At 36.8% G+C, this 55,000-nt stretch overlaps 1 protein-coding gene across 3 annotated transcripts; it reads left to right on the top strand.

Moving 5' to 3' along the window:
* The first annotated feature begins 1,923 nt into the window (after window positions 1-1,923).
* Window positions 1,924-46,643, top strand: LOC135222948 (follistatin-related protein 1-like). Of its 3 annotated transcripts, none has more exons than XM_064261422.1 (9): window positions 1,924-2,162; window positions 13,410-13,457; window positions 30,638-30,656; window positions 33,499-33,674; window positions 36,570-36,663; window positions 39,181-39,418; window positions 41,146-41,258; window positions 44,027-44,090; window positions 45,108-46,643. In XM_064261422.1, the coding sequence occupies exons 2-9, from the start codon at window positions 13,410-13,412 to the stop codon at window positions 45,469-45,471; spliced, it is 1,116 nt and encodes a 371-aa protein (XP_064117492.1). In that variant the 5' UTR covers window positions 1,924-2,162; the 3' UTR covers window positions 45,472-46,643. The 3 variants fall into 3 exon arrangements, with proteins under 3 accessions (XP_064117492.1, XP_064117484.1, XP_064117473.1); XM_064261414.1 differs by having other exon boundaries at window positions 1,990-2,090; XM_064261403.1 differs by lacking the exon at window positions 1,924-2,162 and adding an exon at window positions 2,200-2,244.
* The last annotated feature ends 8,357 nt before the right edge of the window (window positions 46,644-55,000 follow it).

Here is a 55,000-nt window from a genome sequence, read left to right as displayed (position 1 = left end):
GTATAACCGCATAATTTATCAGTTTCTCCGATCAATGCTTGACATCCTTTGTTTAGAATTAGTAAACACCCTTCCATATCAGGGTTACAATGACTGCAGCTCCTTAACACGTTGTGGCATATGATGTCCTTGTTCTGCCAAAAACAATAATTTGCTTTTACGTTATGACGAGAGAGAGAGAGAGAGAGAGAGAGGGGGGGGGGGGTTGTGGAAATCAACATAATTGCCTTTTGGAAAGGAAGCCCAAATTTGATAATAACAATATTTTATAGTATTTTAACCAATATAGTTGTTTATATATTTTATAAATGATATATACATATATGTATTTTAATAATAGTTGTTTTTAAATTATATATATATATATATATATTTATATACATATATATATATATATATATTATATATATATATATATATATATAATATATATATATATATATATATAGCCAAGAATAGATCTAAACAGATTATTTTTGTTGACACAATATATTGTTTTAATCAAAACTATTCAAGAGTTTTTTCAACATCCAGATAAGAATATGTGTATCTTTAAGATAAACGGAAACATTAAGAGAATTCTTCAGTTACATCTGAGGATAACTTCAGATCTAATGGTGGAAAGTGAAATCTGTTTTAAAATCTGATCAACATCATAAGTTATAAGTTAAATCAATGCATCCTCAGTCTTTCTCAATGTAGTTTACTATCAAATTATCAATCAAGGTTATAATTCAGTGTTTTAAATCTGTGAGTATTCTGATTTCCAAAGATCATCTGTAATGCAGGTATAACAAAGATTCTGGCATATGTGGGGAAATTGTTGTTGACGTTTGGAATGAAAGTGTTTTAAATTGAAAGTTATTTCCTTTTGTGTGTGTGTGTGGATATTTGAGAGAATGCTTAATATTAACTTCAAAACTTATAATACACCAAAGCGAATGAAAAATTTCTTTAGATTTTTGTGAATTTAATATTTTTGAATGTGTTAAGAATATGTGTCGTTATAGAATAAGGTATACAACGTCCATCAGGTTCACTTTATCTTATTTCAACTAAAATATACACTCTCAGTGAGCCATTCCTACAGATTCTTGAAAACAAAATCCTTCTAGGAGAAAGTTCTTCAACTTGAGGGGGGAATCCCTCCTTAAAATGGTTAATTTTGTGAATTTAACATTCTAAAGATTTTTGCTACAAGGTCACAAATGGCTGAAAAGGAAACTTCAATAGCTTGAGATAAGGGTTATATACTTAGCAAGAGCCTGTGCTAGCAAGAGACCTGTTTAACTTAATAACAGGAGAAAACGATTTAGCATCTGTCATGGAACTTCTACAGCACTGACTTCCATCCGTTTGCAGAATCCTCAAGCGTTTATCATAAACATCCTTGAAACGCTCAGTAAGCAATCTGAAGGTCCAAGGTTTCTTTAATACAAGGCCTGAACATTATTTTGTTCTGACTGCTTCACGAATCATCTCTCTTCCCGTTTATTGTAAGAATTAATTGCGACTCATTAACGCAAAAACATTGATCGACAAACCTTCTATGAAATTCTTGATTATTGGAGCGGCTGTGCTTTTTCAAAGCTACCAAGATCTATGGGAGAGTAGTGATAGGAATGGAAGATGAAGACAAGGGTGCGACCGGTTCTGGCGTTTAACCCCTTTTCTTATAATTTCTTAGAAGAGATACCTGGAGTCCTGGACGGTTACGGGAGAGGAACAATCTGGTGACTTGAAATGAAGTACTGCAGAGAAACCTAAGACGTTTGATACGCAGCATAAATCATCTTTTAGAAATACTATACCTTGTTCGTACGTATGCTTGTCTGTGAGAGAGAGAGAGAGAGAGAGAGAGAGAGAGAGACCTACCTTTACCACTTCCTTACCTTGGCCTGTCCAGCAGGTAACCCCCACCATCCTACCGAACCCGTCGCTTAGTCACTGATGATCTCTTGGAGTCTCTGTCTGGGAGGTTACCTGGGTCCCTAACGGTTGGGTATTGGGGGGAGTTTGGTTCAGTAACTTCAGTAGTTCAGTTTGCCACGGAACACCATCCGGGAAGGATACTGCAGACCATCCACACGGTTAGTGCTAGGCATTTTCCCGTCCAGTTTGCTGGAAATATTTGTGCGCACAGAGGTATTTCGGCCAGAATAGTAAGTAGATCGAAACAGAAGTGATAGCAGACACAATTTAGAAATCAGCATCATGGCGGATTGTTTTCATGGCCGCGTCCAGGTAACGTGATCTTTCTCTCCCTTTGACTCTTTTGAGATGGACATCCCTTCTCGGAGTGACCCTTGACCTACTAAGGAACTTTAGAATAATTTCTTTTTCGTAAGTCTATTTCTATGCATCAAGAGCAATAATCTCAAGTGAGGGCTGACTGAGAGATGTTGGATGTAACGACTTTGCTCATTCATGTCACCTATTTGTGTCGGTTATTTCTGCGTAAATTACAAATATGAGACGAATACGATATCAGTTTATTTAGAAATTTCTGTAGAATTTAAGAAATGCACTCATAATAATCTGTAATACAAGTTTGCATGTTTTGGAAAGTATAGGAATATTTTTGTAAACGACCTGATACTACTCGAGACGTATTTGACCTTGTTATAATGATTGTCACAATACTTTCTCTCTCTCTCTCTCTCTCTCTCTCTCTCTCTCTCTCTCTCTCTCTCTCTCTCTATTCTGTCTGTGTGTGTGAGGTGACGTTTTCTCTAAATAACAGAGATTGTGCACAATTCCACGACAAATACCGTAGCCTCTGTTAAATAACATTATATATATATATATATATATATATATATATATATATATATATTTGTATATATATAATGTTTGTGTGTGTCCGAATAATTCGATACATCCTTTGTAACTCTTATTATGCTAATCAGAGCTAATTGCCTTTGCTAACTCTCTGAGTATGGCGACATTTTCCTATTTGTTTTTAGGGCTTAAATTCTAATAATTATTTTATAGTGTCAGTTGGGCCACAACCAACACTGAAACAGTTTAGTAAAGAAGACAAAATATATTTGCCTCTCTCTCTCTCTCTCTCTCTCTCTCTCTCTATCTCTTCTCTCTCTCTCTCTCTCGGAAAAGGACGCGAGATTCGCTAATTAAACCACAGTGGGATGTAACCTCTCATGTATCAAACAAAAAGGTACAATCCCAGTATATTTTTGCTCTCTCTCTCTCTCTCTCTCTCTCTCTCTCTCTCTCTCTCACACACACACACACACACACACCCACACAGATATATATATATATATATTATATATATATATATATATATATATATATGTATATATATATTATAATGTGTGTGTGAGGAGAGAGAGAGAGAAAGAGACAGAAGGAATTTCAGCATGTCCTTTATGAAAGAACCATTTGCCGTACAGAAAGTAAGAAAGACTTTAATAAGTAAATGTATCTCAGTACAAGAGATGCACGTGGAGCGATGCCATCTGAGGGTAAATAAATACTGAAGTTGTAACGAGAGCAATCGAATAACTGAGGAATAGAAAGAACCCAATAGCTGATGGGATTACAAAGATGATATTGTAACTGAATATGCGAAGGGTACATGTTGTTCGTTTGGGTGAGGGAAGAGTTCCAAAGATATTAAAAAAAGAAATAAAATTTAGTATTTTTCTGAGGTACGTAACGAGACTTAGATTAATATAGGAAGAAAGGTGACAGAGGGCTTGATACAGTAAGTGTTTTTGTGAGGACTGCAAAGCCGGATTTTGAAATATGTTGACATCAGGGAGAATGATTTTATTTAGAAGTGAATCTGAGACAAGGACGTTTTATAATTTTATGGATGGAGTGAAGAGAGAGGTCCACGAAGGACAGTTGGAGCAAATTTGTGGTTGAACAAAAGGTGTCACAAATAGGATGTAGATAAGCCAGTGTTTGCAGATGGTAAGCGGTAGCTGGTGATAGTGAAGAGAATCAGTAGAAGCTGGTGAAAGTCTGCAGGCATTTTAAAAGGAAAAGCTGAAATTGTTTGTTACTAAGAAGCAGTTTATGATGGTAAGCGGAAGGCAGGAACATGGAGTAACGTATATTTTGCAAGTATTGGTGACAAATGGACGTGTTTGCTTTGTATACCATTGAGAGTAAATACGAATTTTAACAGGATGAAAGAAAGTAAAGTAGCAGGAAGACTACCAAAGAGAATCTCTGGAATCAAAAGTTAGAATACAACAAGGATTGTTGAGGTATTATTCCATCATGGAAATGAAGCATAGACGCTGAATGTGAATGAAAAAAAAAATATGGAAGGAATCTGAGATGAAAAATTCGTAAGTTACATACAGCGTAAGAGGGGTTACAATAATGAAAACACAAATGTACGGCAAAATGGTAAATATGTTAGTACAGATGAAAATATACATCAAAGCGTTCAGAGATGGCTCTGTCATAGGAAGGGAATCAGGGCAGGGAGGAGTGGTGAAAGGACAGCATGGAGAGTGCTGGTTATATTATGTGAAAGAGGAACTAGAATGGAATGGACCTAATATCCATCCACAAAGTGCGAAGGTGATGAAAGAGAGAGGCGAGTGGCTCTGTGCGCATAGGAAGGTTCGATGTGCTCCTGATGGACATTCTACATAAATAGTAACTGAGAGTACATGAATTACTTCTTGATTCAGCGGCTAAAGACTAAATATGCCACTAATTGCCGGTATTTCACTGGATTCACCCTTATTAAGAGACAATTGAAGTGAAGCAAAAATATAATGGCAACGGGAACCGAAAGCCATCCTCAAATAAGAGAATGGGAATTCTACTTGACTCTCTCGCCATAGCAGTTTTTAATAAGACACACACACACACTATATTTAATATATATATATATATATATATCTATAATACAATATAAATATCTATATATATGTGTGTGTGTGTGTGTGTGTGTGTGTGTGTGATGTGTGTGTGTGTGTGTGTGTGTGTATGTGTTGGCTTCTATACATAATCACACAAACGGAAACGAGGTCGAACTCCAGTTTTCGTTTAGTTCATAGAACCCCAATGACCATTAACGTGAGCATATGCTTGGTGGGCGTATCTAATTTGGCGGAAGTTGAAGCCACTTCTTGCGCCGCTCCTTCACTTTACTCTATTGGAGTTGACAACCTTAATGATGATGTGGTTGTGGGGCACTTTTTTATGCCCAGAAAACAAGAATAGCTTACAAATCGCGCAAACAACCGCAATGCATTAGCCTCACGCTTATGTAATACAAACAAACACACACACAAATTATATATATATATATATATATTTATATATATATATATATATATATATATATATATATATGTGTGTGTGTGTGTGTGTATGTAAATATATATATCATATGTGTGCGTACGCGCGAATATGTGAGTGTGTTTGTTGATGTATGCGGTCATTCATACATGCTAATATATGTCCATTTTAGATACATTTAAGCTTCGAAACCCAGCATAATTTGAAACCTTTGCTAGCTGAAATGAGATCGTAAGTTCCAGCAAGAACCTTTCATGAGGCGCCGATAAACATTGTATATTGCAATACAATTCATAAGCTAGACTTTTTTTTTAATGTAACATTCAAAGGAACATTTAAGTAGAGTAAGAATAAAACCAGAAATATGTAGTGTTCTGTTATCATCAAAATAAGAGAGAGAGAGAGAGAGAGAGAGAGAGAGAGAGAGAGAGAGAGAGAGAGAGAGAGAATTCCGGGTATCATCTTCCTTCAGGAAAGAAACCCGAAGAATTAATATTCAGTGCAGAATTCCTGGCAGCCTTTAAGACAGACAAATAAACATGCAAGCCAACATAACCGTAATACATAACGGGTTATTTGGCATAACAAGAATATAAGTAAGCTGCGGGAAGTCTCTTATGCTATTCCTGGTCGAATGCTGGCTGCATTTTTCATAAAACACTATCACCTTCAATAAGCTGGGCGTACAAATAACACACGCACGCTCTCTCTCTCTCTCTCAGTCTTCTCTCCTCGTCTCTCTACTCTCTCCTCTCTCCTCCTCTCTCTCTCTCACACACACACACAAAACCTAGGATCAGAGTGAATGATTTCAAAAGGCTGAGTTATTTTGTGATGGTCATCGTACAGAAGTTCTGTTTTAGGTGAAAATATAAAAAAAAGATCTCATAAAGTGAGTGTTCACCAGTACCATTTGTTCTGCTTTCTTACCTATGCATATGATCAAATAGCATAGTCACTAAAATATTTTTATAATAGGAAACTGAATAACATTTATAAAATTTTCGTCATAGTCACTTTTGAAGGTGCACATTGCACGCATATAGACTGCATACCCCGGTCCAAACATACAATGAATAACAACATATTCATGACCATTCATGAAAATGCCTATGAGATGCACATTAAATCAAAGCGTTATGTGTGTTTTCTTATCTAAATGTACATAAATAAACATTCAACGGACCTGTACTCTTATCTTGAGATTCGCTTTAAACAGCACGACTCGATATTTCAGTCTGAATAGTTTTTTCAACAACCTCAGAACGACTGTGGCTTCCGGAATTAAAATGAACCGAGCCATCGCTTTAACAGAACTGATCAAATGGGATTCAAAAGAAGCAACCGGGGTTATACTTTTACATTAAATCCATAAGGAACATTTGGTACATGAGAGAGCAAACCTCCCGAGATGGTTTATGGAATGCTCTAGACTAAACATTACGTGTGAGAGGTGAACATATATTCACTGTAATTGTGAATTAAAGAGGGAGACATCCAAACACACACACACACACACACACACAGAGAGAGAGAGAGAGAGAAGTAGTAGAAATAGCACAATTCTTTCATGGGAAAGGGAGAGAAAGTGAATAATTCTTTCAGGAAAGAAAGACATGGGAAATGAGACTGCTGAATAACTTTCAGGAGAGAGGAGAGAGAGAGAGAGAGAGAGAGAGAGAGAGAGCAAAATAACATTCCCAGGCACCACATAACGAGCCCCAACCGGCGTTGACGGACATGACAACGGCCGGTCACTTGGCGTTTCCAATGAGCATGAGAAATAGCCTCTCTATTAAAGTGGAAGTCCTGATTGATCATCAGCCGGACAGCGGAGTCGGCTCTTTTCCGTCGACTAACTCGATCGACAGCATTTCCAAATTATTTTTCTGTTTCATGAACTATAATTCATATGGAGTCACTATAGGAATATGTCTGCTTATCTTTGGCAGTATAAGGCTAAATCTCTCTGTATTCATTATTATTATTATTATTATTATTATTATTATTATTATTATTATTATTATTATTATTATTATTATTATTATTATTATTATTATTATTATTATTATTATTATTATTATTATTATTATTATTATTATTATTAACATTTAAAGATGAACCACTGTCTTGAAATTCAAGCTTCCAAAGAATATGGTGTTCATTCGAAAGAAGTAAGAGAAGGTAATTGGAAATATAGAAAGAGGTCAGGTATCATAAAAACAGATAAATTAACAAATTAATACTCTCCTCTTTTCATAAACTATATGAAAATTTTTCCTTATTAATGGTGGTATAAGGATAAATCTCCATGTATTCATTAACACAGCTACGCATTTTCTACTAAAATACCCTTTTTGTAAACTATAATTACTATTGAGTCACCAAAGCAATGTTTCTGCTTATTACTGGTAGTATAATGTTAAATCTCTGTATTCATCAACTCAGTTATGTATTATCTGCTTCAATCTGTTGCTAAAACCCTCTATATGTTAAGTAAGCGTAAGAGAAAACGCAAATTGCTACATGAATATCCTAACCAAACATACATGTACTGAATAGTCAAGAATATATTATGAGAGCCACAGAAACAAACAAAGGATTTGACGAACTCTAATAACTTTGTAGTGAGTGTGGCTAATGTTCATGTACGTGAATTTGCTCGTTCATCAAAAGACAATACAAGAATTGGAAAAGACTGCGAATATTGTTGTTCAAATAAAGCGGAACGAACGTTGCAGCTTCATCACTCAAACATATCTCCGATTCCAACGCTCATGCTACTACTCACCACTAAGTAAATACAAAAATGGACATTCATAAGCTCATGTATCAGTAATATATATATATATATAATATATATATATATATATATATATATGCATTAAAAAATCACAGTAGATGCACGTGACTTCATAAATAAGCGAATACCACAGGAAAATGATAGTCAGAAATCCAAGCGCTTTCGTCTTTACTAAGATATTGTGTGTGTGTGTGTGTGTGTGTGTGTGTGTGTGTGTGCGTGCGTGTGTGTGTGTTTTCTTATTTTAGGGTGGCTCCTCAGCAAACTAAGCAACAGTCACTAATGCTACTACTACAATCCTTTGACTGATAAACGCATCTACAACAGCTGCTACCTGCGCACTTCACTAACATAAAGACTTGGCTGCACAATTCCTTCTTGAATCCAGACTTTTGCTATTAAAGAAGAGCCTTTCTCTCTTAATCTTTTGTTTAGAGTCTGCTATTTTATTTGCTTCACATATAAAAAAATGTGTTTTTCTTAGCCAACCATCATCCTTTACATGTCATAGACTTATATGGACCAACCACTTCCATTCTTCCACCATCTGTACTAAAATCTATTGCTTTCACCAGCCTCGCCAACTAATCATCATAATCACCAACTAACATTGTATCCTCTGTAAACATCAAATATTTCACAGTGTTTGCCATCCCTTTGTTCCTGACTTCTCGCATCACTCCTACAAAGGTATAAGGCAGCTGCTAGCTGTAAAGACAGAATTCACTATTTTGAGAATAATTTGTACAAAAACAAGAGACTTTTCTATCTGCATATCCTTACAAAAGCTTCACTTTCAATGTCATCATTTAAAACCTCTCTCACTCCTTCATAAGAAATATCAATTTTATCATCTCTTCTTTTAAGTCCATATACGTTAAATGAGGCATTTTTCCATTGCTCTCAAACTTCTCCCACAAGTCACTTCAAGACACCGACTCTTCCTTAACAAAAGCTGCAAATCCTTCTATTATCCTCCTTACTCTCAATTAAAATCATCCATACACCTTCCCAAGTAAATTCATTCATATCATGGCCTTTTTAACTTGTATTCAGATTTCTTTTTCTTTGCCCTTACAAAAAGGGCAACTTCTCTTACGTCTTCTCTTATCCAGATAGACCTTAAAAATCCTAGTTAGCCACTCAGCTACACTATCACCATTATGCAGCAACATCTCATTTGCAATTCCATCAAATCCTGGTGCCTTTCAATCTCGTTGCCTTTTAACTGACGTTCTTACATCCTCAACATTCGCTTTGATATGTACTTTGAAATTTATAATAAGTTCATCCATTTTGCATCATTCATATTTGCCTCTTTTCTGACCTCTGGGAACAATTCTTCAAAGTATCAGTCCAGCGACACATAACACAACAGAATATCTCCATTTGCGCCATTTATACGCAGAGTTACTTATCTGTCTTTGTTTTTTATATACTACCCACAATATATGATGTATTTCCCCCGTAATGTGGTAACTCATACACAACATTAATTCTCATCTTATCTCTCATGGTCTTTCACTTTGTGATTAACCAGTTTGTTCATAGTCTGAATCGCCAAGTACTGTGTTTTTATATATGAAAATAAGACGCAGAAAACTGAATTGACAACCTAAATACGGAGGTGATACCTTACGACTGGTTCCTGACTTCGCGTCAAGTAGGAAGACAATAACTGATGTAATAATACAGGGAACCACTACAATGACCTCAACTCACTCTCTCTCTCTCTCTCTCTCTCTCATATATATATATATATATATATATATATATATATATATATATATATATATTAAATAAGTCGGAGTTGGTTCATCTGATGATAATCGTTTAGTTACGGAGACGTGTCAGTGTTGTGTCACTGACTACTTTTGTTCTAAGCTCCGTTCATCCAGAGAAGAGTGGAGCATTGTTTCCAAACCGTTAGGTTTTTGCCTTTATTTTTCTTCTGCCATAGCATGAGTCTATGGAAATGAACAATACCGGAGGCAACGTCTACTTTCCACTGTCCTGTCGGTTTTTTTCTTCTGCGTTGACTGGAGAATACAACTGCAGACATGAAATTCCCATTGTGTGCCATGCTATGAAAGCAGTGGCCAGCGTCACTGAACGTTGAAGAGAAACCAAGTTGCTATTAAAAGACGTGGGTGCAGCGCTGAACTCTGTCATGGCGTTGCGTTCCAGACCCATCTACATATATGGACAGAAACCCGTGTCTATATATGGGCGTGACGTCAGTAAAACAGAATAGAGTTTGTATTGGAATCTAAAATTCTATCGTCGATTATACAGCCTTGCTTGGATAATAAGACAGGCCCAAATAACCAGGAGAAAAGTAAAGAGAGAAAATAGATGTCGTTTCAGGTAGAAAGGAATCGTTACTCTGAAAATTTAGGACTTCGGAAAGGAGCGTTGTTCTGCCATTCAGCGTGTTGTAGGGATTCCAGTTACCGGAGGGCAGCTTATCTGCATCTTAGACCGCAGCTATTTGTTCGCCTTAATATCTGTTTTGTGCCGTCGGTGGACTCGGTGAATGGAACAAGGCTCATATGGTCGTATAGCTGAATATTCCCTCCAGGTGTTGATGTGATGCCTGTCTCGTTCGGGATGCTCACTTTACCTACTAGATATTGCAAGTAGGTTTTTCTTCAGCCTTCTGACCACTTTTCTCTCTCTCTCTCTCTCTCTCTCTCTCTCTCTCTCTCTCTCTCTTCTCAGCCTACATGATGTTCGGAGCACCTTTAGACAATGTAGCAGGTCGACCTTGGTACAGTCCCTAAGGGAATGGGAGCTTATAAAAGGCCGCATAACGGAACACTTCTCTCTCTCTCTCTCTCTCTCTCTCTCTCTCTCTCTCTCTCTCTCTCTCTCTCTCCACGTGCGTGAGGCTTTGTGCGAGAAATTTTACACTTAACAGAGAAGCCGCAAGTTGCACTGGAGATTAACAATAATATTTGTTTTAATAATCTTATTTCTTTAGAATTTTCTCGAACGCACTTGACCTAACAATACATAACTTGGAAGCTTTTAAACCGTACAGATCCCAAAAGTGCCTATTTCGACATGAGTCCGCACATCTGCAGTCATTTCACTACAGATTGAATGGCATGGTGCGTCGATTGTCCATGATGGCAAAAACAACGACTAAATAATAAACTCACTCACGGACGGGTCACAGATATTCTGCATCATTGAGTCATAATGTGATTCATCTTCACAGGATTTCATCTATTTGGTTAAGATATTACTACATCGTTCTGTTCCTTTCCGAGAAGTTACGCCAGCCAAAAGTGATGTTCACAATAAAGGACGTGAAAATAACTTTAGTGACACTTAAAAACGACGATAATGTTCATCGCAATGATGATCTAGCACAAAAATTATGGTAATATCGAAGGAGAAATATTCCTCATCCCGTGATAACACGATGAGACGGTAAATTGACTGATAAGAAAACTAATTATCTTGAGCTTTGCTTAGGATATTAAGTCTATTGCAATTAATCGCTATCATCATAGAGATTCTATGAATAATTAACATTGATCGTTTATGAACAAAAGAATGACCTTTTACTCTGATCATGAATGTTTAGTTGAAATACAAGTTACGTTTGACAAGATTTGCATATTGTCAGGCTTCAAAATGGCAAACATTTGGTAGTATTGGTCTAATGGAAAAGACGCTTAGGCTATAAATATCTACTACACACTAAGAAAACTATGGATCATTACGAGGGAAGCGAAGTCTTACTGGAAACGGGCTCATTTCTGGCGACCCGGCCCGGCCCTACCGCTATTCAAATGCAAATATCTCTAAAAGCATTGAAGATGAAAAAAATTTTTTCGGAAGATAGAACGTTATATCTTTAGATTTCATCCCATATAAGATTTATTTTCAAAATATCATAAATTCACATTTAAATGACGTTTTAACTATTCCATTACAATTATCGCCACGGCCCCGCCCAACGCTATTCAAATGCTAATATCTCCAAAAGTATGAAGATAAAGACAAATTCTTTCAGCAGATAAAGCCTTACATCTTTAAATTTCATCCCATATAAGGTTTATTTCTATCAAAATTCCCATTTAAATGATTTTTTTATTAGAACGTCGCAAGTTATCGCTTTTATGGCGCTCTAATGGTTATCTATTTTTCAAATAAATTATCATCCTAAATTGGCGCAATTCCACGATGAGAAACCTAAGGTTCAGAGAGCAAGGCTACACGGAGGAGTCATCCTGAGTCACCTTTGATGTGAAAGTTTCTTTCATCGCTGAGCTGTTTCTTTGTGTTCTAATGATGGGAAGCACTTCCAGGCAAACAATATGGGATAAACCTTCCCTGTCGTTTTGGCTTAGAAGAGTCTTATACTAAAATGTTCAAGTAGCAATCATCTAAAGATTTTGGTTCAGAATAAAACAGCCGAGATGCTGCATTGATTAGTCACCCTAAGACTTTAAAGTATGCTATCTTTAGTGAGGAGAAGCCGTATTTTCTATAATTCCTCGTTTCACCTGAAAATGACAAAGAGATATAAATCGGCCACTCGTAATATGCTTACACTGACCTTGGAGGATATATCTGAAGCATAGTAATGTCCACATACTCATATAGCTCTAAAAACCCTGGTGTCGAGAAGCCATTGGCATTTTTTTTTTATATTAAAGCCTTCCTCATTATGCCATATAAAACAAAGAGAAGCTTTCACGCGTGTCTTAACTTCAAAAGCTTTACAGAAGGAAAATCTTACAACAGATTTCTGCTTCACTACAAGGATGGGATTTCCCTAATTTTTTTGTGAACGTAGGCGACGAGGTACCTTTCCTAATAAAGTTGAGCCTAATAAGGAAAGTTCTGAGGTCTTATTAGATTCAGTTGATATACAACGCCATTTATGGCCTAAGTTCCTCCTCTCATGCAAGAGCCCTGATATCAATATAGACAGACACAAGCTATCCGGTCTTGAAAATGAGAGAAATAACTGGCTCAAGTCGAGACGTCTTTATCCTGATTTAAAGATTTGTGATTATTAGCTGAATAAATAATTGTGCGCGTTTATATATATATGTAATGATATTATTTATATAATATAAATTATATATTATATATATTTATTAGATATATATATCTATATATATATATATATATATAGATATATAGAATATTATATACATATACACAAAAATCCATGATAAATAGCTCATAAATGCATTCACAAAATATATTATATTACAACTACTACAAAAGCTTATTACTACAGCTTTGCCAGAATCCTTTGTGACAATAATGTTTTTTCTTTTTTTATCAGATGAGGTCAATAATCGTGTGTCTGGCAGCTGTGTCTGCTGTTGCAGCGGTGAGTACGACAACTGTTTTTCATCTCTTTTTGTGCAAACCCACCTAGGGCTTAGATACCGTTACACAGAAGTGGGTAACTATGCTGGTGAAGTAGGAGTAATGTGTGTGCATACACATTTGTATACACACATATACATATATTATATATACATATGTATATATATATATATATATATATAGATATATATATATATATATATATATATATTATACGTACGTGTGTGAATTCACTCACAATGGATAACGAAAAATTACACTATAGACCAAATTTCAGTTCTTAACTTCTTATTCTCTTTCATCCACTTCACGTTATTATTTTGTTCTTCATATAATCGTAGTCTCTCTCTCTCTCTCTCTCGCTCTCTCTCCGCTCCTCTCTCTCTCTCTCTCTCTTGATATATATATAGATATATATATTTAGAGAGATATAGATTACATATATATATAGATATATATATATAATATATTATATGATATATATTATTAACACACGTCCACAGCAATATTTCCTTTAGATGTTTATCTGATTAACCATTCTTCGTGAATCTGAAATTTCATACGTAGGAACGTTGCCAGTTAACTTTTATTTATTCCTCGTGACTTCGAATGAGGGCTCCAATATTCCGTTCCGACTTGATTCCAGCCAACAGGCTACACAGCCCAAGAGAATTTATCAGCCAACCATTGCCACTTAACAGGCTGGCGCGGTCCTTCCTCCTTCAGGCCCCATTTCCTGAATTTAAATCCGGTTGCCAACAAAAGCTCCTGTGATTCAATATCCGGAGAATTGTCCTTTAGGCACGTTCGCTGTTAAGAGGGTCATATCTCAGGTTATTTGCGAACCCCATTACCTGGTTTCGACCGACCAGTACCTTCACCTTACTAGTGGCAACTTTACGCGAAATTTTAAACGGGTTGTTCATTGCTATAAAAACGCTTAAACGCCGAGGCTTCTTTCTGGAGAACGGTGCCTCATTGGTCGTCGGAAACTTTTTAATTTGTACTTTATTGCATGTGAGCAGGCGTCTCTCTCTCTCTCTCTCTCTCTCTCGGAAGCTAAAATTCTGGTCCTATTCAAATGGTACCATTGAAATGCTTTTTTTTAACAATGTTTGATTATGTGCAAGCAGTGCAAGTCTAAAACAAACAAGTAAACAAAAAAAGAAAAATTCCCAAATTCGCAGAATGATTTCCATGGCCTGTGATAGTCGACGTAATATCCTGTCAATTGGCCCAGATACCTCAAAAGAGCTTACAGTGAATGTAGGACATCGTGCTTATTAGCATTCCACGTTGCTCGTTCCCTAAATCTTTGGAAATAAACGAGAAATGTAACCGTTGATAACTTTAGTCTTAAGGTGAGGTCTAATCTTGGGACCAGTCTTCCCTTGAAAGGACTGGTGAGGCATATTTTGATGATTGTCCTGAGATGAGAAAAGATGCCCAAGTCTTCCTTTTTTTTTTTTCATTTTTACTGTTGTTGTTGCTATTCTTTATGTTTGTGTAATTTTGTTCGTTATGAAAGTGTGTCCATCGGTAATGGTTGCGTGAGTAAAATAAAATAAAAATTAATGTCAAAATTATAATAATGGTGACAATGATAATAATTAAGAAATTATTATATATTGCCCGATAGAACCACAGTACGAAGGAGGACGCTAAAGCCTGAAGTTTCATGACTGTTCATTAACTTTCCCTCTGCATTACCTCCCTTTTGAATATCTCCTCATTCTCTCTTGAAGTTCTTGCTCAGATTGACTTCCCACTTTATTTGTTATAAAACTTCACATCTACCAGTATACTTGTGCACGATCTTTTATTTTGTAATCAATATGGTGTATCCATACCATTAGATATAAAGGTAATATAAGAGATGATAGCAATAACCATCATATTAAAACTCTCCATCGGACAAGGGTAATTTCTTTCTACGTACTCTATGGAGACTAGTGGTAAGAGAGGCTATCCCGGGATTAATTACTCTTTTGTGAGGATCTTGGATCAGACTACCCGTGAAATATCGTCCTCTTCATGTAGTAGGATTATACAAGACCTTGGGATTACTTTCATTAATATTGTTTTTACCTTCAGCGTTATTTTTCAAGTGTGAAATGTACATATAAAAATCTTGTTTGCCTTATCTAAGAATACTCTGTATGATCCGCCCCGTCATCAAACCCGATGACACCTAACCTATGTAAACTCAGGCTGAAATTCCAACCGCCATAAACGTCCTGACAGTAATCCTCACCAGGCCCTGTGTCTCATCTAATCGTTTTACTACCTAATCCCGCTTGTCGTTTAATACAGCATCCTGTGTAGGGAGATTATCGTTGGATTCCGTTGCTTTTGGTCAACCCCCCACGGCACGTTGCGTCCATTGCGAATATTAGACGGTCTTAAACTGATCGCGGCATTAACTGGAAATTATCTGCAGAACTCTGTTGTAACTGGCTTGTTTGGATGCCTGATTGCCGCCGATTCTCCAACGGGAACAAATAGCACGGGAGTTAGCTTATATGTTAATAAATGTGAAAACAGAAGGCGGAAACAAAGTAAAGAACTATAAAGAGGTGATACAATAACCTTTGGATGGTTGAAGCTTTTGTTTAAGCAAATTCTTGGCCACCACCATCCCGGAAGACCGGCTCTCTAGCATGACAAATTCATCATGGTTTCACTTTGTAAAATGTAACCTTCAACAAGTAGTGTTATTATTATTATTATTATTATTATTATTATTATTATTATTATTATTATTATTATTATTATTATTATTATTATTATCATTATTAATTATGTTATTATTAATAATTAATATTATTATTATTATCCAACCTCATTAACTAACAAGACAGTAAAGCAGGGAAGTGCTGAGCAAACTACCATAACACAGGAAACCCATAAGTTAAGTCACATGTTGACAATAATATTAACCGTTCATAACTGTGTATAAACTAGCTCGTTTTCTATAAACTGATGATTTTACTGCAATTCCGGGTCTCTTTGTAGTTTCTATCATGTATATTGTATCTTTACAAAAATATTAATTCCAAACACGATACCAAGTCATGCATATCAGGAGCTTAATCTCAAAGTAGTAGTAGTAGTAGTATAGTAGTAGTAGTAGTAGTAGTAGTAGTAGTAGTAGTAGTAGTAGTAGTAGTGTATGTGTGTGTGCGCGCGCCATTACGTAAACTTATATAAAAGTCCAAAAATAATCCTTCGAACGCAATCTTTCTTGCATTTTCTTTCATGCCTAAATAGGGGAGGGGGTGGCTCCCGAGAATAGATAGGATGTTCATTATTTCCGCTTTTATGTTAAAATTTCCAAATAACTGATGAGCATCATGTGCAAAAAAAACCTCTGCAATATTTACCAGTTTATATACCTACGTAGAAGGTTCACTATCACCGCAAGAGAAAAACACCAACCACAAGACACACCGTTTGTTGCTCCCATGGGTGTATAAATGGGTGTACGTATATGTATACATGGGTCATGTATTATCTTTAGTATCGTCTGAACGGCGGCGGTAGGGAGGGAGGAAGCTCTCCGTGATGAATTCAGCATCAGTCGTGAGGCCTTGTCCATCACGATGCACAAACCAGCCCTTGGTACTTCAGCCGTGCCTGAATATACGTAGCAATACACAAGGCACCGACAAATTTCACAGGTGAATGCCTGAAGTGTGATCAGTGGCGAGTCACCGGATACAAAAGCAGATTCAAGCGTGTCCTTAATTCCTAACTTTAGAGGATATTTCTCAAAGACAATGAACTAGAAAAATACCTTGAAATCTCTTATCATCATTACCATTATTATCACTCAAAAGAAACCACGTAAACTAGTTGGCTGCAATAACGATACAACAAAGCAAGTTAGTGTACTTCATACGCAATTCACTACAAATTGTGAACCATCAAAATTCATACCATATACTGTGTACCGCGCAAATTATAATAGCCAGCACTGGGAAAAGGCCAGCTCAATCTAAAACCGTTGTCGAATGCTATCAGCTACTCTGTGGGAAGTTATAAGGTATGTTATAATTTATCTGTAGTCAGTACTCAATAACAATACAACAGCAGTGTTTTTAATTGCCCTTTTCAAACCATTTACTTTCCAAAACAAGAAAATTCATACGTATATCTGAACACAAATACGCATATTCATCACTAAACTTCAAACCATTGATATGTATCCAACATATTTTTCCAAGGAAAACACTATGATTTCTCCCTCCTTTGCTTTGTTTTAAAGGGGCGTAAACATAAAATTAGGTCCCCCATTCAAATTCAGACATCTTTGATAACTATCTCTGTAAATATTTCTTTAGATATTTGCGCAAACGTGTTTTCAGAATATAACATAGTGAATGTCAACGGCAACTTGATTTGTTTACATTTGCTTGAAACTATCACAGACACAAAAAGATATGTGGGGTAGGGTCTGAAAGATTCCCCTAACAGATTCTTGGTTTAGATTCCCCTAACAGATTCTTGGTTTCACAGCATTTAAGTTATTCGCTCACTAAGTCAGTGTTCACACACTTCCTTGTGTGTGGGTCAGAAAAAGGATTATTTGTATGGCAAAACTTGGTAACTATTAACTTTCCAAAAGGAAAGTAATTAGTGTATGTATACGAAGGACAGTTTGTCTTATCGTCCCGGAGCTTGGACCAAGGTGCAATGCTCTACATACGGATAATGGTGAGAGAAGCTGCCATGGGGTTTAGACTATGGATGTTACGCGCAGGAAAAATAAGTATGTGTATATACGCTGCATTTCTTGATATTTGGTGAAGTTGTTACATCTCAGATCGTAAAATCCTAAAATAGACATATTAGTAAGCAATGAGGTATAGTGGACTGAGTGGACAAAGAATCGTAGATTATGTACAGTCTAATGATAACTGAAATCAGTCTGATCCCATCGATGTGAATCTTGCTCTCACTGCGCTTATGCGAGGGATCGTCCTCTGATGTTGAAAATGGCAAGCATTGTGAGATTCGTTACGCTGAATTTATTGCCAGTGAAGCATGTTGCCAAGAATTTTGGGACAAGCGAACAGGATGTTCCGACACTCCTTGGCATCGTTTGTTCATCTGTTTGGTGATAGCTTCCTTCGACCATTTGCGATACTAATTGACATGCAAAGCTGAAGTCCATCAACAAAGTTTCTTGCTAGTCCGAGATTGAGCTTGTCTTGAACATCAGTACTGGTCACGGCCTCTCCACAGAGGAAAACTTAAAAAAATAAATATAAGCTGTGGTTATTCTTGGACTCTTCTCAAAAGATTCGTTTTTGATTAATTTTAAACAACCCAAAGGTTTGTTGTATAGTTCATCGAATATCACACTCCTAATTTGTTCAAATTAACATGAACAGGACATTCTTTTGCAGCAGAATATTGCATAAAACTAAGATAGTGAGCAAAAGCACCGACGCACATTAGCATCATTTTGATTATTATCAAAGCTAATGAGCGAAGATTGACGGGATGTGTCAACAGCCAAACACCTGTCGTTTATGCTAATCTAGGAACTTTTTTTAACTTTAAATCATCGCTTACTCCGCACATACTAAGTTATTTATCGTTTAGTCACTAATGACGTAAGCTGTTAAATATTTACACAGTAGTTAGTAGACATGAAGGTTGCTCAGAAAAAGAAGACTATCTCCTGTAAGTGGAAATGCGTGTATGCATACAATAGTCCATCAATGTCAGCCTATAATTTCTTTACATATGATTTCAAGTCATGTTGAAATGGATAGATACAAAAGTTCAAAAACTTAGAACCAATCAGCTCTAAATAGAAAACAATATAAAATGTATAATGATGTTTTCACTTTGCACTTATTGCATTTTAGCTTGGTCATCGTATATAGAAAGAGAGGGAGAACCCAGTAAATATAAAATATTGAATGATATTCCTTTTTATGTGAAAAATGTATGCATTTATGTGAAAAATTGTTCATACGAAAAATATGCTAACAAAATGCTCCCATTACCTCTATTCTTGTATTTGATACAGGTCATACAAGCAAGAGTAAAACGGCATTGTAACATATTGGTGTCGGCAAACATTAATAGTAGTCTACTGCGCGCGCAGTTTACTGGAAACCTTGGTTTTGTCATACTTTGAAATGGCGAGTAACCAAAACCACTGGCGAAAGAAAATCAGTGTTCGTCTTCTTTCCTCCTACTTTCTGTATACGTGAGAAACAATTCCTCTAACTATTTGGGTCCCACCCAGTTTGAACAATGATGCAAGACTGGTGACTCAGCTCTGTGTTTTTCTGTCAGTATAAACCAGTTATTCTCTCTCTCTCTCTCTCTCTCTCTCTCTCTCTCTCTCTCTCTCTCTCTCTCTCTCTCTCTCTCTCCAATGTCATGCGTCTTATGATTACGCCACTTCCGTCAGTCACCCCCTCCCTCATAACACTTCTACCATATCTTCCTTCCTTCCTTCCTTCACATGCACAAAGTGGCCCCATAACATATGGCCGAATATTCTTGAAAAATATCTCTCTCTCTCTCTCTCTCTCTCTCATAAGAATCGAATATGGCTTTGCTTATCTAAGCAGTGGTATCGTATCTGGTAGTCGGGCAACTGCTATGCGACGCAGTTTGGTAAGGAAAGAGAGAGAGGAGAGAGAGAGAGAGAGAGAGAGAAGAGAGAGAGATAAGTAACTCTCGTGAATGATCATAACTCCGTCAACACGCATTCCTAATTGCGGAAGGGTTTCGACAAGGTAACCCTCACACCAACAGGATGAGAGTGAGACCCTTCACGAGTTACGTCTCTAAGAGAGTGACAGTAATCACTGAAGGGAAGATCTCGTGGACTTGCGTGAGGTGTTCGCAGAGAAGTAAGGCGCAGTATGCTTGGATGGCGGAAATGTTTTGGGAATGAAAAAGTCACTGAGGGGTGGCTTCCTTCAATTCCCCATGCAATCTCGTCTGTCACGCCACCTCTTTTTTTTATTTTATTTTTTTATTTTTTTTTATTTTTTTTTTTATAAGAAAATAAGTGGAGGTGAAGCTTCATATCACAGGGAATGCTAGTTAATAAAATGATAATCTGGTGGGATTTCGAAAGCAAGAAAAAAAAAAACTAAAGCTTAGTAAAAACACTAACAATTGAGAAGAATAGGAACAACTTGAATGAAAATAATGAGAACACAGCAACAAAGGTAAGTAGGACGATATTGGTGTCCTACATAACCCTAAACTTACGTGTAGCCTATAGGCAATTCATTATATTTCAACATGATTCCATTGAGAGAATCAACTAGGTCGAAACCGCTCTACAAAAGCGTCGGAGATATCCCCCTTTTATTCTACGCTGTTCGATAAATCAGTCGTCCAGTCCGGTCTGAATAGTCCAAGTAGGACGGATGGTTACCACTCCCAGACGGTTCCAGTTAGCGACGTCCCCAGAAAGAGGGTGTGCGCTGTGCGGTGCCTACCATGAAGACGGACGCCTTTGTCACGATCAGGCTCCAAAATGGAGACCTGGAAGTCTTGGTTGAGTTGATGGTTAGGCGTAGGTGGGGATATTCGCTTGTTTGTGATCTCTCCTAGAGAGTGACCCCCAAGGGTTTTAACCCGATATGTATCTACCTTTGCGGCGTGTTTAATACAAGTCCGTTGGGGATTACCGTAAAAACATAAACAAAAGACCGTCAATATCATAAATATAATGACCCCCAAGAAATATTAGTCATAGATAACGCTTCCCTGTTTGTCATATTTATGCACTGTAGATTTTGATTCTTGAAAATCTACGTTTTTAACATAAATAACACCTGAGAAAAAATTTCCAAGTGTATCAATGACATCAAATAAACAAAGCAAAGCATCACATGAGGAACTCCACTTGGCGTACCCAATTACAGCAAAAAGAGAGAGAGAGAGAGAAAAAAGACGAGATGACTCTTATACTCCCCCAACTTCGAGACTTCCTCCTAGGTAATAAAAATTGGAAGAAAAATACTAGAGCTTAATCAATGTTGTTTCGAATTTATGAAGAATCATGAAAGATGGCTTTGCGTATTATACAAGATTCTATGGTTGGAGGATGTCACTGCAAAAAAAAAAAAAAAAAAAAAAAAATCTACCTAAGCTAAGTTCCTTACGCTGAAATTATAAAACAAATAATATAATTTCTGCGAAGAAACTTCAGTTTCGCCCTGTACAATGGTTTCCACCCGGAAAAGATAAACAACTGGATAATTCTTTGATATTATGATGTAAAATTATCTAAATTTCACATGACAGAATTATACAGCTGCCCAAATTCAAGCTCACGGTTTAACATCATGCCGCATCTAATTCAGTAATGTATGCGTCATTATGCTTCATTATAATCTACTTATCCTATATCGGTCTTTCTGAGGCAATTTCTTAATCGGGAACAAACTACTTATCTGGAGGCTACCCAAAGAATTCTGACGACGTCATTTTTATTTCCTCTCGAGTATGAAATATTTATAAAATTTAAAACATAAAAGCTGTAAAAACGAAGAGCTTATGAAAGGTAGTATAAAGTGAAAGATGTAATGAACTGCTACAACGATACATTCCTGTACATTTTTTTATTACATTTCTCATGGTAATAGAATAGTACGCTTGTCAAATATACGTTACTTATCCATTAGCCTTTGTATACTGTTTATTACATCAATGAACAAAACTCATAAAGTTCTCCGCCCCTTTATACATGCTCTACTGAAGTCTGGAACTTAAATATTACTCTTATCTTTTTAAAGATATTCCAGCATTATACGTAAGCATAGTGAAGCAGATTCTTACCACATTCTTCAAGGTTAACCAGAGTATTCTCAAAATCTGGCTATAATGTTTAAGCCAACCATGTCACTCCCTAAGACACGGACTGTTGTACTTGTAATCGTCTCTCGTGTCATCCTGACCTTGATGTGAACGTCATAAGAAAAAAAATGTAATAACTGCGAACTCAGTTGTACTCCCTAGGAAATAAGCTCTTTCAGGAACTGATGTAATATCCTCTTCCTTTTGTGAAAATGTAATTGTTGAACTTAATAGAAGGGGAATTAACAAGCTTTCCTTTGAACTGGGTTGTGTAACGTGGAATGATATGTAGTATTTGGGCTTAAAACTGAAAGTATACTATCCTATTCTCCTCTACTTCCGTTACATCGCATTAAAATATTGAATGAACATGAGAAGAATGATTAACTGGAACGCCACGATAGTTTAGTTGAAAGATTTAAAAGTTTCTGAACGTTCAACTTTAGCTGCGAAATCAATTCTCACCGGACTTGAAAAACAATTGTGGAAATATTGCCGTGAAATTGATAATAGAACGATGGCCGACAATGGTCACGAAGTGGAAAATGAGTCTCTTCAACCAGACTCTTTCACTGTGCTTCGTTTTCTCTCCTTTTCTTTCTTACCGGCCGCGTCTTTACCTTTTATTCTTCTTGCAGATCGCTTCTTCTCAATCTGGCAACCTCCGATGTTTCTTATTTTCGCAGTTTATAAAATAGAGATGTTTAATTCTCTCTGTAATTTTCTCAACCGATGTATTCTCATATTTTCAACAGCGATTTCCATTAAAACAAATATGGAAGAGTAATGCTGAACTTCCGTTGGTCTTATGCCGTTGATTCATATAGTAGTAGTAATAATAATAATAATAATAATAATAATAATAATAATAATAATAATAAATTGGCTAAAGAGTGCATGGGAAGAAGGACTAATAAAAGCAGACGAAGACCCACAAATATACAGAGACAGGAGAAAGACAGAAAGAACAGAGGACTGGCACAACAAACCAATGCACGGACAATACATGAGACAGACTAAAGAACTAGCCAGCGATGACAATTGGCAATGGCTACAGAGGGGAGAGCTAAAGAAGGAAACTGAAGGAATGATAACAGCGGCACAAGATCAGGCCCTAAGAACCAGATATGTTCAAAGTACGATAGACGGAAATAACATCTCTCCCATATGTAGGAAGTGCAATACGAAAAGTGAAACCATAAACCACATAGCAAGTGAATGCCCGGCACTTGCACAGAACCAGTACAAAAAGAGGCATGATTCAGTAGCAAAAGCCCTCCACTGGAGCCTGTGCAAGAAACATCAGCTACCTTGCAGTAATAAGTGGTACGAGCACCAACCTGAGGGAGTGATAGAAAACGATCAGGCAAAGATCCTCTGGGACTATGGTATCAGAACGGATAGGGTGATACGTGCAAACAGACCAGACGTGACATTGATTGACAAGGTCAAGAAGAAAGTATCACTCATTGATGTCGCAATACCATGGGACACCAGAGTTGAAGAGAAAGAGAGGGAAAAATTGGATAAGTATCAAGATCTGAAAATAGAAATAAGAAGGATATGGGATATGCCAGTGGAAATCGTACCCATAATCATAGGAGCACTAGGCACGATCCCAAGATCCCTGAAAAGGAATCTAGAAAAACTAGAGGCTGAAGTAGCTCCGGGCCTCATGCAGAAGAGTGTGATCCTAGAAACGGCACACATAGTAAGAAGAGTGATGGACTCCTAAGGAGGCAGGATGCAACCCGGAACCCCACACTATAAATACCACCCAGTCGAATTGGAGGACTGTGATAGAGCAAAAAAAAAAAAAATAAATAAATAAATAATAATAATAATAATAATAATGCGTTCTTAACTTTATTAGATAATTAAATTACTGTTTTAATGATAGATATCGTGACTTTTTTTAGGCACACCACTCTAATTTGTAAGAATTTTTTGCATTTTTGATATCCCTTTTGATTTGTTATATTCATTTCACCGTTGGGAAAGCGCCAGTTTACTTTCTTACTTTCTCAATTGCCTTTTGTCGAAAGACATTGATGTATTTGATGTCACTCATCAGCGCCTGTGGTAACAAATTTTAAATGCTTTTAACTTAAATATTCTCGGTCCAGTGTCAAATGAAAAATCCCGATATCTTTTCACCGGAACTGGGGAAATTTGGACAGATTTTCATGCGGTTTTAAAACGATTTTTTCCATTTTCAAACAGCATCGATATTTCGACAGGAAACCGCTACAATGACAAGGATTTTCATTTCATGACAATCGGAAAAACCAAAGATGCTTCTTATTTTTTAGTGTTCATTTTTGCGGTGTACAAAAAAATTGCAACGAGGAGACAGACCTGTAAACATCATCGCAATTAGTCTATTACATTTCACAAAATAAACAACTTTTTGTGATATGAACACCAAAACAGATAAGAGTATGAATCAATCCCTTTATCAAATATAATGGAAAGAGAGAATACCAAACTTTTACTGAACTTCCTTGGGTAATGCAGCTTACCATTTTAGTGGTCAAATAAAGCACATCCACTTAAACTCTAATTGGATGTGCTTTCTCCTTCTTTCCCACCGTAATCCCTACATTTAGGGGTCGGTTGCCTGATGCTCCTTCTCCACTGCCTTCTATCAAAGGCATTATCTGGCATGGCTTTTTGTTTGACCAAAGGGTTTTTTACGACCGCATGCCCTTGCTGTCATCAAACACAGTTATCGGTGGTGGGCCTAGCCTTTTACTCAAAAGTATGACTACAAACCAGCAGTTTCCACAGTTGTTGGTGGTGGCCTAGCCTTTTACTCAAAAGTATGACTGCAAGGCAGCAGTTTCCACAGTTGTTGCCGGTGGCCTAGCCTTTTACTCAAAAGTATGACTGCAAGGCAGCAGTTTCCACAGTTGTTGGCGGTGGCCTAGCCTTTTACTCAAAAGTATGACTGCAAGGCAGCAGTTTCCACAGTTGTTTGTGGTGGCCTAGCCTTTTACTCAAAAGTATGACTGCAAGGCAGCAGTTTCCACAGTTGTTGCCGGTGGCCTAGCCTTTTACTCAAAAGTATGACTGCGAGGCAACAGTTTCCACAGTTGTTGGTGGTGGCTTAGCCTTTTACTCAAAAGTATGACTGCGAGGCAGCAGTTTCCACAGTTGTTGGTGGTGGCTTAGCCTTTTACTCAAAAGTATGACTGCAAGGCAGCAGTTTCTACAGTTGTTGCCGGTGGCCTAGCCTTTTACTCAAAAGTATGACTGCGAGGCAGCAGTTTCCACAGTTGTTGGTGGTGGCTTAGCCTTTTACTCAAAAGTATGACTGCAAGGCAGCAGTTTCCACAGTTGTTGGTGGTGGCCTAGCCTTTTACTCAAAAGTATGACTGCAAGGCAGCAGTTTCCACAGTTGTTGGTGGTGGCCTAGCCTTTTACTCAAAAGTATGACTGCAAGGCAGCAGCTGTCCTTTTAGTCGCCTTTTACGACACGCAGGACCTACGGTAGTAGTATTCTTATACCCCTACCACGGGATCAATTGGATGTGCTTTATTTGCCCACTAAAATGGTAAGCTTCGTTACCACAAAGGTTCATTACAAGTCTGGCATTCGCTCTGTCCACTCTTATCTGTTTTGGTGTTTACATCACCAAAGTTGTTTGTTTTGTGATATAAAAGAAACGCGTTTTTAAAACTCCTCAGTCTGATTGACACCAGGAGTGGAGCTTTAGTGAAAGCTTTTGAAATCTGGTCACTTAGTAAATTTTATAATTTTCCTTTAGATTATTATGAGTATTGCGAAGCGACGTTAGTTCATAGAGCCAGAAACTGAATAACTCAGTAAACCAACAAGTACTTTTCTTAACCATACGTTAGTCATCCACTGATATTTCCATTTCTTGCATTCATCACAGCTTTCACACTATCTTCGCGCCTTTACTTTGGGTAACTTGATAGTTTAGATGACAAATAAACCGATAAACGAAAAGGCAAACGTAAAACAAGCGAAAGAGAAGACAAAATGCATGGGTCCAGAGATTCCGGTAAAACAAGTTTTGGGTTTTTAAGGGTGCAAAAGACGATTAAAAGGCATTACACGATGTATGCAGTAAGCATACAAAAAGAAAACCTGTGTCGTATTTGTTGTATGGGAATCAAGAAGACTATAATATAAAATGACTGCATTTTATATTATAAACTATATTATATTATATTATATCGTAAACTAAAATAGCCCTTACAGTTTCTACGAGCTAAAATATAGGCCAATTGTTGGATTGGTAACATGCTTGCTCAGCTAACGAAGCGACCCGAATTTATTTTGGTTAAAGACATGCAGACTTTGGTATGTTCCGTTTAAATTCATGACGCCCTTAAACCCCTTCTCACTGGATTAGATACTGGGTAGTAAGTCAACAGTCTCTGGTTACAACCGAGGATGGAGGGCGTGCGACTATCAACCTCATCCAAAATTTTATAAATGATAATTGGAAACCTAATTCCCTCTGAAGTCATCCTCTCTTATATATATATATAATATATATATATATATATATATATATATATATATATATATATACTCACTACCAAAACATTTAAAATCAAAGCTGTATAAGCCCTCAATATTTTGTGGTCGATTTTCTTTTTAAATCTGATTACTTTTAGCCTTTGAAGAACAAATGGTTTAAGGAATGTGTATGTGGGAACAGAGTGCATAGAGAAAGAATTTTCCTTTCATCTCCATGCCTATAGTTCGCTAAGTTCGAGCTCTCTTCCAGACTTCCAGTCTACTCTAAGGACCTTGTTCCAGCCTACGTGCCCTCCTTTACAGCATGAAGACGCCACGAGACAGAGTTGCTCCTTGCCTAATCAGTTGTAGACTGCTCTCTCGACCGACTGGCGCCCAGGGAACTAGTAGGACTGTAGGAGTGTTATTTTTTTTTTCTTCTTTTTTTTATGAGCCAATACTACGGAGAACATAAATCTCCTCTCGCTATCTGATGAGCTGTCACAGACAGGTATTAGATTAAGAAAGATACAGACATGCAATATACTAAAAATCATGGAATTTTACAAAATTCTCTTCAGAATCGCGCAAATAAACAAATGAACTCGCTGCCCGGTCAATGTAGAAAAACCGATTTATCATTATTCTTATTCCTAGCACACAGCCTCCCGACGTTTCTGGCTCTTGAGATCACTCGAACAAATCGACCTCTTCAAGATGTCATTGAAATAAAAGTGTTTCTTTATTGGAAATTTTTGTGGAAGGAGTATTATATTAATGAAATCTCCTGCTGCCTTATCGTTCGGACGTGAGAAATCGAACACGACTCTCTCTCTCTCTCTCTCTCTCTCTCTCTCTCTCTCTCTCTCTCTCTCTCTCTCTCGACGCATAGAGTATGAAGATAAAAGTAGACGAAGAAAAGAGAATGACACTAAAAAGGATGCTGAAGTTCCTCCACCCCATTGAGCACACAGACAACCCTTCCACCTTATTAAAAGACCTAACCTCCCTCGCCTTCCCCCGTACCTGTTTGTTCCCATCAGCGCCCATCCTTTTCATAATGATGTTCCCATCATCTCCCATCCTTTTCATAATGATTTTATACCTGTGTGTGTGTGTGTGTGTGTGTGAGTGTGTGAGTGTGAGTGTGCGCGCGAGCACTGTGTTCGCTGAAATTGGATTTAACGGCTTCCAATTAGCTTTGTATTTTGACATATCGAATTCCTATAGCAATCAGAGGAAGTAAAACATTATCCAGCTTCCATTGTCATTTGAAGGGCTGCCTTTCCATCTATCATCACTAGGCAACACGTCACTGATATGACATGAAAATATCTTAACGATGCAGCGATTGTTCAAAGTAATTTCTTAAAGTGATTTCTCGAGTTTCGATGTATTAATAATGCCTTACTGAGACAAAGATATTAGTAATTAAATGTTATTGATTTTTCATTTGTTATAAACTAAAACGCAATGAAATCAAGTTGAGGAAATATACATAACAACACGATTTTACCTAGTTCTCTGACAAATAATAACAAAGACAATAACAAAGCCCCGTCAAAAATAAAAGGTCTGAAACTTACACCAAGAATGTCTCTCTCCTGACCTTTTAATCCACATTCCTGGCTTATCAGACTGTGAGGCCGAGTACTGAACGAAAATTTGGTTTCCTGATAAATCCGGAAAGTTATGTAGCGTGCACGACCGTTCCCCGTCGATGTTTACAACTCTGACACGATCGGACGGGGACGACAAAACGAGTTTCTCTTTTGTGTCTAGACGTTGAGGTTTGTTTCTCCTCCCAGAATATATTAGGAAATTCTGGGGGTTCCGATGCTTGCTGAAAATGACTGAAAGGCGAGCTTTATTATGGTATTATCGGTCGCCTCGATAAGCGTCAGATGTTGATTCTCTTAGGTAAATTCTCTTCGCCACTTTGTGAGGATTATGCATTGGGTTTGCTTACCGAGGTCTGTCACATTAATATATTCATATTTACAGATGTGACCATGCTTGCATGTAACTGTGTGTATCTGTGAGTGTACATCCTTAACACAAGATAGTAATGGTTTAATTGGAGCAAAATAGAAACAAAATCTTGGGAAAAAAATGTCGATTTACCACTACTAAAGCTTCGATGTCAATATATTTAGTTTTTATTTCCTAGTATTAACCGGAATCTGGATTTTTCTTCACTCTCTCTCTCTCTCTCTCTCTCTCTCTCTCTCTCTCTCTCTCTCTCTCTCTCTCTCTTTACGATAGTATTCGAGGGAAAAAATAGGTTAGAATGGTCGCAAGTAAGCACAAGGCATAAAGAACCTAATAAATCATGAATGCGATGCTCTGCCACGTTCCGCCTGAAACAAAAAGCGAAAGAAGCACAAGATTGTTCCCGACACGTAAATGCACACGGTTTACGAAATCTCACGAACAGCGGCTCTATCTGTGTGGGCCTGCAGCGTTGCCCACCTCCGAGATTTGTAAACAACGCACCTAGTAACAACAACGACAACAACAACAACAACAACAAAAACCATGAGAACCATTTGCATTTTATGTCCCGGACTGACGACGTTTCTTCCATACTTCTGTCGTGTTTATTCCATTCATACAGGTATCTGAGAGGTATGTCGTCTGGATGCCTGTCTCGAGGCCTGTGACAACGCGCGCGACTCTTCGTATCTTGAGTGCCTGGCATTTTTCGATGTCAGGACTCCGGTATGCACTTTCCTGGACAGACAGGCAAACATGGACGTGAATATATTAAAATGCCTTTACGATGATTCGGAATTTGTTCAGATAAAGGGTGGTCAGCTTGACTGCATTAGGTGGAGGCGATTTAGTCAGACCAATCCAGAAATTCACGCTTTCGAATTTACATGCCGGTTCGAACACTGTGGCGCCATAGTTTTTGAATAAAACGCCGCGTGTTCAATACTTGAACCTATAAAATCATTCTTATGAATAACATCAAAAGTTGAAGGGATTTATACTTCTATTTACATCGATATTCCATTGTCAACAGAAGCGCATGCGAGGACAGGTATTGTAAATGTTTGTATAGGAACAGAAATTGAAATATCAGTAGGAAAAAAATATAGAACCTCTACAATACACGCGAAGCCAGTTTCAAGGTATCCTCTGTTGAATTAGTACTTAAAACGTGGCGTTGTGGAAAAGAATAAAAAAAAAAATTAAAACGTACGATTACAAACGAGTTTGGTCATGCAAAACCCACAACGACAGACATTCAGCCTTTGTACTACATTATCAATCAATGTCAGCTGCTGAATTTATTGTGAGAACTGACCAAGGTGACCCCGTTAAGGTACTTTAACATTAGACAAAACAAAAGCATTGCGCACTATTGAGTTTCGCAAAAACAAGGCTTGCGTATCCATTAAATATCTCTCTCTCTCTCTCTCTCTCTCTCTCTCTCTCTCTCTCTCATCGCACTTGCAACCCTAATTGAGAAATCAAAACTACAAACCAAGAATCCCATAGGAAAAGCAGTCAAGTACAGAAGAGGTAAACAAGAAGTAAAGAATAAATCACGAAAAATAGATAATAAAAAACAAGGAAGATAAATAACATCAAATAAACAAATCACAAAGTTAAATAAGACATGAAATGAAGCCTAAAGTTAGACTCCTATCAGTCCACTACTCGTATGCTTCAATATGTGGTGTTTACATTACGGTGGTGAATTAGGGTTAGGTTAAATTTGTAATTCTAAACAATATCCTGGTATTAATGTCTTTCATCTCTTGAGAATGCTAGTATGAATAACTAACTCGTGTTAAAGTGGTTTCACTTATATGCTTTTCTTCTTTTTTCAGTTTGAACTCGCCGACAGAGGTAAGTAGTACTAATGGTTTAATTTATTCCGTCACTAGACACTAGCTATATATATATATATATATATATATATATATATATATATATATATATATATATATATATATAGTATACATATACATATATATATATATAAACATATAAATGAAATGAAAATTCAAGCGTATATAATGAAAACACGCCTATTTTTGCCATCAGTTTTCATAACTGAAACGAGCTCATTTTTACTGCCTATTTTTCTCTGTAAGACTGCAGTAACATTCAACATTCAAGTCAGATCTGCTTTTCCCTGTCACTGACTGTTATTTTTCGTTCTTATATATTCATTATTATTTTTTTTTTCTATCACATTCCTCCAATTCGACTGGGTGGTATTTATAGTGTGGGGTTCCGGGTTGCATCCTGCCTCCTTAGGAGTCCATCACTTTTCTTACTATGTGTGCCGTTTCTAGGATCACACTCTTCTGCATGAGTCCTGGAGCTACTTCAGTCTCTAGTTTTTCTAGATTCCTTTTCAGGGATCTTGGGATCGTGCCTAGTGCTCCTATGATTATGGGTACGATTTCCACTGGCATATCCCATATCCTTCTTATTTCTATTTTCAGATCTTGATACTTATCCATTTTTCCCTCTCTTTCTCTTCAACTCTGGTGTCCCATGGTATTGCGACATCAATGAGTGATACTTTCTTCTTGACTTTGTCAATCAACGTCACGTCTGGTCTGTTTGCACGTATCACCCTATCCGTCCTGATACCATAGTCCCAGAGGATCTTTGCGTGATCGTTTTCTATCACTCCCTCAGGTTGGTGCTCGTACCACTTATTACTGCAAGGTAGCTGATGTTTCTTGCACAGGCTCCAGTGGAGGGCTTTTGCCACTGAATCATGCCTCTTTTTGTACTGGTTCTGTGCAAGTGTCGGGCATTCGCTTGCTATGTGGTTTATGGTTTCATTTTTCGTATTGCACTTCCTACATATGGGAGAGATATTATTTCCGTCTATCGTTCTTTGAACATATCTGGTTCTTAGGGCCTGATCTTGTGCCGCTGTTATCATTCCTTCAGTTTCCTTCTTTAGCTCTCCCCTCTGTAGCCATTGCCATGTGTCATCGCTGGCTAGTTCTTTAGTCTGTCTCATGTATTGTCCGTGCATTGGTTTGTTGTGCCAGTCCTCTGTTCTGTCTGTCATTCTCCTGTCTCTGTATATTTGTGGGTCTTCGTCTACTTTTATTAGTCCTTCTTCCCATGCACTCTTAGCCACTCGTCTTCACTGGTTTTCAGATATTGCCCAGTGCTCTGTTCTCGATGTTGACGCAGTCCTCTATACTTAGTAGTCCTCTCCCTCCTTCCTTTCGTGTTATGTATAGTCTGTCCGTATTTGCTCTTGGGTGTAGTGCTTTGTGTATTGTCATATATTTCCTGGTTTTCTGATCTATGCTGCGGAGTTCTGCCTTCGTCCATTCCACTATTCCTGCGCTGTATCTGATTACTGGCACTGCCCATGTGTTTATGGCTTTTATCATATTTCCGGCGTTGAGTTTTGACTTGAGTATCGCCTTGAGTCTCTGCATATATTCTTTCCTGATCGTGTCCTTCATCTCTTGGTGTTTTATATCCCCTCCTTCCATTATTCCCAGGTATTTGTATCCTGTCTCATCTATGTGTTTGATGTTGCTCCCATCTGGTAGCTTTATCCCTTCAGTTCTCGTTACTTTGCCTTTTTGTATGTTGACTAAGGCGCATTTTTCTAATCCAAACTCCATCCTGATGTCCCCAGATACAATCCTTACAGTCTGGATTAGGGTATCTATTTCCTTGATGCTCTTACCATACAGCTTGATGTCGTCCATGAACATCAGATGGTTGATTCTGTTGCCTCTTTTCTTGTGTTGGTACTCGGCATCCATCTTCTGTAGTACTTTTGTCATGGGAATCATGGCTACTACGAAGAGTAGTGGGGACAGTGAGTCGCCCTGAAAGATCCCTCTCCTGATATTAACCTCTGCTAGTCTTATTCCAGAGCTTGTAAGTATTATATTCCAGTTGCGCATTGTATTTTTGAGGAAGCTGATGGTGTTTTCCTCTGCCCCATATATTTTCAGGCATTCTATTAGCCATGTGTGTGGTATCATGTCGAAGGCTTTCTTATAGTCTATCCATGCCATGCTTTGGTTGGTTTTCCTTCTCCTACTGTTCTTCATTACCATTTTGTCTATCAGGAGCTGGTCTTTTGTGCCCCTACACTTCCTTCTGCAGCCTTTCTGTTGGTGGGGGATGGTGTTTGTCTCCTCTAGGTAGTTGTATAGCCTTTCACTGATGATACCTGTTAGTAACTTCCACATTACTGGTAGGCAAGTGATAGGCCTGTAGTTACTGGCTATATTTCCCTTACTCTTGTCTTTTTGTACTAAGGATGTTCTTCCTGTGGTCATCCATTTGGGTGCATGGTGATTTGAGATACAATGCTGGAGTTGTTCTGCTATTCGTGGGTGTAGGGCCTTGAAGTTTTTGAGCCAGTATCTATGGACTTCATCGGGACCTGGGGCTTTCCAGTTTGGCATTTTCTTTAGTTGGTGTCTGACTGTGTCTGTCGTGATCTCTGTGAATCTTTGTTTTATTCTCCCTGTTTCTTCTTCCTTGACTTCCTGGAGCCATGTTGCATGTTTGTTGTGTGCTACCGGATTGCTCCATATGTTTTCCCAGAGTCTTTTACTTTGTTCGGCTTCAGGAATTTCTGGGTGGTTGTCTTCCCCTCTTATTATTATTATTATTATTATTATTATTATTATTATTATTATTATTATTATTATGTTCTTAATCAACATCTACTTGTACGTGACAGCTGAAGATCCGTGTGCCCAGGTCTTCTGCAAAGCAGGCCGGGAATGTATCGTCGCCAATGGCATCGGGATGTGCCACTGCCAGTCGACCTGTCCAGATACTTTCACTCCGGTTTGTGGAACTGACGGCAAATCATACGACAACCACTGTGTCCTTCATCGACATGCTTGCCTTACGGTGAGTTGAGTATGACTTGGGGAATGGGCTGTTACAGGCTGCATTTACACACAACACACACACACACACACACACACACACACACACACACACACACACATATATATATCCTAATTATATAATTAATAAATATATATAATATCTAATATATACACATACGTATATATGTGTATGTGTACAAGGTCAACGTCACATCGAACGCAACGCAAAGGGCCTATGTTAAATTCCACCATTCGCTTCTTTCCTATGCTTGCATTTCCACAAATCTCCACTCATCTCGAGTTTCCCGTCTCATCATTCTTATCCAGCTAAGTCCAACACCCCCTTTTTTTCATCACCACCTCATCTACACGTGGAACTTCCATAATTTCTCTTACGGTATCATTTCTCGCTCTATCCTGCCATCTGGCCATCTGACTCCTAATATTGACTTTTAAACTTTGTGGTTCCACCGCCATTATTCATACCGTACCTAATACATATATAACCCTGCTTTCGTATCCACTTTAGTCTCTTATTTCCATATCACATTTAGTCTACTCACCGCTTGCTTTGCCTTTCTAAATCTCACTTAATTCTATCTAATGTTATTCCAGCCCTTCGTGCATAACCTGTCCTTACTGTTCTATTTTACTCAGATTTATCTTGAGTCCTGTCTCTCTAGATAAACGATCTATTAAAAAGCTAAAGAAAAAATACTGCGTAAATACTGTTGGGCTTCTGCGCATTCTAAGTCTGTCAAATTTCTGTTGTTACCACAATTTATACCTTGTCTTCCCTCACCACCCACTTTTTTCATGATACGTATTATCAATGGGAATGGTGAACAGTAAAGGTGATCCAGTATTCCCTTGTAGTACCCCACCCCTTGTAGACAACAAAAATAATGACGTTCATTTTGCTGCGTCCCGTACATTTGTTTTATATAATTCATGGGAGAGTAACGTAAGATTTTCCATAACACTGATCTATGGAAGCTGTCATATGCCTTTTCATAATAAAAAAAAATACACTATCATCGGGCTTTGTTTCATAATTCCTTACTCTGCAAAACGATCTATTTAGTGGTGTCATTTCATTTTTAACTAAAATTATCTTCCGTGACTATCGTAACCCTGCAATGCCCGGCACCTCCTCAGATAAGGTTTTGAAACTGCAAATCTGTTTCTCAACCGAGTTTCAAAAGTATTTATCCACGATAAGTTTCATTTTACCAGACCTAAATACGACGTCAGTTTTTCGTTGTGTGCTTTCACTTATCAGCATTAATGATGTAGTAATGACAAGCTCTCTCTCTCTCTCTCTCCTCTCTCTCTCTCTCTCTCACATACATATATATATATATCTATATAATAACATACATATATAATATTATATATATATTATATAATATATATATAGTATATATATATATAGATGTATGTGTGCGTGTGCAGGCGTGTGCAGGCGTGCATACGTAATCAACCAGGAGATGTAGGAAATTACTCGATTCGAACGCTTTCATGTGTTTCTATATTACATCACGGTACCTGAACCATAAGAACGCTTAGTTCGAGTCATTTCCTTTTACCCTCGTGACTGAATGCAGTCATATACATCACACGTTCTTCAGTGATTTACTGAGATATATATATATATATATATATATATATATATATATATATATATATATATATATATATATATATATATTATATATATATATAATATATATATATATATATATATATATATATATATCATTAACAATTTCAATACAAATTACCTTATACTCATTTACCGTCTTCATGAAAAAAAAAAAAAAAACTTGTTTCCGGATTCAGCGATAAAAGTAAGGTCATAAATATAAAGGGGGCAGGTAATACCGATGAAATCTGTTACGCTCTAACTTCAGGACCTCGCGGTTAGGACATAAACAAGAAAAGCGATTTATTGCCGTCTGATTACTACAGCTCGCCATGATAAATGTAGCTGAATTTTGTATTAACACTCGCGCTAAACCCCTTTTCATCTACATTTTTCGTTACGTTTCATATTATTCATCACTGGAGAATAGTATCAAACCCAGATAAAGAAGGAGTGTTTACGTGCGTTCCTGGAATCGGTGATTTGCCAAACATCATTAACTCCGAAAAAAAAGAAGATATACAAAGACAAATAACCTTAGTCACATAGCAATTAACGTGGAAACAACCCTTACAATAAAAAATAACATTACAAATAACAAAAGTGAATATATGAGTACACTATACACACTTTTATATATATGTATACATATGCATAGAGACAAAAGTGTACTAATATCTCCAGTGTTATTTCCTTTATTGATCAATATCCTTTAAAATTTCTTACTGAAATTAGTTTACATCAGATTCCAAATGTTAGTTGTTATTCTTCTAACAAAGAAATAGCATTACGAAGTGGATGCTTAATTCTAACCAATTTGGAAAATTTTCTAAAAAGGATTCGCGAACTACTTCAGAGGAGTCACTGCAGAAAATGATAAGTTAAAATCATTGATCATTATTGGAAGTTAATATAGCCCACAAAAAGCTCAAGCAATCTTACATGTGTGCATGAAAGTCATAAAACCATAGCCAAAATTATTACAATTATAAAAAAGTCAAAGAATTTTTTTTTTATTTCACTCAATTCCCATTTTAAAATCCTCTATTACAAGGAACATTAGGAATACATGCGTAGATTTGCTTTTGATATATCTCAACCAGATTTTTAGTCATCACGCTATCATTAATATCACAAAAACAAAGAAAGAAAAAATATCAATTAGATAAATTCCATGTTATTGCAGAACCTACAAAAGATTAGCACAAGTATATTCTCATTTTTTCTTTAACCTTCTGTGGATGGCTGATTTTGTCTTTGATATTCCAGGAAACAAGGATTGGAATTCAACACAAAGGTTTCTGCAAGAACAAAAAGAAAGTCAAAGAGCCAGTGAAGCCTACGGCAAAGGAGGATGATCCAGGTATGTATCTCTCTCTCTCTCTCTCTCTCTCTCTCTCTCTCCCAGTTCATACACTAACAGACACAAATAAACACGCACACAAATATATATATATATATAGTATATATATATATAGATATATAATATATATATATATATATGATATATATAGATATATATATATATCATATGTATGTGTGTGTATATTATGTATATTATATATACACACATAATTCATATATACATATATATTATACAAGAGAGGATAGAAAGGCAAATAAAGACGAAATGTGAGTAAAGTTGGGTAGGGTTTAAAACGCTAAGATGGAAGTAAACGAGATTTAAAATTTCAAGATGCGGCCCTACAGACATTAGGAAATGTTTGACGATATATGTATGAGGGTAGATGAGGAAATAAAAGCAGTAAATGCTGGGGTGAGGAAACCAAAGGCTTAGTGAACAAAGAACAAAAAAGCAGGGTGAGGGGGGAGAAAGGGAGGGGTTGTTTGAAGTGAAACTGCATGACAGAAGAGAAGGTTAAGTGCAGCCATACGGGATGCATATTCCAGAACTGTAACCGAGTAACGGGACCTTCCCTGAAAAAGCGAGAAGCCATATCTTAAAAACTAACCATAGAACTTTCTTGAAAACGATCTCATTTTGTTTTCCCAGACCCAAATTACTAACATTGCACCAACCCTACCTTACCCAACCTAACCTAACCTAACCTAGTGACAAGGTAAAAATAAGGGGGCTTGTTCAATACTAGTATACATCTCGGGAATTTGCATACAGAAAATGGATACGGTAGACAATGAGAAAGTGGGACCAAACAAGAAACCAAGCGCCAAAAACAGAAGAAAATCGGTAAAAGTAGAAGTGAAGAGAAAGTTGAGTGTAAACCTCAGTATGAACAAGGTTCTGAGGGTAAATAAAAACTAGAAATGAAATGAAAAGTAAAAAAAAAAAAAAAAAAAAAAAAAAACCGAAGTATTTGATTTGTATAAACATTTACTAGTCATTATGAAAGTTATTGTGGGGATGAATGGCAAGCTCGTTGAGCGAGCTCTCCTTTGTGGAAGTGAAGTATGGATGCTGAATTTAAATAATAGAAAACATTTTAAAGCTATTGAGATGAACTGTTTGTGAAGCATGTGCATTATAAGAATTGATACTGTGAGCAATTTGGATAAGTGGTAAAAAGTTTAGTGTCGGTGGAAGGTTTGATCATGTAGAAAGATGGGTAATGATAGGTCGGTTAAAAGAATGCATAAATGTCAGGAGAATTATTAGACGGATGGGAAGACTGTGAAACAGTGGAACAGATGGAATGTAAAACCTATTGGTAAGTAACGGCCTCAAAATGCTGGAAGCACGAAAATGTGAGCAAAAGATAATGCACAGCGGAAGACTATAGATGCACTGCTAATGAGCCTTCTGTGTATAGTGTATGAAGCATCTAATTATCTAATATTTAGGACGTTTTACAGCATGGAGGGATCATCCATAATTCCGCCAGCCTAGAGAAAACTTATTTTTATTATATAATATACTTATATTATATATAATATATACATATATAGATAATATGATATATATATACTATATATATATATATATATATATACACATACATACATACATACATACATACATACATATATATAAATATATAAATACATATTGTGGTCACAGTCTCGAGAATAAGAAGATTAGTTTTTTAAGAGGTCACGCATACATACATACATACATACATACATACATACATACATACATACATACATATATGTATAAATTTATTTATATATATGTGTGTGTGAGTGTGCATTTACATTTACAAGCTTTTCTGTACAAGTGTATTGAGGTCACCAATATCAAGGGGTGAATATCTTAAAGTGATTCAAGGGTATGGTTTTCAGACAATCCTTGAAGCAATCCATTTGTAAATCCCCGGCATTCGCTACGTGACCCGTGGATATTTATAGATATCCACACATATTCGGGATGTTCTTAAAGTTGAAGAGCTCTCCTCCAGACACACGATTCTGAAAACTATATGATTCCCTTTTCTTGCTTTATTTTCCTTATCTGCATTCATCACCTCTACATTTGTCCTTCACATTCAATAACCGACAGGCTTTACTCTACCTATCCGATTTTATGTGAGCCGTCTATGAATAATAATAAATAATAATTAATAAATATAATAATAATAATAATAATAATAAATAATACATAATAATAAATAATATAATTATAATAATAATTATAATAATAATAATAATATTTCAATGAAGAAGTGATAAGTGTGCAATTGAGCAAATTTTTTCACCTATACTTTTAGCATGGCTGAGCATTAAATATCTTCTATTAGATGAAAAGGATTTTAAAATAGCGAAAATTGCTTAGGTTTATGTTTACACTGAATAAACAATGAATACCCTTGAATTCTCTTGCAAATATTTTAATTTTTTGTGCTATACCAAACAGGAAACTCAAGTAAAAAACCAAGATACTAAAAAACAATTCTTTGCACAGCTGTTTGCTACAGTTCCCAGCGCGACGCCCTTTTGCTGGTCATCGGAAAACACTGGCAGAAGACTTTGGCCACGCAGCCATGGCACGTGAGCGGAATGACATACCGAGAAAGCCTGTGGGGACGTTTCTTCACTTGCGACGAAGATCGGGACAAGTTCTTGGAGTCAGACGAACTTCTGAACTGTACTAAGGACGCTTTCTTTATGGCCAGACCAGAACAGAATCAAGAGCTGACTAGGTAAGGAAACGCAGGGAGAAGGGTACCTACAGGTATGCTCTACGATGGGTCAACCATAACCTTGGCTCCATTCTGCCAGTCTTCGTAGTCATCTCAAGAGATTACAGAGAATAGAATGTAGAATTTAGGGCAAAGGCCAAGCGCTGGGACCTATGAGGTCATTCAGCGCTAAAAGGGAATTTGAGAATAAAAAGATTTGAAAGGTGTAACAGGAGGGAAACCTCACAATTGCCCTGTGAAACAATTGTTAGAAGACGGTGGATAGGAAGATGGAAGATAGAGACTATGAACGGTGGTACACTAAAAGAAATGAAACGGGTTGCAGCTAGGAGGCGAAGGGACGCTGCAAAGAACCTCAAGTAATGCCCGCATTGCACCGCGTGAGGTCTTATTTTGGCACTAAGTAAGAATGTACCTGTTGTCGTTTATTAGGGTGCTGTTGATATTCAATACAACTTTTATAAACTACTGTTTTCATATAAGTGCGTAAAATCTTCTTTCCAACCGTTATCCCTACATTAAGGGGTCTGTTGCCTGATGCCCCTTCTCTGCTGCCTTCTACCAAAGGCATCATCCTCCACTAAACAAATCTCCTAACGTTATGCTAAAAATGTATAAATAAAAACAGAAATTGTTTACCTCTTAAAAGTTACCAGATACTGTCATATAAGAAACTGTACATTGATGTCATATGATAATTTACTTTATCAACAATGATTAAGAAATTTCTTCTTTGCAACACTAGAAGAAATTAGAAAACGTATGCTCTCTCATTAGCATTCATATTTTACTCATCAAAGCAATCTCATCTATAGTTTTGGTGAATGGAGCACATGATTATAAATTGGAAACAAGAATAGATATACAACATATTTGCAGCTGGAGGTGAAGAGAGGTTAGCAAGTTTTGTAAACCCCCCTTCCCCCTCCCCCCCCCCTTCTCTCTCTCTCAGTATCACTGAATTTTGTATGGTGCTATCAATCCTCACTATAATAGTCAATCAATTGTTTCTTCCAATAGTTCCAAGACCGTTCACATAGCAGCCAAATGTCCCTTCCTCTTCCAAACTATGACAGAGAATTCAAAATCGAATCTTCGAAGTCTATCAATATTTTAAACTTATGAAAGTTCTGGGAGGATCCCATCACGGACCTGGCTAATATTGTTCCTCTTGAGAGCATAGCATGCTCATCAACCGTCGCATTTATTTATCCTTTGATCAGCTACCTCATGTTTATATGGGTTTTATCCTTCCTTCTTAGGCACATCGTTCTCGTATCTAGATTCGTTCTTCACACATCGATTTCGACAAAATTCAATGCAGTCTGTCTTCTTTATGAACCAGCTCTTATCTCTTGAGACTGCGTTATTTAGGTATAGATTTGCCTTTATTACCCATTCACTGCTATGGCCTGGAACTTTCTACTTTCCTGGCTCTTTATCGTCATTTCAAGCGTGACTTCTCTTACTGTTCTTTTTTCTAGCATTGAAACCCGTCTCACTGAGTGAGTTCATAATTCACTTTCTTAAGACATCTCGAGTACTTCGTAACTAAGTTTCCAATTTCTTGCATGAAACAAAACTAAAAACAAGAATAGCCTTTCCTTTTTGATGAATATTTCCCTTGACCTTTGAAACCCAGTCATTCAACAAGCTTTTATTTTTTTAACGTCTACCGACCGCTCTAGTAAGGAATCCATTCTAACCTCCTTCATGTGATGCCGCAGGGCCCTGTGCATCGACGCCATCGTGGACGCAGCCGATGAGAACAAGGACTGGCGGTTGGACTTCGAGGAATTCACCGCCATGCTCTCCCCAGGATGGCATCCGCCTCAGAAGCGTGAGTAACAAATACCCCTCTAGTTTTCGTTGCAATTCTACACAACCGCAGAGGAGTTGCCTAACGTTAGCCTTGCCATCGTCATCATTGCCTCCTATAATGCGTCATGTTACTTTTGTTGTGCTTCGCTTGTCTGACAGCTTAGTCAAAAGTAGTACGTGAAACGATTAAACAAGCGCTAAATATAAAATATTTCTTTTTCATTAATCTTTTGTAACTATTCTAAAATATCTAATACTGCTACTGAATTTAACGTAGAAATGCGTCAGGTTACTTTTACTATGCTCAGATCCTTTGCTGAAAGCTCCTTAATATCAAGTAATTTGAAAAAGAATATCATTTTTTTTGTAAACCTTAATCTGTTATATGGTGAAAAGAAACTGACAAAGAAAACCATTAATATATACTTGCCGCACAGAGGTAATTGAGAGTATTCAGAGGATTAGACATTTATGACTAGCCGAGGCACCAACGGCGCCAGAAAGAACGGTATCTTTTTCACTATCTTTTAGGCCCTCAAAGACCTCCTTCATCTTCCTTTTAACAGATATCCTTTCAAGTGATTAGGACCCTATCGGTAAATCCTCTCACATATCTTCATCATGAACCTTTTTCCAGCCTTTTTTTTTAACACTCCCGACAAGACTTTTTGTTTGTCGTCCCCGTCAAAGGAATGATTATCTCTTACCTGTATTTACAACCATCCTCTCAAGGGCTCTCGGATCTTTACGTATAAGGTGTCAGCTCTCTCTCTCTCTCTCTCTCTCTCTCCTCTCTCTCTCTCTTTTTCTGTGTGCATCTCACCGCACAGGCATATGTGATACATATCCTTGAATTTCTTATGTCCTAGGCGTAATCTCCGCTTCCCGAGTAAACGCATTTCTATTCTCATCTTTTTTTGCGGTGAAACTAATAACATCAAAAGAACAATCTTCCCCTAAAGCATAATTTGAATATACATTTGAACCAGACAAATTCAACTCTACTCATAACTGTTTTATTATCTGACATCGGAACATCAAACCAAAAAAACTAAGTAATGTAATTCGATATAAACAGTAGATGATGAAATCCTTTGTGTGTGTAGAAGAGAGAGAGAGAGAGAGAGAGAGAGAGAGAGAGAGAGAGAGAGTAAAAGACGTATCATATGATGTTGCGGCTTAAGGGAATAAAAGAGGGATTACCCGGCAGTGTTGGTTTTCTAAAGATGAGATTTTTGTGGTTAGTAAGAGACAGAAGAAAATCCATAATAATGACAAGTTTCATATTCAGTCTCTTTGCATGATCTGGAGCTTTTACGGTGAACAATTTTCAGTTACTGAAAGTTCACTACAATCTTTTTTAATATACATTTTTATGGCAACAAAAAGGTTACATGATGCAGGATATTCGCAAAACGCTTATGGGAAACTCCGATTCGCTTGTGTGAAGTCAGAATGTTATGAGTTTATTATTTTTTAACAATCTTTTTTTTTTCCGGGAAGATTTTCTTGAAGAAATAAATTATCGAAATCAACAATACTTTCAACTGCGTTAAAGGTAGCCAGCTCCGGAGTGTTTGTGCTTGATACAAAGGACGCTAGAATAAATATATGTTTCTAAGGGAAAAAGACGCATGGTTTTAATATATATATATATATATATATATATATATATATATATATATATATATATATATATATATATTATATATGCATACACTGTTCGAGTGATATATTTCTATCATCCCGGCCACACGCCTCCCCCCCACCCCCTTGCTTTAGCATTTTTGGAGGTGGCCCATTGAGAAGCCTCCTTTTGATCACTTCAGTTCGTCTGATCTCAGCGCCGGAATCCCTTTTCTGTCTTTGTGGAAACATGAGCTCCCTAACCTTGAGACCTGGTGACGACGACCCCATTTTTCGTAGAACCGAACCGGAGACTTAATTGCTAATCGCTTACCGTCCGCAAGAAAATGAACTTCGAGTGCGTGTTGGATACAAAAATATTCTGACATATAATCACAGAATTCCCAGTAGGAAGGTAGTGCCATCAGCGCACCTCTAGAGCGGTTGCTAAGTAGGCTATTACTTAAGGTTCTTTGCAGCGTCCCTTCGGCCCCTAGCTGCAACCGCTTTCATTCCTTTTACTGTACCTCCCTTCAGATAATTTTTTTTAATACAAACAGTCGCAACAATCTGTAGTTAGCTCAACCTATAAGAGTGAAACTACAAGTTGAAATGATCCCAATGACTCTGTTCCTATTTCTGTTGTATGGTTTCTGCCATACAGCGATCGCGTGGTCCGTTATTCTTAAAATACGCTTTACATCCGGGACTGTAATTTCATCGCCGCATCATATGACGCGTTAGAGAGGACCCTGTTGCCCTCGTTCATGAGTGACAAGATTTTTACGCGTCCTAAATTCCACCTGCGCGCTTTTGCTGGGCCTTGCAATGGGCAAAGAATGTATTCATAAACTAAGGGACTCATAGCATCAAAATTGACGGAATACAAGAGACGGTGGACATGGCAAGTCCAATGCCTAGAGACTCTATGTACTGTCTGGAAACAAGGACCAAGACACGATGAAGTGACATACGGATTATTAAACCAATTTCTCTTATTATTTTAATCTTTTCTCATTAAAACATCTGTACAACAGTTATGGATCATAGCCAAAAGTAAAATGATTGCTTTGATGATATGGAGAACTTGATACACTAGTGAATTTGCCAACATTAATGTTTCAGTATTCTTCATATCTTTTTCTTGGTAATTTTTTTCAGTTTGCTCCCTGGAAGGCAAAACCTACCACGATGCTCATGAGGTGGTAGTCGATGGAAATAGATGGTATGTATCTTTCCCTCCCTAGGTGAATTTAGCTTTTTATACGAAAACTTCAGTTTAATTCATTTTGCAATTTTTCTTTTCTATGGAAAGATGTGCCATCATTTATAGCTGTCAGAATTCTGATTTATAATTTGGAGTTTAAATTGCTTGAGACTTATTGTGGACTGAGAACTATTTTCCCTAACAAAATTAAGTTCTTATAGTCTTTGTAATTTCTTGCATCTTTGTCATTTCCATTTCAACATGAATAAAGTTGATCTTAATCTTGGATTTTAAAATACGGGTTTCATTATCTATTTAGAATTAAATTATATATATTTGTATGTTGTTTCTTGTTTTTCATAGCCTGTCATTTTATAGTCTGACTGTATCAAACGTTTTGTCTCTTAAAATTGCAGTTTCTGCATTAACCGTTTGCTTCATATAGTCTGTAATTTGGTGATCAATCTCTATCAAAAGTTAGAATTTTATATGTTTGAATATATTGTTTACATTACGTAGTTTAAAATTTTGTAAACGTTTGCAGATTATATTCTGTGAATTTGATGAGCGCTTGCATTAAAAGTTTCATTTTCCTCTAATATTATACCCTCTTTTTTTTCTTCTTCTTTCCCACCGTTATGCCTACATTAAGGGGTCGGTTGCCTGATGCGCCTTCTGTCGAATGCATCATCCTCCACCAAACCTCTTCTCTCCATATCTTCACTTTTTCTCGCCATCTAATCCTCTGCCTCCCTCTCGATCTTCTTACTCTCACAGGTTCCTCCCAAGCCCTCTTCACTCCCTCCCCATCATCCATCCTCAACACATACCATCTCAGTCGTGCCTCCCTTATTACCTCTATAATCTTTACTAAGCCTGTCACAGTACGTCTCTATTAAATGTCTGTACTAAACGTCTGATTCTGTAGTATATTTGCATTAAATATTAGCATTTTACTGCTAATGGGATGACATTCTTTACCTACTTATCTGTAGTGTGTCCGCTTTAAATTTTTTATTCTCTCTTATATTACAGTGTATGCGCAGTCGGAAGTTGGGTCTGTACCAATCCAGCTCGGTCCGATGCCGAATCCAAGAAAGAATTCAAGAAGGATGACTTCTATTCTTACGACGACGGGGAAAATGAGCTGGATGGTGGAAAAGACGACGCAGCTGACGGTGATGATGATAAGGATGACGATGACGATGATGTATACTATGATGATTACTACTACGATGATTATGAGGATGCTAAAAAGGCTACCAAGGATGATGCTAAGGTGACCAAGGATCAAGATGAGGATGATGACGATGATGAATACATCGACAAACTCTTCGACGATCTATTAGTCAAACTCAGAAAGCACAGGAGAGAGAAGCACCATCACAACCACCTATAAAGAGCTTACAGTCAAACCCCGCGTTTGTCAAACAATCCATCCCTGGTTTGGTAAAGGGTAAAGATGTCGAACAACCTTGTTGAGGCTGATTTCGTCAAAAAACAGATCTGTGTCGTGTGAAATATCGTTTCGTCTTGGTGGTCACTTTTCTTTTCGAGAGAACTCCGTGAAATGGTCTCTTCTCTTATCAGCGTAAGTGTATCAGGCAGGCGAAGTTTCTCCTCTCGACTTTTCTGCCTCGTATCTCTGCCTGGAAGTTGCTTGAGTTTTCCTTCGCATTCCGGTGCTCCGTCCATGTTGCGTCTCCTGGAGGACTAGGGCGAAAGTCTCTCTCCCTTGCTCTCTCACTCTGTCCATCTATTAAGGCGGAACCAACACCCCCTTCTCTCTCTCCCTCACACACACTTTCCTTTCCCTCAAGACGAACTCTCTCTCTCTCACACACACACATACACACACACACTACACACATTTACACCCACACCTTATAATACTAAACTCTACACACCTTTCCTCAAAACTCTCTCTCTCTCTCTCTCTCTCTCTCTCTCACTCACTTTACAAAGCTAACTCTCTTCTAAACTCCTTTCCCTCAAGATGCAACCCACTTTCTCTCTCTCTCTCTCTCTCTCTCTCTCTCCTCTCTCTCTCTCTCTCTCTCTACATGCCTTAATTCGTGTGCCAATACCTTAAGTTTTCCGTTTATTCATATTGTCAACTTTCTATCACCATTATCCACTTGTTTCCAAAAGTTTTCGTTCAAATTTCGACGATCTCCCCATCGGCCCTCGAACGAAACATAATGGAAGCGTGCAAACGCAGATATCAAATAGGAAAATATTTTTTAAGTAGAGATCTTAGAAATAAGCAAAAGAGTAACGTAGACCTAAGGCATATTTTTGCGATGCTTTTCGTAGACAGATAAATGTAAGAGTATTAATATATTCAAGTGAACACAGATGCCTGTGGTATATCGATATTTTTGGTATCCTTAGGGTGTTCATTGTAGATTCATTAATAACCGAAGAGTCATATCAGTTTGTCTAACAAATGAGCTGGATTATTCAAATGATATTAGCGTTTTTTAATCAGGTAATGTATATTATAAGAATTACTATCTAGTGTAACTGCATTCTGATTGCGCTTTTGTATCAATAAATATCTTTATTCTACCACCTTATTTTCTTTATGAAATCCACCTTAGAGATGTTATGATACTAAAAAGCCTTTAACATTTCAAACTTTATATAATATTTATATATATAGGATATATATATATATATATATATATATATATATTATATATATATATATATATATATATATATATATATATATATCTATATATATATAATATAATAATATATCTGTTCGTTTTTCCTCCAAGAAAGATCACCAAGAAAGGCAGGGGAATCTCATACTTTCAACGCTGCAGAAGGAATTCCTCTGAACTAATGCTAGTTTGCCGGAAGGATATCCTATTATCAGTTTTCAGGGTCTGCATTGCTGACTGTTTATAAAAACTATTTTCTTGTTTGTAAACAAAAATAGCAAGGACAATCTAAACCTTTAACAAATATATCCGTGGAGTTTAGTGTAAAACAAAAATGGCCCCTAATAATTAAAATGAAATAACGAGACTATCAAACTAGCTTACGATATCACAAAACAATGGCTCGCTTGTGGCTTCAGCATAGTGTATAAGAACAATAATAATAAAAAATATATACCCGTGCATAAGCACGCAACCTTGTTTCACTGGTTAATCTCCTAGATATAAATATTACAGATACTTCTTGTTCCTAACGTATACTGTATACACAGAAGATAGTTCTGGTACTTTTAACACTGATCACCTGGAATCACAATATGTCGACCAAGAAACTAAAGAGCAAGTACCAAAGAAAAAAAATGCACAGCACTGCTACTCGTTTTCTCTTATGTATCTAACGGTTCAAGTGATAACCGTTTTCTATGTACGAAAAATCGAAACTTTACCAAGAACTAATCTACATTTACAAAATAGTGTCACTAAAGTTGCTTGAAGGGTTCAGTCATGCGTTATAATCAGTCCAAAGAAACTTTACACATTAATTAAAATGGCATAAAATTAACTTTGAGACATCTCCACCAAAGAATCTATAACAACGAATAACACCCATAGACGTTTTAGTTGTAGCATCTACACTACAATAAGATACATAACGGAAAAGTATAAACCCTTAAGAAAATTCCCAATGAGAAGGGTTTTGCAATGGTCCAGGGCAAGTTAGCCCAGAAATATATATCTTTACAATATGAATACGAGGGCAAACATCATTCTTGTAATTTAGTACCTAGCTTAAATTCAGATGTTTCATATAACTCTGGGATTTTTAGATATACATACATATAAGATTTTAACTGCAGTTTCTTTCTAGTAACCACGAACTCGCCTATCTATCTGTAAAATCTTCTTTCCACCTAGAGTTGATGGCGCAATTCAACATTGAAAATTATGAGCACTATAACTGTATGGCATTGCTTGTAACCTGGCCATTCATGTAAATATTTTTGTATAACTAAAACATCAACACTGGAGAAACATCATTCAGGTGTTTGATAGTCTTTTTTTTTTATCTTTTGAAATTTTGTACAATCTATTTATATAACTGTGGATTTTAATTATATAACAGTTTAATCAGGACTGTAAATTTATGATGATGATGATGATGATTATTATTATTAATGTGCACAGATTCATATGAAGCAGGAACGTCCATATGAGAAAATGGTCTAAAGAAGACACGCATATCAAAAGCACAGATAAATATACCAAATAAATAACGACGAATAATTCAACAAATAAATAAACATATCCACAGACAAATAACATTTGGTAAATATGGAAGAAAAATGAAGACTAAAAGACATATGTTTGTTTTCGAGGAGCATTACTGCCCCCATAAACGTAACAGCGTCTATATCATGATATTTTCCTCCATTTTACATCTGTAAGTACGGCATCATTACACATGCAAAGAATGTGGATGCTAACGTTCTGCCTCTCTTCAAATCGAATCCATCACCTCTTCAAAATATGAATCAATCGACAGAGAAATGCGTGATCTTCAGACATCTCTCAATTTGCACATCTGATTGCTAGATCCATTTACTCATTCACCTTTCTTTCTGCATTTGTATCCCCTGAAAGACATTTTTTTTTAAAATCTGATCTTCTTGTCGAGATTTAATTCTAAATGTTCAATGTGTCTGTCCATCCTTTTTCCCACTTGCTTTGCCCTGGACTTGCTTATTCATCCTTTAGCTTGCAACTTGCATACAACTACAATGTCTCTTTGGTGCTGCAACTACACTACAGTCATTTTTAGTTTTTTGTGAAAGAAAACTAATAATGAGATGACTGACTGTTCGTCTGCATTTTTTCTGTCCATCTGAAAACCACTGAGGTTAGAGGGCTGCGAATTGGTATGTAGATCTTCCATCCTTCAATCATCAAATATACCAAATTGCAGCCCTCTAGCCTCAGTGGTTTTTATTTCATTTAAGGGCCGTGACTCATACAGCATTTATACGCTGTAAAGAAAATTCGATTGCCCCGAATAAACTTCGGGGCATTTTTTAAATGTTTTCTCTCGTTAACGCTTTAGTTTATTCATCCTATAATTATGCTTTTAGTTCCTCTACTTCAGCTCCTATACTCACAAAACCTCCCTGTAAAATCTGTTACCCCTTTCTTGAATTTTACACATGGCTCTTCTGTCACTAACCTTTGCTTTTTCCTTATATGCAATTTTCGATTTTCTCTTGTCAAAACCACAAACACATTTTCAAAACTTCTAGCCTGTTTTGCTTTCTTGCCTAGTCTATAATGACCAGCCATATTTCCTGCCACTGCTCATCTCACAGTCGCATCAATCACCTTGCTCTTTCAGCTACTAAATACTATCACATAATCTTGCATACTCTGCCTCATTGTCTTTGTTCATAAATACACTTGCCTATGTTCTTATTTGGATACCTATATTTCCAATTTCAAACTATATCATGAAAATATTTCCACAAGACCATTCTTTTAAATTTACCCCTAACACCCCCATATCCATCAGGTAGGCCATTTCTTTCTCTGTTAGATGCTTTTGCACGGAATTCCACAAGCAGACCAACCTGCTGAACGTAACCGTCCAATCTCCCTAATCCGGTGTTGATTTGTTTTCATTACTTCCGTGTATTTTTGAGAGGGGGAGAGTAGTGAACAGTGGTAATGCTACAGTGATGGTCTTGCAGTGTGATATTTCGTACGTAATCCTAGTGGTGAATAATTAACTAACTAAAATACTGAATTGTTCTCGCTAGGTACTATAATGAAGTGTCTGAATCTGCAAGGAAGCAAAAAATAGTAAATGGTGTATGTAAGGCCCGAAGGCATTTTGTTTGATTGATAAGGAAGAGGTGTTACTAATGAATTGGGACGAGGAAGAAGTAAATAGCCCACTGAGTGCTAGCGAGGATAATACTGAGGGTAGTTAGTGAAGAGGAAGGTGCCAGATACAAACGTGAAGGGACAAAATCACGCAAGGAGAACCTTAAGTCGAAATGAGTTTACGATAGGATGAGTGTTGAGCAGATGAAGGTTGTTGGGAAAAATTAGGTTAGAAGTTGAGAAAGCTGTTGAACCAAAAAAAGTTAGAAAATGAGTGAGCAGAGAAAGCTGTTGAGCAAAGATAGAGCTAGAGATAAACTTGGAATACTATTAAAGTCTAAAGAAGTACCAAAGTCTTTTAAAAGTAGACAATGCAGTAAAGTGTACCCATTGTTATTGAAACTGAAGTAGATTAATCTTTTACAATCTGAGAAAGTAGCAGAACAACGTGAATAGCATAGAACGTCATAGAGCACGTTGGTTCAAACCTCCTTTAGAGGAAAGGCTAAGAAAGCGTTTGCTGCCTTGGCTTTAGGTTCTAGGGATTGAGTCAAATCTGAAGTTTTGAAAGCTTATGAGTGGGTGCCAGAGAGGTATAGAGGTAAGTTCAGAAACTGGGTGAAAAGACTCATGTAAAGCATGCAAGGGAACAACGCCTGTAGTATGATAGGTGGATGAATACCCGAGAAGTAAATGGTGATTTCAGTAAACTTCGGGAAATTGTTGCTGGAGCAATTTAACGATGAAGCCACTAAATTGTCTGGCAATTATGCATTAACCAATAAGCTGTATTCTACCATGGTTACTCGTAAGATTTTGATGCAGAATTTAGGCAGAGCGTCAAAATTACAAGGTACAGGGTAAGACTAAGAGTTCACAGGTATCTCGTGGATTCTACGTATAATAGATACTTCAACAGAGGGGCGAGTTAATAGTTCTGGTCCTAGTTTGTTCTGATAAAGCAGGGTCCAGTGGAAATTATCAGTATAGCCCTCATTATCAAACAGTGGGCGAAAATTTTAGTTTGGTTTAGTTCTGGCAAACCAGGGCACGTCAGCAGTTGTCCGTATCGCACAGAAAACCGTCCCATTAAAGTGGTAAATAAATTTGATGATAAACCTGTAATTTTGAAATATCCATTGCATTGTTAAATCAACCACAAGTATGTGGCGACAGAAGTCAGTTTGCTTGCGTCTCCCTTTAACGCCAAATAAGAAGTACGTATTGTAATTAACAGTAATTTGTGCAATGTTTGAGAATACTGTTTACAAAATGGGTAACTATTTTCAAATGATCAATGCTAGTACTGTTGGTTATATTTAGACTAAATGTAAAAGGAAACGGAGTAGGACTACCTGGAGTGAAGCTACATCCAACGGTACTGAATTATATTTCCTAGTCATGGAAGATGGTTGGTTACACCTCCCTTGTTGAAAAATAGGAAGTGAGGCGGTTAAGAGATACCGGAGCTGTATAGTCTGTAATAAGATATAATATGACCATGGGAACTATACTGTGGAGTGTACTTAGTGAGTTTGGACCTGAATTTTCAATTCCATTGGTAGAACAAGGTTGGAAACTGATTATTTCGGGATATGTCTAACTTGCTTTAGTGAGATTTATCAGTGTCAGGAGAGCTAATTCTGGGAAATGATGTATGTGGAGACAGTTTTTGATTGTAGTAATCCAATTTTGACAAACCTCTAAATTCTTTCTCTATTACAGAAGTTTAATGTAAATTTCCAAACCTATTCCCTGCCTGTGCAGTTGCTACGAGAAGCAAAAGTGCCGAAGGAAAGGTAAAAGATGAAGACTGTTTGGATTTAAATCTTATTGATAGTCCGGAATCCCTGAAAGCAAGTAAAGTCAGTACTACTCTGCGAATGCAGAGCTAATAAGTAAGTTTAAATGTGAACTTAATGAACTGGAAAGTATTAAGGGATAATGCCCTTGATGTAAATGATAAAGGAAGGTAGATGTCACTTTTTGAAGGAATGTTAATAATGATGTGGAACAAGTAGTCATAATAGTTTTGTTTTAGGTATTGCTCATGACTAGTTATTCTGGTCATTTAGGTATAAAGAAAATGTTATTGCAGATTCTGTCCAGGGCTGTTGACTAATCTGAAACTCTTACATTTAAAGGAAAGTGCTTATCACGACGTGGCAGTCTCCGATAATTGCTGAATGGTGAAGTGGCTAGTGCTTGAAGTCGCCAAGGATTGTGTAACAAAGTGTAATATTGGGTCCCTGTATGTCTGGCAGGTGTTATACAAGACTCAAAACGATTATTTTTGTGGAGTCTGCAAACAAGTGGAAGTGTTTGAAATTTCTAAAGAAAAAAAATTTTTTTTCCGCAATAAAGAGGTTTTCTTGTGCGATGTATCTGTGGTTACTAACTTTTTTATGCTGAGGTTTATATGAATCTAGTTGCATATGAATCTAGAGTTGCTGTAAAGCTTGGTGATTTGGGTATTGTACTGTAAGCCTAAGTATAATTGGTGATTGGTAGTTTGTGAAGAAATGTTGTACGGCGGGTCGTTGCGTTTGTTACTAGTCGGTAATTTACGCTCAGTTATGTAGTTTGAATAGGTGCTTATTGTTATTAAAGTACTCTTAAGTTTTAATGGGTTTTCACTTTCCATATACCTTCTCTTGAATCTTTTAAATGGTTTTTTATAATATACACAGTGACATTTTTTGTGCGTATGTTTAACTTATTTTCATGACAATTCACGAAGCATCAGTAATCGTTACTGACATTTAAATATGACCTTACACAGACATTTTCTATTACAGCCCACTCTCATAAATAAAAGATAATATAATGAACTTTCCCCTTGTCCCTGAAGATTCGCAGCGTCTAGTTCTCGTCTGTGCGTATATTACTGTGAAATTATTAAAGATCAGCGCAACACCAACGCTTTAATTTTGTATAGGGTCCTAGGGGTTAGTTAATTATTCCTGCATGATGTCTGCAATCAAGGCAGCGATAGATCAAAGTAACTTTCACCTTCAACACTGCGGTCCACTAAAGCTTTCAGTCCCAAGTGTGTTGTTGATGTATTCAAACTGGAATGACCTATCATTTGAACTCAAGTCTCCAGGGTCATTCTGTATTCCTCCATGTTATAATATAAATGGAATACAAACGCCGGAATGGCCTTGACGTTGCTTCTTGAATAAATGGCTTTTTCATAGTTCCTACGCACACTTAACTTCCGGTTTAATCATGTCATTGCATTTTCAATATCAAACTTATAAAGATTAAGTCTTATCTTCAGCTCTTGCGTACTAGTGTTGTATTTTCTGAAGCTTTGAGTATCTTATTAATCATTACTGTGTTAATGAGAGGTAATTTGAATGCTAAATGATCTCGACATAAAATTTGAGTTATCCATTTTTTATAAAATGCAGAAAATAATAATAATAATAATAATAATAATAATAATAATAATAATAATAATAATAATAATAATAATAATAATAATAATAATAATAATAATAATACGACAGCACTGTACACTAATTTGGCGTGAATTTCATAATTGTCAAGAATCTGAGTTTAAATTACTTGTACAAGGGCTTGAAGGTACTCTTACCAAGGTTCGAGAACACTGCACGGAAGGAAACTGGCCTATGAAAATTGTAAAAAAAATGAATATTGTAAAAAATAAGTTTTTTTTTAATTGTCAAAAAAAAAACTGTACGTAATTTCATTTCATTACTTTTCCGCAGCAAATTCGGAAAAATAATTCACAATAGGCAAAAAGCGCAAGGCTTATAATAATTTCAAAATAGTAAATTTCATTTAATGCATGATCCCATGGAAACAAAACATGTATTTCATATCCTTCCCCCAACGTGCTGAAATCATTTTGGTCCTGGAATGCATATTTTGTGATAATTTGTCATTAAAGAATAGGCTAAAATATTAGCGAAACGTGAGCTATGTCATCCTCCATTGTCCATTTCTCGACCAAATATGCATACTTCTGACAACTAACAGATGCAGTGTTAGCGTTGGTAATGTATTGGGAAAGAGGGTCATTTTTTAAAAAGGCGATCAAAAGTTTTATGGTCAACGAAAATACCAGTATTAAAACACAGATGGAAGAGTGGCTGCTCTGGTGTGAAACTGTCTGAGACAGTTATGTGTACTGTCTGTAAAGTTCATAAATACTTTTTGAGGGAGTGAAGGGAGACGTCAACACAAGGACATGAGATGCAGAAGCAAAGCAAGTTTATTACATAAGATCAAGGGTCGTGAATGAAGTGTGGAGTAATTGAACTCTACAGATGATGCAGTTTTAGCTGAAATAGTAAAAACTATAATAAATAATTTAATAGTACATGGAAACCAGAAACAGTTCTGAAAGCTAAAATAGGTGGAGGGAGAATGGAGGTAGCGGTATTGAAAAGGTACTTTGGGATAGAGAGAAATTGGTATTCACAAAATATCGAAAGCAATAGAGACTGGGGAATAACTAATCAAGGTTATGATGTGAAGAGGACACCGAATAAAAAAAACATTAATGCCGTAGGGACTGTAGAATGATATCTTTATGGAAGTGAAGAGAAAGTTAATTATGAAAAAAGTTTAAGCTATTTGAATTAAATATTGAACACATTCGACGGATAGTAAAGGTTGAAAATGTTAGCGATAAGGCATTATGATAGCAAGTGCAGGATTAAGGAGATGATTGACTAGTGTTGTGTTGAGGTAGTTTTGCTGAGGATAATAAGTTTGTGAAAAGTGCATTTATTCTAAAGTTTTGTGAGAAAAAGAGACCAAGAACCTGTTGTCTAGTGAGGTAAAAGAGGTGTTCGAAACCGGGTGCATGCGAAGAAAGAGGCAACTTTATGACTAAGCTGATGTTCTGTACGGAATCTGCATATTGGGGTCATCCTTGGCATCTACAATGAAAGAATGAATGTATCTATGACCGCTGTCGGATTATATCTGCAGCCAGTCCAGTTTTATATATATATATATATATATTATATATATATATATATATATATATATATATATATATATATATATAGACAATTCGGTATGTCGGTATGTATACATACGTGTGTAAAGTAAATACACACACACACA

The sequence above is a fragment of the Macrobrachium nipponense genome, chromosome 20 (genome assembly GCF_015104395.2).
Source record: "Macrobrachium nipponense isolate FS-2020 chromosome 20, ASM1510439v2, whole genome shotgun sequence".
Taxonomy (NCBI): Eukaryota; Metazoa; Arthropoda; class Malacostraca; order Decapoda; family Palaemonidae; genus Macrobrachium; species Macrobrachium nipponense.
This window is presented reverse-complemented; position numbering and strand designations above follow the sequence as displayed.

Excerpts from the sequence above, each read along its gene's own strand:
- LOC135222948 (XM_064261403.1), top strand. The coding sequence starts at position 2,215 with ATGGCGGATTGTTTTCATGGCCGCGTCCAG. Across the intron at positions 2,245-13,409 it reads GTTTTCATGGCCGCGTCCAG|ATGAGGTCAATAATCGTGTG; the intron begins GTAACGTGATCT and ends TTTTTTTATCAG. Across the intron at positions 39,419-41,145 it reads CAGAATCAAGAGCTGACTAG|GGCCCTGTGCATCGACGCCA; the intron begins GTAAGGAAACGC and ends GTGATGCCGCAG.